The 56535-nt window shown below is 38.9% G+C and overlaps 1 protein-coding gene and 2 long non-coding RNA genes across 3 annotated transcripts; 1 reads left to right on the plus strand and 2 right to left on the minus strand.

Moving 5' to 3' along the window:
• Nucleotides 1-7406: 7406 nt before the first annotated feature.
• On the minus strand, nucleotides 7407-28627 carry LOC309501036 (uncharacterized protein). Its single transcript, XM_082172971.1, has 11 exons — nucleotides 28394-28627; nucleotides 23665-23988; nucleotides 23213-23575; nucleotides 22820-22906; nucleotides 16035-16097; nucleotides 11147-11173; nucleotides 10764-10838; nucleotides 10531-10559; nucleotides 10365-10439; nucleotides 10147-10215; nucleotides 7407-10031 (listed from the first exon to the last, which is right to left on the minus strand). The coding sequence occupies exons 1-11, from the start codon at nucleotides 28452-28454 to the stop codon at nucleotides 9921-9923; spliced, it is 1284 nt and encodes a 427-aa protein (XP_082029097.1). The 5' UTR covers nucleotides 28455-28627; the 3' UTR covers nucleotides 7407-9920.
• Nucleotides 18789-22313, minus strand: LOC309503018. The gene is made up of 5 exons (XR_014207465.1): nucleotides 22151-22313; nucleotides 21996-22068; nucleotides 21356-21446; nucleotides 20822-21263; nucleotides 18789-19179 (listed from the first exon to the last, which is right to left on the minus strand). It is a non-coding gene; the product is annotated as an uncharacterized lncRNA (long non-coding RNA).
• A 9102-nt stretch (nucleotides 28628-37729) lies between the features above and the next one.
• Nucleotides 37730-45892, plus strand: LOC309508705. The gene is made up of 3 exons (XR_014209682.1): nucleotides 37730-37927; nucleotides 41794-42026; nucleotides 45329-45892. It is a non-coding gene; the product is annotated as an uncharacterized lncRNA (long non-coding RNA).
• Nucleotides 45893-56535: the final 10643 nt, after the last annotated feature.

A 56535-nucleotide genomic window follows, 5' to 3' on the forward strand; every position in this document is an offset into this window, starting at 1 on the left:
CACCTCTCTTGTCTTAAATCTCCGACGCCAGGACGTGCCGACCGAATGGAGCCTCCTATCTGCATAAATCATTGACCCCTGGTTTTAAAGGACCCTAATCTATTTTCTGAGTAAACGCACAACCTTCTATTCGACTGGTTCGGCTAAGATATGTGATCAGCAAAACGCCAGTCAGACTGGAAATGCTATAACCCCTGGGGACGTTTCACAAGATCCCGAAAACCCCCCCCCCGGATTTCTTGACACTGATTAACACTTCGAAACAATAAAACAGTGTCCGACCAGATGTAAAAACATGTGCCCACTGTTAACCTCATCAGCCCGAGAGCATACGCACACACATACGAACCCCCCCCCCCCCCCCCCCACCCCCCCCCCCCACCCCCACCCCCACCCCCACCCCCACCCCCTTTCTTCAGAGTGACAAAAGTTCACAGCACAGTTTGAACTCTCCGTGACTTCATGACTCTACACACACATATGCATACATACTCGAGGACTGCATCTATTTCCCGACCACGTGTGTTCAAAGTTATCTTTCTAAATGTTTAAAATGTATTTCTTGAGGTGTTCCACGGTCTCCATACCCAAAATACTATCTATATAAGCTGTATTTGTATGTAACCAATTTGATGTGCGTGTAATCACGAGAAATCATGTATCTTTGTGTTATTGGCTCACAGAATTATCATTTGCGGTATTGTTTTGTTCCAAAGAACCCAACGGTGCTGAATCTTTAACACAAAATATCAGAGGATGCATTCTTTCATTAATACCAGTTTCATAAGTGTTCATGAACGAGTTTATTCCGTCAGTACATAGTCAGAGAAGGCGTGGACCTTTGCAAAACGTAAGGAGGTGGCCACAATCGTCCTTCCAGACGATTGGGTCACGCACGTGAGAAGGCATGACTTCAGCACCTTCAAAACACGGCGCCAGATCTCTCGTACCTTGTAGCAGTTCGCCAGAGAGAGAGAGAGAGAGACCCGCCTCCTTCCTTCTTCCAAGAAACCTTCGTTTGCTTTTTATTTCTGTTTTTATTCTAAGTCTTTCTTTTCTTGATAGTTTATCTCAGTTTGATAATTTCTTACCAACCAACGAAACCAACTTAAGGCTAAATCATCTTTGGCTAAGTTGAACGCTCTGAGTTACCATCGCAACAACCTCCGCCTTGACGACGCATCAGACCACGTGTTCCAGGCTCCTTTTGTACACAACCGGCTCACAAAACGAGGGCCAAATAAGCAAGAACAAGTAAAGTAAACGTTACATTCTTAAATTCGCAATGCTGTTTAAGTTGTCTAATAATTACTAGAAACTGTTGGGGTCTCGGTGTGAAGGAATGTTGTAAACTGTCTTTGCCTTTCTCTAAATTCTCTCACTCATTCTTTACGCACACACTTATCCTCACATACACACTCTCACCCACACACACACACATACACGCACGCGTTCCTAGAAAACACACACACGCACGTGCTCTAAAACCCCTTACACGCTACCATCTTACACACACCCCAAAACTCTCTCTTTTTCTCTCTCTCCTTTTCCCTCTCTCATTTTCTCTTCCCCTCTCATAATATTTTGTTTTATTTTATTTATTATTTGCGATCGTTTATATTGTTTGTTTGTTATGCATATTTACTCCTGCGTGATTGAAATAGTACATGTAATCTTAGTTGTTTGATTAAAATCCTATAATCTTTGTGAATTGAATCGGTCTCATATTGTTCCATTACTGAAATCCCTGAAAGTGTGATTGCCTACCAGCTCTACCCTTTATTTTACTATTAAACAATCTAAGTTGTCTAAGACACGAAAATAATCATTCCTTTGTGGCCACAGGAAAATTATTTGTCGTGTTGGAGACAATAGGTTTCTGTTCAGAAATCGTGCATCCTATCTGCCGGACGGATGGTTTGTATGATAAATGAGAATTAACCTCTACCTAAATTTCCCCTAATTAAAATATAATTCTATCTACTTATATCAATAAATACTACGAGTAATCGTGGTAATTATTGATATACGTTGAGGTCTGACCTATTCCCTCTTTGGAATCATTTAATTTGTGTAAACGGCATATGCATATTCATATCTTATGAATATTACCTCTCATTTGAGCTAATAAATTCCCTAAACTAGAGGCATTGTCGCTACAGTGTGCGGTAAAGTATTTAGAAAAAATTAAAATCGGAATCGGCTAAAAAAATCGGTATCGGCAGGTCAAACTCAATGAAAAATCGGAAATCGGAATCGGTGCATCTCTAGTTAGGAGTTATAAATATTATTAAATTGTCTATCTAAATCTAAAACAAATTTCAAGAGAAATATTAAAATTTCTGTACTATTTCTGTGTAAGCCATTATGAAAATGGAAAATGTTTGTGTATTTATATGAGTGTGTGTGTATATATATATATATATATAGGCTATGTGTGTGTTGTGGCACAGTGATGAACTTGGAAACTTAAAAATGGCACTTTATGACAAAAAGGTTGCCGACCCCTGATGTAGTGTGTATATATATATATTCAATGGCATTGTGCAGGTTTATGTGAATGTATCATAACAGGATGTTTATAATTATGACCATAGACGCTTGTGAAAAATATGTACAGTAAATACTGTAAATGTATTATACCTTATGGGATCAGTCCCCTTCCGTCCAAAATTAAACACACTGTAAGGCCCGCTATATTTGGTCCAATCTCCGGTTCGCCAATACACGGGGAAGGTATCACGTGTTCTGTCCTCACTCATGCAAAGTATTGGTTGGTTAAATTTGTAATACATTGATCATATGTATTTACTCGTTAATTCATCTGACTCCATAAATGAAAGGTTTTAATAATATCTGTGCCTCACTAAAAGTGAGCGAATGTTTGACTATTCCTTTTAACCATTAAATAAACAATGTCAAAATCAGTTGGAATAGTCACATTGTAGCAATTTAATATTTCAGATATCAGAGATCAATTCCACAATCAATTCAAATATCTAGAACATGGTTATACATTGGTTACACCAAAGAATCTTACCCAGCTTGTAGCCTACCTGAGACAGAGAGAGAGAGAGAGAGAGAGAGAGAGAGAGAGAGAGAGAGAGAGAGAGAGAGAGAGAGAGAGAGAGAGAGAGAGAGAGAGACCACCTACTCCATTCGTACCCAGCCAAGAAGAACCGCCAGAGAGTCAGAACATCTTCCTTTATCCTCTGACCAGGTGGCATGGGGGATGGGGAAGACCACCCTCAAATGGCTTCTATCCCACAGAAGGGGGGTTGCCTTATCTGGCCTTATCTCTAAACCAGTTTTCTATGAACTTCTATAAACCTTATTTCCTTTATCTATCTGGATATGAGATATCTGTACCACTCACTTTGATACATTTCAAATGACACCAAAAACATAACAGTCAATGTTGAATATTCACATTAAACCATATTCTTGTGTGAGTTCCTAGTTTCTGAGAGGAAGAAAGGCTGTATTGGGGAGGTCAAATGTTAATTAGCCAGCAGGGCCCTTTTGTCCCATAAATCAGGCCTCAACCAGTATTTTCAGTCTTACAACACAAATAATGTATTCAATTCAATTCATGTTTTGTTGTTTTAGCGGATCACTGAGGGGTGCTGGTTGGAAGGCGGGTGTGGTCTCTTTGGTGGATACCCTCCGTTGGTGCTGCATGTACACTGGATACAGCGGTCAGATGGCTGGAGACAGAAGATGGATGACGGAGGACAGGAAGCGGATGATCGGAGATAAAGCACTGACGAGGAATCTTCCAGGTAGGGAGCAACAGGTAAGCGTTAGGTAGGAGTCTGTGAGGTCACATAGGGAGGAGATCAGACAAGGAAGTGAAGGGGAAGTGTAGTGATGTGACATTTGAACCGAAGCGTCGGAGCTTGTGTCGTGGAAAAATGGGCGTGCCAGATGAAGCTGCGATTCCAGGCTTGTGTTGTTCACGTGGAAATCACGTGACTAATGACAAATGAGGCCTCGGTTTGTGTGGATACGTCATCGGTTCGGTCTGAGTGTCGCTTCCGGATAAAAGGGGTTCGAAACTCGCGCCTCCTTGTGGGTGTTGGAGGAGTAGTAGAAGCAGTTGTAGAGTCAGAGAGTCAGAGTTAGAGAGTTGTGTCATCGTCATTATTGTGTCATATATGTATTAGGGCTGTATATTATTACATTATATCAGGTTAGATTAGTTATAGTATATTGTTATTATTAATTATAGTAGCTATATTATAGTATTATATTCATTAGATAAGATTACTTGGATTGCTTTGGATTTTTGGATCTGGACTGGACTGCTTTTTGACTTGGATTACCCTTTTGGATTTGTTTGCTTTTTGTGACCTTTTTCCTTGTAATGGAGCAGCAAGAAAGAGGAGATCCTGCCCTGTCTGGGAGCATTTTGAAATGGTTGCTCACAATAAGGTATGTGTATTATTATTATTATTTGATATTAAAATAATCCTCAATATATGGCTGTATTATATTTCATGTCTGTTCATTTATGTTTCAAGGTGAAATGCTTGCTGTGCCTAAAGGAGCTGACATACAGCAATAACACCTCCTCCATGCTCAGGCATTATCGAGCACTGCATGAGCAAGCACAAACTACTAACAATCCACACAGGAGTCAAAGTAATAGATAATAATAATAATAATTTAAAAAAACATTATTTAAATAATATTTTGGCTCCTACAATACACCTGCATATTATTTTATTATAGATTCCAAGAAAGAAATGGTGAATGAGGCCCTGGTTAACATGGTCATCACGGACTCCCAACCCTTTTCCATTGTGGATGATGATGGGTTTAGGGAGCTCCTGCATGTGTTGGATCCCACTTATGTTATCCCAACTCGAAAGGTATGTGATTAATAAAGTGGTTCATCATTATTTAACAAGTTAAAAGTAAGAGTAGCTGCATGTATTTTTATCCACAGGCTTTGAAGGTCATGGTTGATCGTAAATACAAGGAGGCTAAGGCGAAGGCCTGAGAGCCGTTGCAGAAAGTTGTGGCTATAAGCCTTTCCTCGGACATGTGGACATCCCTAAACATGGATGCCTACCTAGCAGTAACTTGCCCTTTTATAGATGACAATGACAAGCTCTGCACTATTTTACTAGGTGTAGAGCATTTCCCTAAGAGCCATTCTGCTGAGAACTACTGGACATATCAAGCTCATGGAGGAGTGGGGCATAAAGGATGAAGTGAAGTGTCTGGTAACTGATGCTGCAGCCAACATGATAGCATGTGGAAGATCATTGAATGTTAGCCATGCGATATGCACTAAACCTTATTGTGAGGAAATCTTTTGATGACATCAGTAGCTTTAACGACATACGATCCAAATGTAGGAAACTTGTGACCTATTTCCGAACCAGCACTACAGCAAAAGAGAGACTGGCCCAACTACAGGAGCAGATGGGGAGACCAGTCCTGAAAATGATAACTGAAGTGGACACTCGCTGGAACAGCACTTGTAACATGCTGGAACGTCTCTGTCAGCTGAGAGAACCAGTGGGGGCAGCCCTGACCTCTCTAAAGACTGACGTCACCCCTCCTACAGCCCTGGAGTATGAGGCAGTCCAGGATGCTTTAGATGTTCTTGCCCCTTTCCGCCAGGATACAGTAGAGCTTTCGGGAGAGAAAAGGGTGTCTGCCTCCAAAGTAAAATAAACTGTTAATAGTTTAACATTACAGCATGTTTTAATATTTTCCCCTGTCTAATCAAACCCAAACAGACATATATGACTGATGTTTTAAACCTCATGTTATTAAGTTACAATGTGATCACTTATATTATTTTACCATGGCTTGGAAGATATATATTTTTTTAACCTCAACATAGCATAGCCTAACCCCATCGCTGCTAGCTTACCTCTTCTCTGCTCTGCGTCAATAACAAGTACTGTTCTCAGAATAGGTTAAAGCGCTGATAAAGCTGTGAAGCAGATTTGAGGAAGTGAAACATGGTGTCGAAATGTTCAGCATTTCCTTGTAGCTCAGAGTGTGGTAATGGACTTTCTTGTCTAGTGTTAGTGCTGTTATCATCCTAGGTCCCCCCTATTTTTTTTATTTTTCTTTCTTTTTTTAAAAATAGAAAATTAAGAAAAAAATGTTTTTCTTAGCAGTTACTGCCAAACATTCTCCTGTTTTCTGTAATATTGACCAAGACATAGTCCTGTTCTGAATCGTCTGTTTCCACATTATCTGGTTCAGAGTCATCCTGATAGAAATCACTCTCCGAAAAAAAGATATGTACCTTTAAGGCGGCAACCTTAAAGGTCTCTCTTGTGAAGCCGATACAGAAGTAACTTAAACTGCAGTTCATCGACTGGCCACTAGAGACAGACTGCAAAAGAGAGTCAATTCCACATTGAGGAAGTGTCTAGAGACTGTGAAACATGGTGTCCAAATGTTCAGCGTTTCCTTGTAGCTCAGAGTGGTAATGGACTCTCTTGTCTAGTGTTTAGTGCTGTTATCATTAAGAACGTCCTTGGTCAGTCTTTTTTTTTTCTTTTTTTTATTTATTATTGAAAATAAGTAATATTTTTTTCCTAGTTACTGCTAAACATACAGGTTTTAAAATAGAGGAGGCACACAAAAGTTTACTGGTTCGATGTTTTAACTACTTTAAAATGGCTTTTTTGGTCACTTATATCTGAATATTAATAGAAAGCGACACAGACATCAAGACAAATATAAGTTCACTCAGCTAGTCCTATCACTTGAAGCAGAAAATCCATCCTTCTGTCCTTTTAAATGTCTGTGTTAAAAGAGCACTTTCAGTGGTTTAGTGAAGCTGATTGCTGTAGCTTATATCCGACTTAGGCATGGGGTCAGAGATGAGGAACGATCCCAGCTTTTTCCCTCTCAACTTCCAGCACTGTACCTTTCAGAGTTGAGAAGCAACATCCAACCAAATCATGGAAACCTAAGGCCTTCTTCTCAGTCACCAGAACAGAGATCGAAATTCCTATAACTGGGATGAAATCCCGACTCCAGAAGCTCATACCATCTTAAAGCTGTAGATGACCAGATGGTTTCAACATCATTGGTGTGCATAAGGTACGAGGTCAGTGTAATGGTCATCATAATGAACCCTTCGCTCGACGTTTGGACTTAGTTGGTAACGTCTGACTAGTTTATTGTCTGTGTGAATCGAAACATTCAGACTTTCACATCAGAACTATGAGGGTACATTTCAGCAAACAATACTTATTTTGTTCTCATTCAAATCTACAAGCTCTTGAATTTTGCTACTCTTTTACCTTCATACAAGTATTCATTTAAAACGTGAATTCCAACTTTGAAACTTTCCAGCTAACAAGAGCAAGTTTAGTTACGTCTGTTTTTACAGGAATGGAAGAGACAAAAACTTTTCTTTTCACTCATGATTTTTCGTGCTCTTTATTGTAACGTGAAAAAAAGAAATAAATAACTTACATTTAATAGCGTGACATATACACATATACACACTGCAAAGTAACATTTTTGAATATTTTATGAAAATATAATGTGAGCAGACACTGATGTAATTCTCAGACGGACGTCTCTCTGGAGAAGAAACAGCTGATATACAAGCTGAAGCAAGAGGATCATTTCAGCATGAGCTTCTGCATGAAGATGAAGGTTTTCAGACAGAAATCCAGCGGATAAACAGACTCCAGTCATGGAAGAGGCTTGTGAGACACTGGGCCCTATTTTAACGGTCCAAGCACATGGTCTAAAGCGCAGGGCGTAAGTTCAGTTTGGGCGAGTCCAAATCCACTTCTACTAGTTTAACGACGGGAAAAATGGTCTTAATGAGTAATGAGTGTGTTTTGGGCATAACGTGAAATAAACCAATCAGAGTCTCATCTCCCAAAAGACAGTCGCGGATTTGCTTTTTACAATTTTGGAATTTGTAAGTGGAAAAACTGAACGCGTCCCCAGAGTGGAAACGGATCTGATCATGCGCGAGGTTAAAGCTGTGTGTGTGTGTGTGTGTGTGTGTGTGTGTGTGTGTGTGTTTGTGTGAGGTTAAAGCACAAGCAGACCATCTACGGGACAAGCCAGATTCACCATATCTTTATGTACACAAAAATAATCTTTTACATTGTAATCCTTTTATTTTAAATATTTGGCATGTTTGTGTGCTGTTGTGCGTCCCTGTGTGTTTGATAAGCAGATTGTGCATGCGTTGTGGACCCGCCAATAGGCGCACATTACTAACGCGCTCTTTAAAGCTGCATTCCGTAGCTTTTTTTGAGTTAAAAATCAACGAAAATAATTATTTAAAAAAAAACACATTCAGCCAGTGTTCAAAACGATCTACTTGCCTTAGCTCGATTCAAAACGGTTGGCTTGTAATAATGATTTTAATTTCAGTGGTTCGAATCAGTTTTCCCGGGAAATTCGAGTATGGCTTGGCGTCTTTACGTCACATCCGTACATATAAGGATTGAGTCCCGGCTCCTTTGCCAATGCCCTCCGCCGTCTGTGTGTGAATGAGTGAGTGAATGGGTGAATGTGAGGCTATGTAAAGCGCTTTGGTGGCCATAGGTCTGTGAAAGCGCTATATAAATGCAGTTCATTTACCATTTACCATTTTACCAAGAAAAGAGTTCGTACTTCGGAGTGGTTAATGAAAAAAAGAGAAAGCGACCGGGCTCATGCAAAAACCAGAGTTAACATCGGCAGGGCGTTTGAAAGATGGCGTGAACTCCGTGATTTGAAGGGGTTCAAAACAGACGCGGAGACAGCATTTTTTCTTCTGGACGGGTAAGAAATTTGAATAGTTCAATCTTCAATTGTGTAACAGTGTACCACAAATGTTTGTTTAATTCACACAGTTTTTGAGTTTCCTTTGTTGTGCCTTTCTCGTTTTGCTAGTATGGTAAATATGAATTATTTTGTGCTAGATATGAGAGGGAACAGTTCACCTCTACTCCAAGAAAAACAAACCCACCTTTGGTTTCAAGTATTGAAGCTGACTCAGATCGGTAAAGTATAGTTTTTCTGTAATATGATGTCAGCGGATTAGTTGTATTAACGTGATGTAAAACACGCCATTACAGGGTTTCGGTTCATACACCGTTTATTTCATACTAGCACTATTCAGCACTATTACTTACTTGTTCAGATGACATATTCCGTGAAAATCGTTCTGCTTGTCAAACTATCAAAAAGTGTCATCCGTGATTCTGAGTGACAGTTGCCGCACCGACGCTATGATTGACAGCAACACGCTCTCCACAAAACACAGTGTTCATCCGCGCAGGTTTCACGCCAGAGCACAAACCACGTCAATTTGATTATTACGCGAATAACTGCAATTGCATATTTTGAACGGAGATGGCGACAAAGAGGGAAAACCTCCGGACTGCAGCTTTAAATAAAAAAATATATAAAAAAAATCGCGCCATTGACTTTAGACCAGGATTTTGTTGGTCAATGGCTCAGTCTATTTCAGTTCCTCAAAATAGCAACGCTCTAGCAATGCGCCTGAACACACATCCCGTTTTCAGAACAACACAACCATTGGTGAACAAATAAAACTAGCAAAAAACACTTGCGTCGCGCCTGGCGCTGCGTTGCACCGGGTGTAAGATAGATGAAGGTTTTCAGACAGAAATCCAGCAGATAAACAGACTCCAGTCATGGAAGAGGCTTGTGAGACACTAGATTGAGTCTGGCCTGTATGAAAACACATCAGGGCTTCAATCTCTAACTTTACTGTAGCTGTGATGATATAGATGAGATTCTGTGCTCTGACCAGATGATGATTCACAATAAATCTCATTCATATTCACAGGACATTCAACAAATATCTGCTTGTTCACACACAAATATATAATTCCTCCAAACACCAGAGAGATGAAAACTTCCCGTCTGCTCCTGATATGATGAGCTCATGATCTGTATCATTAATGTTTATGTGTGAAGGTCTTGTTCTTGTTCACAGAGGCGTAAAGTTGATCCTGCGGTTGATCTTCTCTTCCTCTGATGGCAGCATAAGTCACTGTATCATCATGATCCTGAAAGAACAGATTCTGTCCATCAATGTTTGAACCCCAGCGATTATTATTATTATTATTAGAGCATGAGCTTCATTTATCTGAGAGTCAAACTCATGTGCTGGTATCTACTCACATTGAGTGATTTTACTGGCTTTGTATTGGAAGAAGTGACCTCAGAATAAGTCACATCATCTGTCTGCTCCTAAACATCAATGCAAACGTGCAGAGAGTCAAGTTTAACACACAGAACAGACATATCTCTCACTATAATATGTAGAAGAACACAAAAGCTTTTAAATCACATTATTGAACAGACAGTGAACGTAATGTTTGATGATTTAGTGGACTCACATTGGCTCTTGCAGCGGGAGGAATGGACATGTTGATCGTCTCATACGTCCCTTTATGATCATTCTCATCTTTGACCTTCAGAACAAACAGTTAAACTGCATGAATGACACTTTATTGAGCTTTAAAGACATTAATCAAATCTAAATCACTGCATTACAGAACTCACCGCAGAGTCGCCAGTCCCTCTTTTATTATCTGAAAACAAGTGCCTCATGAAATATGACTATTTATGAGCAAACACATGAAAAACACTATTTTAAGCATTAAGATTTTTCAACAATCAGATTTTGTTGAAGCATTAAAATGAATAATAAAAATGATTGTTGACTTGATAACTCTGTGAGATTGACATTACAGGATTTCTCAGCAGGAATAAACTGCGTAAATCTGAAAACTCACCAGCTCTTCTTCTGCAGATCAGCCAGAGAAGAGCAAGAAGGAGAACAGCGACTGCAGCGACAGAAATCACTATGACTGAAGAAGAGATCGAGCCGGACAGGGACGGACAGGGCAGATTGGGGACAAAGACAAAATCACCAAATGAGATTTCAAATGATTCTAATCTTCCTCTGACTTTTGATTAATGCCCTGTGATTTATTTATTGTTTATTGCTCTTCTTTCAAGAAACAAAAGGAAAAAGTCAACTCAGCTCTTACATAGTGATTATTTATATAAGTGGTAGAATGTCTATATGGTCATATTTTCTATAGAATTATGTTAGACAAAGCTGTTCTTTGAACAACATCATCAATGTCTCAAAAGCATCAGCATCATCATGTACCTTGTGTAGAAGGATTCACTGCTGGAGCTGTAATGGATTAATGTTTGTTCAGATTATGCATACTGTACAATATTACCATTATATTTTAACTAGAGATAGACAGAGCAGATTGGGGACAATTATAGACAAAGACAAAAGACTGTGATTATGTACCTTGTGTATCACAAACACGGTGAGTAATCACAAACACGGTGAGTAATGTCTTGTCCTGTTATTATCATGCGTTGCGTCTGAATGCGTTGTTGTTTTTGGAGCTCTATCGATTTGATTTATAATTCTTGATTTTTCTCTTTAAACTCGCTTACAACGAACATTTTCTACTTTTCCTCACTGAGAAGCACTAATGTTACTGCTCAAACCTCATTGTTACAACGCGGACTGTTGAGCAGACGCGTCTCAAGCCTATTAGTGATCCAACGCTGCATACTCTTAAAGGTTACGTCCATGGATCACGGCTGAACGCGTCTTCTCCACACTCACTTACAAACAAACTTATAATATAAATTAGTATTAATATTGATAGCATCACTGGTAGCTTCGTTGCTAACTCACTGTCCATCTGTTAAAATGGCGAATATATCAGATGTAAGTAGTCTACCGCTTGGTGCAGGTGAGGGCACATTTGAGCTTCACGCACTGCAGTCTGAGCTGGAAGCTGTTGATAAACAGATCCACAACCTTTTATTGAGACAGGCCGAGCTGAGAGACCGGTGTTTGGCTCTTGAAACATCACGCACCGATGCACACAAATCAGTGTTTAACGTTACTAACCCGCTGACTCCGACCGCGTCTACTCCGTGCGTTCCTCAGCATCGGTCGAAATCAGCCATGGTCTCGTTCACTCCGGCTCCAACACGCCACCACGAAGCCTGGGTGGTTCCGCAGCGGAAGACGCGAGTCAGGTTTAGACCAAGACTTTCTCCGACCCTCCCGGTTTTCGAGTTATCGACACAAAACCGCTTCTCCCCTCTACGCGAAACAGAACGCGATGCTGTGATCATCGGCGATTCCATCGTTCGGCATGTACACGCTACGTTAGGTAAAAGTAAGGTGCAAAGTCACTGCTTTCCTGGTGCTCGTGTTTCTGAAATCGCTGCTCGCGTTCCCGAGATCCTGAACGGTGACGAGCGCGTCGGAACTGTGGTCCTGCACGCGGGAGTGAACGACATCAGGCTGCGCCAGACGGAGATTCTGAAGAAAGACTTCAGGAATCTAATCGATACGGTACGCAGCACATCGCCTGAAACAACGATCATTGTGTCAGGACCGCTTCCCACGTACCGACTAGGGCATGAAAAGTTCAGCAGATTATTTGCGCTAAATGAATGGTTAATGTCATGGTGCAATGAGCAGAAACTGCTCTTTGTAAATAATTGGAATCTGTTTTGGGAGCGTCCTAGGCTTTTCCGTGCTGATGGCTTACACCCAAGCAGATTCGGAGCGGATCTTCTGTCAGATAACATCTCCAAAATGTTAAATACCCTTTGACTAGTAACCAAAAGTCCAAATCATAGTCTCTGCTGCACCAATTCAACTGATATAAATACTAGTGTAGAACATTGCATAGAAACCGTGTCTATTCCTCGTTTAGTGAGATCAAATAATAAATCTAATGCAGGATCTAGGAAAAATCTAATTGTTATTAAAACAGAAAATGTTGCTATTAGTAAACAAAAACTATTTCTAAAGCTAGGTCTTCTAAACATTAGATCACTCACACCTAAGGCAGTTATTGTAAATGAAATAGTCACAGATAATAGCTTCGATATACTTTGCCTTACTGAAACCTGGCTTAAACCAAATGATTATTTCGGTATTAATGAGTCTACTCCTCCTGGATACTGTTATAAGCATGAGCCCCGTCTGATTGGTCGTGGCGGAGGTGTTGCAACCATTTATAAAGATATTCTAAATGTTACCCAGAAAACGGGTTATAAGTTTATTTCATTTGAAGTACTTGTACTAAATGTTACGCTCTTAGATGTTAGAAAAACATCCCTATTATCTCTAGCCTTGGCTACCGTATATAGACCGCCAGGGCCTTACGCTGATTTCCTAAAAGAGTTTGCAGATTTTCTCTCAGACCTATTAGTCAATGTCGATAAAGCACTAATTGTTGGAGATTTTAACATACACGTAGATAATCCAAATGATGCGTTAGGAGCTGCGTTTACAGATTTATTAAATTCATTTGGGGTCAAGCAAAACGTCACCGGACCAACTCATCATCTTAATCATACACTCGATTTAATTATATCACATGGAACCGATCCAACCGATATAGATATCATTCCACAAAGTGATGAAGTCACTGATCACTACATGGTAACTTGCATATTACGTACTGCTGTAATATGTCATGCGGCGTCGCGTTATCAACCAGGCAGAACAATCCTCCCATCCACCATAGATAATTTCTCAAATTGCTTATCTAATCTGTCTCAGCTGCTGCCTGAACCCAAACAAACAGATGAACTAGAAGAACTAACTAGCACTATGAGCACCATTCTCTCTAGAACATTGGATGTGGTTGCACCTATTAAATTAAAAAAGGTCAGAGAGAAAAATAAAGCACCATGGTATAACAATACTACGCATGTTTTAAAGAGAGAAACGCGTATTTTAGAGCGTAAATGGAAACAAACTAATTTAGAGGTCTTTAGAATCGCGTGGAAAGACAGTATGTCACGTTATAAAAAGGCCCTAAAAGCGGCCAGGGCTGAGCACCTCCGCAAACTAATAGAAACCAACCAAAACAATCCAAGGTTTTTATTTAACACCGTGGCTAGACTAACAAATAAACAGACGTCACCCGAACAAAATATCCCGTTACAGTTCAGTAGTAATGATTTCATGAACTTCTTCACTGAGAAAATAGAAAGCATCAGAACCACAATTGTAAACGTTCAATCTTCAATCGCGCCTTATAATTCAGCTTCAATTATCACCCCGAAAGAACAATTACAGTGCTTTACAATTATAGAACAAAAAGAGTTAAATAAACTTATCACTTCATCTAAAACAACAACATGTTTATTAGATCCTATACCAACTAAACTACTGAAAGAAGTGTTACCTGTAGTGGAAGATCCTCTCCTCAATATTATTAACTCGTCTTTATCTTTAGGTCATGTTCCAAGAACATTTAAACTGGCAGTTATAAAACCTCTCATTAAGAAACCACAATTAGATCATAATAATCTAGCAAATTATAGACCCATTTCAAATCTTCCATTTATGTCTAAAATATTAGAAAAAGTGGTGTCCGCTCAACTGGGCTCTTTCTTGCAACAAAATGATATCTATGAAAAGTTTCAGTCTGGATTCAGACCGCATCATAGCACTGAAACTGCGCTTGTTAAAATCACAAATGATTTACTTTTAGCTTCTGACCAAGGCTGTATCTCAATACTAGTTTTACTTGATCTTAGTGCTGCGTTCGATACTATAGATCATACATTACTCTTAGATCGACTACAAAATTATACTGGTGTTCAAGGACAAGCATTAAGCTGGTTCAAATCATACCTATCTGACCGCTACCATTTTGTCTATTTAAACGGAGAAAAATCGATCATAACTCCAGTAAACTATGGAGTGCCGCAGGGATCTGTATTAGGCCCTCTGTTATTTTCAATATATATGATGCCACTTGGAAATATTATAAGGAAACATGGAATTAGTTTCCATTGTTATGCTGATGACACTCAAATATATATTTCATCACGGCCGGATGAAAACGCAAAATTTTCCAAATTGACAGAGTGTGTTAAAGATATAAAAGATTGGATGACCCGTAATTTTCTTTTATTAAATCCAGACAAGACAGAGGTAATACTTATCGGTTCAAAAAACCGCCCACAAAACCTCGCACAATACAACTTTAACATCATAGGATGTCCTGTTACTTTATCCTCTACAGTAAAAGACCTGGGTGTTATACTCGATTGCAACCTTTCTTTTGAAAATCATATTTCATATGTTACAAAAACAGCATTTTTCCACCTTAGAAACATTGCTAAGCTACGTAATATGCTATCAGTTTCTGATGCAGAAAAGTTAGTTCATGCATTCATGACCTCGAGACTGGATTACTGTAATGCTTTACTAGCTGGTTGTCCTGCATCCTCAATAAACAAGCTACAGTTAGTCCAAAATGCCGCCGCTAGAGTTCTTACGAGATCAAGAAAATATGATCATATAACACCGATTTTATCATCACTGCATTGGTTACCTATAAAGTTCCGTATTAATTATAAGGTATTGCTACTGACTTATAAAGCCCTAAACGGCTTAGCTCCAGTCTATTTAACGGATCTTTTATCACCCTATAATCCATCGCGCTCTTTAAGATCACTAAATTCAAGGCTTTTGGTCATACCTAGGATATCCAGAACCACCAAAGGAGGGAGAGCATTCTCACATTTGGCTCCAAAACTCTGGAATAGTCTTCCTGATACTGTTCGTTGCTCAGACTCGCTCTCCCAGTTTAAAACTAGATTAAAGTCGCATCTCTTCAGCCAGGCATTCATATAATCCTACAGTTCAAACTACAATCCGGCCTCTAGCTCATAAATGCCAGAGGAGAACTGGCCCCTGACTGAGCCTGGGTTCTCCCAAGGTTTTTTTTTTCTCCATTAGGTCACCTGATGGAGTTTTAGGACACCATTAGGTCACTTGATGAAGTTTTTCGGTTCCTTGCCACTGTTGCCTTTGGCTTGCTCAGTTGGGGATATTTTGGGGATATTTAATTTAATTTTATCAATCAATAAATTCCTCTTGAAACAAACTTTGTGGTATTATTTTAATTTAATACTGTGAAGCTGCTTTGATACAATCTGTATTGTGAAAAGCGCTATACAAATAAACTTGACTTGACTTGACTTGACTTGTGTGTTTGTAATTGAATGATCCTGAGAGTCTGTGCCTGGTGTTGGTGTATCAGCTTGAGCTGAAAAGGATGAATGTTAGTTGAGATGCATCATAATAATATCCAGAATGAGGAGAAGAAGAGGTGAGGCGTAGCAAACATAGCAGCTTAAACTTTATTTTACCAAACTAAAGAGAGAAATCCAACATGAGAACACACACAGCAAAATCCCCAGATTTCATTTAACTCTGCTGAGAGTACATATGGACCCACCCTAAAGAGTGTTAAAGTTAAAGGACAATTCCGGTGAAAAATGAACCTAGGGGTAATTAACACATGGTTACCGAGTCGATCGTTCCCTGGGATGCGTTTTCATGAAAATCGAATGTAAAAAGTTTTATCTCTAAAAACAGATTAGCTTATAACGTTAGTATATGGGGCACAGAGTAAGTGAAATTAAATCGCTAGTTAATACCACTAACAAGGCTCAAAATAGCCTCACACTAACACGGTAGCATAATAAGGGTCCCTACATGCAAACCGAAGCATTGAGAACTTTGTAAGTGTACAGACAGTTTAATAAGAAGATACTTCATAAAGACAGTACATTACGCGTTTACAGGCAGGAACCATCTTGGAAAACAGTCTTGACTAATCGAGTCACGAACGCCGTGCTAAGTGAGCTGGTCGATAGGAATTACGTATGTGAAATCTAACGTAGCACGGCGTTCGTGGCTAGTAGTAGTGGACACTCGTGCAACTATGCTTTGGGACCAAGTGGCAACATTCTAATCTGAAAAATGAAGCCTACCCGGAAGTGCGAAAAACTGCAATACATCGAAAATCCGCTAGGGGGAGGTCCTAAAAGGGAGCAAATGTCCATAGACCCGCATGTTTGCACAGCATAAATTCATGTTTTTACAGGTCGGTCCCATGGACTTTTATTGAATTTTTTTCTAACTCGTTAGTTTAGATCGTATTTAGATATAAAATGTATGACAAATAAGGGCGTGGATAACTTTGATTGACAGCTTGATTGACAGCTGATAACGAGCATAGGCTGCGCCGAGTGGAATTCCTGAAATTTGACATCTCAGCCATGATCTGACACAACACATCATACCACCTCTGTATCCTTTCTGAACATTTGTATTGAAATATGGTGCCGCCCATACCATAAACGGCCTCAAAACCGTTCTTCAGAAAGTCTATGGGTGACGTCACAGACGCTTTGTCCATATTTTTTACAGTCTATGTTTGGGACACACTTACTTTAATCTCATACACTGTTTAGGAAGGATAGTATGGACATTGAGACGCAGGGCGAGGCTGTGTTTACATCAACTTTTTATGTATGTTGAAGAGTGTGCCAGAAGTCTCCGGATGGTCTACTATTTCCGGAGGATTTTCGATCCATACTCACTATAAGGCTAATATTACCCACAACCCATTGCGCTTTGGAGGAGGATTTGGTTCAGAACTATGAACACAAGTAAAAAGTGTAAAAAAAAAAAAAAAAAAACCTTGGCGGATATGCGCGACCGATAGTGAGAGGTTTAGATAAAGGTTTGAGTGACTAATCAAAGTTTAACCTGAGAGAAAAATATTTATTCAATGTTATCTTTGTTATATTTCATCTGCAATAACAATGTGGACTTTTATAAAGACCCGTTAGGCCATTAACTTTTAAATGCATCATATTTCATTAATATGAGGAGAGTCTCGGCATGAAAGATCCGCGACTGCAGATCAACGTAATTCTGCATTTCTCTCCGATACGGTAGGAAATGAAATTAAATGTGGAGGATTTTATCTTTGACAAGATGATTGACAGGTCAGTTTGAGTGTCAGGATGTGTGTAACTAATCGACTGAGATCAACCCGTTAAAGATGCAATTGTATGACATGATAGTTTGTCCCAAAGCTTGTCTACTCTTCTGCTACACACTCATTCCCAAAAAGAGTACATACTTTTAGGGCGTAGTAATAAGTAGGTGAACTGAGCATTAGAAGTAAAAAATAAGTGAAGTCGGACATTTTCTCTTCAGTTTCATCTGAGCTGTTTAGGTGAATAGCAGGACAAACTTTCTCCGGTCAGACAGAAACAAAATGTAGGCAGAGATAACAATTTTTCTTTAAAGGGATACTCTACATTTACATTTATGGATGAGCTCAACATATCGTCTTCATGTGACGCTTTCTGGGAGAATCGAGTGAAAGAACCGGAGTGTTATATGAACACACTACTCTCACTGTTTATACTAAACATGTCCTAGAATATGCATAAGTACGCTAATTGGGACACACCATAAAAGTCCATGAAATGAAACTAAAACAACAACTCAATGTGACAATCATACTGTAGAATATGACAGTCATATTTTGATGAGTTAACACTGAAGATAACTCTAGCATTATGCACTGGAAAGCACTGATGTGAGAAAGACACACTGTAAAGAGGTTGCTGTAAATTTTACAGTAAGTTACTGGCAGCTGGATGCCAGTAAGTTACTGTAAAATGTTTTACAGTATTATTACTGTATTTTCACTTACAGTATACTGTACCATTTACTGTAATTGCATTTACAGTATTATTACTGTATTTTCACTTACAGTATACTGTATCATTTACTGTACTTGCATTTACAGTATTATTACCGTATTTTCATTTACAGTATTAGTATTGTTTTTTGTTTGTTTTTTTCATTTAAATTTTCTTTTTTTAATTTATGTTTACCCCACCCCCCAAAAAATCACAATAACTCACAAACATTTGTCCTTATAATATTCTTTTTAATCGTTGAACATTTTGTTTTAGAAGTACAAATTACAAATCTTGACCTTTAGGAGCCACTAGCTGAAGAAAAAAAAAGGCAACATCTCCAAAGTCCATAGAATTAATCTCCTGGTGACCATTTATATCTGTAGCATGGCAAAAACGTACACACACTGAAAAGCAAAACAGGCCTTAAAACAATAAAATACAGTCAAAGTCAGTGTTGTGTTGTTACATTTCAGTAATTTTGCCGGTCAAAGTTGACAACCTCTCTGATGAGAAACACTGAGGGTTTCAGGCTGATGCTTTTCTTTGGACCTTTCCAGATTTCCATCTGATCTGTGCCTTTGGTGTTTGGTGCCATCAGGGTTGACTCTCAGAATGAACCTGCAAACACAAGCAGGGAAAAAATATATAATTTTTTCAGACCGGTGTTGGCAGAATTTTCCCTAACCCTCAAACTTGATGCTGCATGTACTTTGGCGTTAATAAAAGCACTACATCTGATTCTGAATCCACCTACAGTAGTGGTGGGGGAAAAATCGATTCTGTTCAGTGTCGCGATATTTTGCGCACGCAATTATATTGATACAGTAGCGCAAATTATTCCAATATAGGTTATAAGGCTGTGACGGTGGCAGTTTTTTTTATCACTGCGGTGGTAATGGACCAACTACCTGCAGTGGTTGGGGGGTTATTATGAAAACTGAAATAAAAAAATTTAGTTTATTCGAGCAAAAAAGTCTTTATTTGAGCAATTCCGTCAAAGAAGCAACACAAAGCCTGTAAAGCATTCAAATACATATCAGTAAATATTAGAAACTTACATAATAGAAAAGTTAAATCTATATATAAAAAAAAAAACTTTCGTTTAATACTTCCACACAAAGACACGTGATTCCACATGAAGCCATACCGCTCTGTGCTTTGAGAGGGATGACACGAGGAGGAAAGAGACCATCGATCTATTTTCTGATATCTTCATGTTTTCTACTTGTTGTAAAAGGTATGAAAAGTGAATTTAATCTTCCACAAGGGCAAGACATTTAAGCTATGTTTGAAATTGCGCTGCCAAAGAGAGCGAAACTAAAAATCAAATAAACTTGACGCGCCGTACATGTCTAATAACAAGCAAAAACTGTGTTGAAATGAATCTGACGTGCAAGTAAAAATGTAGGCTATCTGTCCTACAACGTTTTTCTACTTTACCACAGTAAAGAATGTGAATGTAATAGGCCTAAATAAAAGCGAACCAAGGAAGAAACGTTTATAATCCCCTTCGAAAATCGAGACGTAAGTGAAGATTTTGGGAAAAAAACAAGGTATTAAATGCAGGGATGAGTCACAATTTTTGGATATTCGATTAGTTTATTTAATTATAGAATTATAGTATATCGAATAGTTTGTGTAATTATTCTCTAAAATAAAATCTCCATGTTTTTGGTGCTAATGCGGTGGTGACGCGTTCATATAATTACGTTCTGTAATAAGGTCCTGTGTCCTGAATGTTCAAGGACAAAGTTTTTGCACTAGCCTCCAGTAAATGTGTAGAAGATGTTCACAGATTTAATGTGACATTTGTAGTGAGTTGAGCAGTCTTATTTTTTGTAATGACTTTGAATAATATGGGGGACATGAATCGCAATATATCGCAGAATCGAATCGCAATACTTGCTGTATCGCAATGTTAGGAAGCGCAATAATATTGAATTGTGGCCCAAATATCGCAATACTATCGAATCATCAAATTTTTGCCAATTTCCACCCCTAACCTACAGGGATGGTATTACCCCATAATACATTACATTAAAATCATTAAAGCTTCATTCTTTTTCAATATTCCTGTAGCTTAGATTTCCAGGGAATGGATAATTTAAATTAAACTTAATACAATGTAAGTTGCTTTGGATAAAAGTGACTTCCAAATGCATGCATGTAAATGTAATGTAATGTAAAAAAAAAAAAAAATATATATATATATATATATATATATATATATATATATATATATATATATATATTGGTTTACCTGATTCTGCATTCGACAAAATAGACAGCTAATGCTGAAGAGTCGTCTGTTAGCAGTTGTAACTGGATGATGATTCTGCCCTTCATTGTCAGCATCCATGTTTTTGCTTTGAGAACAGACTCTCCTGAAACAGATAAAGTCACAGCAGCCTTTTAGTGTTATAGTTTACAGAAAAAAAAACTAAAATACAATAACAGAACTTATTACTAACAACAATAACATGTGGGGTGAAGATGAGGTAAGATATAATGTTGTATGGTGTTTATAGTTTTTAATCAATTAAACAACATTAAAAATATTAGTTAGCAAAACTTTGCTATATTGATAATGGTATATTGCTAACCCTTTCCTCCCCCTTCTCCTCTTCCTCCTCCAACGTCAACCTGTTCTGTGTATTAGTGGAGAGCGTCAGCAGTGATGTACAGTCCGGAGGGAATGGCCGCTGCAAATTCAAAATAAAGAACAGAAAAGAACATGTTTGCCTGCTTAACTAATGCATACTTCAGCTAATTTAGTTGATGTCATCTTACTCACCTGTAGATGTTATCACCATTACGAAGGCAATCACAAAAAAGACTCCAAAATACACCTCCGACATTTCAGACGACATAATTCAGACCACAAACTTGAAAATAAAACAAAAGATGAAATTAACAATGGTGTTGGATAAAGGGTTAGTTTACTCAAAATTGTAAATTCTGTCACCATTTACTCACCCTCAACTTGTTCATAACTTCCATTAAATTATTTAATGTGCTGTATACAAAAGAAGATATTTTAAAGAACATGAGCAACCAAACAGTTACTGGTCCCCATTGACATCCAAAGTATTTTTTCTTTTTTAGAAGTCCATGCGGACCAGCCACTATTTACCAACATTATTCAAAATATCTTATTTTATATCTTAATAATATCTTATTTTACATAAATGTTCAGACGAAAGAACTTCATGCAGGTTTAGAACACGTTGTGGGCGAGTAAATGATGACATACATAATTTTCTGTTTAAGGTGTACTACGTTATCCCTTTAACTAAGTTTTACTCAGTATTTACGCTGTACATCTGCCAAAAAGTTGTGAAAGAGGAGACAGAACATACCAAAGTTATTATGCTTCTCTGTTTAATAAGTTTACTTCGGCTAATTTAGGTGAAGTTGACCATAACGTTACATACCAGTTGATGTTATCACAATGAAAAGGCTCCAACACACTCCATCGTTGCAGATGGCATTATCCAGATCACAAACCTGAAAATAAATCATATAGGCCTACGTGAAAATATTGTTTAAAACCCGCACTTTAACAAGGGTTTCGTCTATCTCACTTTACCTCAGTATTTCACGTTGAGTTCGCTGTTAGCTCGGTTAACGTTACCGTCGACTCCGCCCGCCTGATGAGCTAACTTGCGTTAAAGAGGCAGAGGAACACACAACCATTATTTTTTATAGTTTTAACTAAAGAATATTTCGGCTAATATAGGTGAACTTAACTTACTCACCAGTTAATATTATCACCGTGACAGCGACCCGGCCGACAGTCAGGAAAAAAGACAGTAATAAAGGCACCCAAAAAAACATTCTGACGACAGTCAGGAAAAAAAGACACTAAAACCATTCAGACGAAAACAAAACGATACATCATGTTAGTTTGCTGTTAACATAAGTAAAAACATTTGAAAATGTTTATTTTACATAAAATAGAAATTATATACTAACCTTTTTGGTGAGTTACATGATCTTTTGTCCGTGCATTAACTGCCACTTCACCCCTCAAAAAAACACTTGAAAAGAAATCCCTCTTGCCATTGGTCAGTTTTTCGCGGGCAAGTTCACTACTGTAAATTGATTTACAGTAGTGAAGAATTACAGTAGTGACCCTATATTTTCCCATAATCCTTTGCTGTTTACAGTAACATACTGTATACATATTTTACAGTATCTTACTGTACATATTACAGTAAAATACTGTTCAAATTACAGAAATCCGTTACAGTGGTACCTTTAGAAACGTGTGTGTTTCTAGTTGAGGGATCCTGAGAGTGTGTGATGTGGACTGGATTCACTGCTGTCGTTGAATCAGCTTGAGCTGTGAAGATGAATGTTAGTTCAGATCATTAATACTGTACAATATGACATTCATATTTTAACTTTGATCATCATATTACATAAAAAGTTCATATTTTTGCTGTCAAGTTTCAATTCCTTTATTATTTCCAGCATCACGTTTTGGACTGTTACTTCACTGCAGTTCATTAGTTTGAAGCAATGCTTTGAGTTACTCTTCTGTGAGAGTCAAAGAAGCTTTTGTTCCCTCAGTTTGTTCTGGTTCAGTGATACTGATAGACCTTAGTGTTACTGACATTATGAGGGTCTTCTAACACTGTTTTCTCACCTGAGTACTTGACAGTGTATCTGACTGAGGTCTTGAGTTGATTTCTGTGAGTAAGCTGACATCTCCACTCTCTGTTGTCATCTTCATTCAGGAGTGTTGTATTCAGAGTGATGATGATACAGCGATATTGATCTGATGATGATAATATCTGATATCTGGAGTCTGTCTTCAGATCAACACCAGTCTGATTCACCCACAACAGCTCAACTCCCTCAGAACTGACCAGATCATCACAGGAGAATCCAGTATATGAATACAACTGACAGGAGAGAGTCACAGAGCGGCCTGGACTGATCTCAGTCTGTGAGGATGAAGATGATGATGCTGATGAAGATGGTGAAGATGATGATGGAGACACTGAAACTGAACACAAGACACAAATCACAGACTCTTCAATCATCATCTGAGTTTAAAGGGAGAATTTTAAATTGACCACATAATCATAAACTTACCATGAAGAACATGCAGAAAAACACGTGCACCAGATCCTTGTTTCTGTCCGTTCACATCTTGTTGGCAGGTGTATAATCCATGATCATCTTCTTCTGTGACGTTCTTGATGTTCAGAGAGCAGTCAGACTCCAGACTCAGTCTCTCATGTCTCTCTGTGTCTTTATTCTTTATCCCTAATTTAACCAGTTCAACTACTACTGTATGTCTGAATCTGTTAGAGTAGATCCATGTAGTTGATTTGCAGTCAGAAAGAGCATTATTACAGGACAGACGCACATTTTCACCAGAATTGATGAACACATGATCATCCACTCCACTGGTGCCTGAAACACAGTATATATCAGTGATCAATATGTTATATGTTAATAAATGAAATCATAAAACATACCAGCATTAAAAGCAGTGGCGGTTCTAGACCACAGTAACTGGGGGGGCCAGGCAGGGGCCACTTGTGCTTTTAGGGGGCACACCTTTAACATTCATCTTAACCTATTTTCAGTATTATTTCAAGTCATTTTTCACCATGTCATGCATGACTGCAATCTCTAGAAAAAGCTAATAAATTATATTAGCTAAGCTAATAAAACAATTTCAATTCAAATGAATGTTTCATTATGTTTAATTGTAGTGTGATATAATGATCAATAATAACACATTTTTAGCATCTAAGCACATCTAGGCACTTTTTTACACCTGGGGTGGGCGATATGGCAATAATATCATATCACAATAAAAAAAAAAAAATTCAGGAAAATTACGATTTTATCACGATTCATTTTTCATGTTGGTTTTACTATTTTGCTTGTGACTGAGCATTACAGCCAAACTAATGTCCCTATTTTAAAAGCAAAGCCTTAAAGGTAACAAAATATAGGTAACAAAATATAAAATAAAAAAGAATGGCAGACATTTAGGCCAAAGTGGCGAAGATAAAAATCTTTGTCACTATTTTCTTTGTTATTAAAAATTAAGAACAGAGATACACATTACACATACACAACTTAATATACAAATGAAATAAACTGCTTTATTTTTTCAGCTATAGGTGTATTTAACAGTAGAATTGAAGAAAGTAATTAAATGAACAAATATGAAAATAAAACACAACAGACTTAAAGTTCTCAGTCAAGAGCAGTGAATGATTTCCTCTGTGTGTTTTGTTGTTTTATTAACATTAAAGGGATAGGTCTCCCCCAAAAAAGTCATAATTTACTCTCTTAAGTTGTTTTAAACCTGAATAAGTTTCTTTCTTCTGTTGAAAATAAACGTTATTTGAAAGAATGTGAGTAACCAAACAGTTGATGTACCCCTGTGACTTCCATAGTATATTTTTTTCCTACTATGTATGGAAGTCAATGGGGACCAGCAACTGTTTGCTGGTCCTTAAACTATCTCTTTAAGGACAAGCGGCAGCATGTTTATTATTAGGGCTACTGTCTCTTTAAGAACTGCACGCAACGCGTCTAATATACACGCATATGACAAGCAGATTTTAATAAATTTTCTCTGTTTGCTTTCACTTTAGACATAACCAACTTTGTTTATGTAAACATTGTCTGTATTTGACAGTATTAGCGCAATATAAGACTCAAAAGATAACTTAGTCCAGTAACAGGCTTTTAGTGCATGTGTGCGTCGAGTGTACGCGCTCAATAAAGCACATATTTGAACAGCGCATCAGCAGCGAATGACATGTTTAACCGGCAAGGCTTTAAAGCACATGCAAATAATGAACTTTTGTGAACTGCAGTGTCCCGTTCCTCTGCGTTAACATTTGATGTGAATATACGTCGTGCTGCAGTGTAGCCTATAGATCAGGGGTCACCAAACTAAGGCCCGCGGGCCGACTCAGGCCCGCCACCCCCCTTTGACTGGCCCCCCAGCCCCTCTGCCCCCCACTACTTGAACCGGCCCAATGAGGCAATCCCCAAAGTCGTCATGGCATTTTTTTTATTATTTTTTTTTGCTTTTTGGAAAATAATAACATGTCTGCATCCGGTATTTTGTTGATTTTTTTCAGGTAAAATTTTTCAAATTTTTCCGAATTTTCGTCACCCGACATGCTCGAGATCAAGCAGTGACAGACAACGCGCGCGCAGAGAACTGTCAGATAACGGTCAGTGTTCAGGACAGCAAAATGGTTAGCATTAAACGAAAAGTTGATAGAGAGTGCAGAGTTTTCAAAGAACAGTGGACCAACGATTATTTTTTTGTTCAGTGTAAGGACCGTGCCGTTTGTATTATATGTAAAGAAACTGTGGCGGTTTTCAAAGAATATAATCTGCGTCGTCACCACGAAACCCGCCACAAAGAGTATGCTAGCTTGCGAGGGCAAGCAAGAGAAGACAGGATGCGGAGGATGAAAGGTGGACTGGCTGCACAACAGAATTTATTCCTTCGCCAAACTCAGGTCAACCAGGCTGCTGTCCGAGCTAGCTATAAGGTAGCTCACCTACTAGCTACCCAAGGAAAGCCGTTTACTGATGGGGACTTTGTTAAAGAATGCATACTTGCTGTGGCCGAGGAGGTGTGTCCCGACAAGAAGGATGCGCTCAACGCGGTGAGTCTTTCCGCAACTACTATGACCAGGCGAATCGAAGATTTGGGGGACAACGTGTATGACCAGCTGAATGAGAAAGCGTTCGAATTCGAGTTTTTTGCTTTGGCCATGGATGAGAGTAATGACGTGCAGGACACAGCACAACTGCTCATTTTTATTCGTGCAGTTAGCGCAAGCTTTGAAGTGTCTGAGGAGCTGGCAGCTCTAAAAAGTCTCACAGGTACTACGACAGGAGAGGATATTTTTGTCCAAGTGTGCAAAACAATGGAAGAGTTGAATCTACACTGGTCTAAATTGGCCAGCATCACTACGGATGGCGCACCTAGTATGGTTGGCACAACGAGGGGGCTAGTAGGGCGCTTGAACAGCGAATTCGAGGAACGAGGTCTCACCCCCCCCCCCACTACAAGTCCACTGTCTGATTCACCAGCAAGCACTATGCTGCAAAGTTCTGAAGTGGGCGTCTGTCATGAAGGTGGTTGTGCACTGTGTCAACTACATCCGAAAACATGGGCTGAAACACAGACAGTTCCAGGCCTTTCTCTCCGAGCTTGAGTCTGACTATGGGGATGTGCTGTACTACACAGAAGTTCGATGGTTAAGCCGAGGCAGAGTGTTGCACTGTTTCTATGACCTGCTACCCGAAATCAACACCTTCCTGCAGTCTAAAGGTGAAATGGTACGAGAGCTGACCGAGCCAGAATGGAAGTGGGACCTCGCGTTTTTAACTGATGTGACTGAAATTTTGAACCACCTTAACGTGCAGCTCCAAGGCAAAGGGAAGCTAATCAGTGACATGTATTCCCACATCAAAGCGTTCGAGGTCAAACTAGTGCTGCTTGTGCGACAGGTCCAACAGCTGGACTTCACGCATCTCCCTGCCACCCAAAGCTACAGCGCTGAGAAACCAGCTGTCCCGTTCCCAGTCGAAAAGTGCAAGGATGCACTGGAAATGCTGCAGGGAGAGTTCAGTGCGCGGTTCCGTGAGCTTCATGTCAACGGTAAAGGAATACGCTTGTTCCAGAACCCCTTTGCTGCCGACATAAATGATGCCCCTCCCTCTCTTCAGTTTGAAGTAGCCGAGTTGCAGAATTGTGATATCCTTAAAGACGCGTTCAAACCTGATAGTCTCTCTACTACACAATGAGGCCTGCTGGTGGTCATTTTAGTCTGGGTCATACAATTCTATGTTATATAGCTGACCCGGCTCCGGCCCCCCATCACAGTCAGGAACGATAATGTGGCCCCCAGAGAAAAAAGTTTGGTGACCCCTGCTATAGATGAAGGCGCCGCAACTGATAAAATGCGCAGTTGTTTGGTGTGATTTTACGATTCCAAATTTAGGGGGGCCAGAGGGGGGGCCAAGCTTGGTGACACGGGGGCACTGGCCCCCCCCCGCCCCCCCCCCCCCTAGAACCGCCACTGATTAAAAGCAGAAGACTAAAATACACATTGTAAAAAAACTGCCCTGATAAAATACATTAGACAATAAATGAGATCCGTGGCACTAGATGATGATTGTGACCATTAACAAACAGCCATTGTCATTTGATCCTGTTTTCTTTCAGCTTTTTTGCAATATCAAATGTATTTAAAGACAAAGCTACCGCAGCCAAAGAAAAACTAATGTTCAAAAGTCAAGGGTCCAGAGCCCAACTAAAGCAAACACTGATCACCATCATGGTGACATCAAATGAAAATACAATGACATCTAAACCTCTGTCACCTTTCAATAAGAGCTTCTGTAGACGTCTGACAGAAATAAAGTCAGTCTGGTTAGTAATAAGTGAAGCTGGTAATGCTGTTTGTGGAGTTGTTTAATCCTCCTCTCCTGAGATCTTCACAGATTTAATGTCTTCATCTTCAGTTGATTTCATTTATTTTTATTTTTTTTTTACCCAAATGTGAGACGTTCAAACTGACCAATCAGATAATTATAACTTCCCCCACGGTACTAAATGTGTGACAATTCATCGACCCCTGAAGTACACACATCTTGGCCTACAGTGATCACTATCAGCCCCTCTGTGCCTTTAGGAACTACAAATGGTCATTGTGGTAGAAAGAGGGGGTGGAAAACAGTAAAGCAAACGTCTTTGTTCATTTTCAAATATCTTGGATTATTTTCAATCCTACAATGTCTTTAGAGAAAATACAGATTTCTTTACCTGTGAGAAGTGAAGAGAGAATGATCAGTCCCAGCAGACACAGATCACACTTATCAGCCATTTTGTGTTTCTGTCAGTCTTTCTCTTCATTATATATAGTTACAGCTCCTCCTTTAAACATCATCAGCTCCTCCTCTGGTTATTCACTTCCTCTGTTCTCATCAAATGAGTGTTTAAATTCAGCTAGAGTTGCTGTTTAGTGACACGATGTCACAGTGAAGTGTTGCTTTAAGTGTGTGTGAAATGTGAGAAGTGCATATACTGTGAACCACACTGTCTCACACACATCTGCTCTGAACAGTTTATCGGCTACTTTTGCACATGAGAGAATTACTGTTAGTCTCACTTCTTTCTTTTAGCAGTTTCCCACATGACGTTAAAGTCCAGAAATAAAATAATTACATAATTAGTAATAAAAATTAGTTTGCTACTGAAAAGGTTTCTGTTAAGATAGCAGTAGCGGATGGAGGCCCAAAGTGACAGAGGAAGCCGTTGGTCAGGTTCAAGAGTGCTATTTTTATTTGCCACACGATGACAGTCACCCAATAATTGTGGGAAAAACACAAAAAACAACATAAGGGATGTACACATCACAGCATAAATACACACATAAATAATAAAACAAATAACTCATAAAACATTTCTTTTGTACAGCTATGATGGATGGAACCTCCGGTGACGTCACACACACGGACGCGCTACCAAGATGGCGCGAACACCATGTATAAATAGACCGGATTTTTAACTGAACAGGTTTGGCAAATGACTCGTCAAATGTGGTAATTATATTTGTATCATTCTTAACACTGTACTTAATAAACCATATAAACCAAATAATAGTGGGGGGGTGATTTATTTCTGTACATAAGACAACAATCCTATTATGTTATCATATGCGCTGATGTTAAAGCCACTGATTCCCCATATAACTCAAGTAAACCAGGTAATACCAACATACAGGACATAATACACCCAACACACCAGGCTTTAAACACACTATACCATCAAATGCTACACAAGTCCGTGTATACATGATTGTCAGTGCCGGCAAACAGACAGTGTTAACATGATACCGGTGTATGTGCGAAATGTGCGTGTGTGTGTGCATGTTCAGTCCGTGCATAGTCACAGCTTACCCTGTGACAGTTTCCACTATCCATGACTAACTTGAGAAAACTAACTTTAAACTAACTAAGTTTAAAACAAACTTTTTCCTTGTAAAAATATAATGATAATATCATTATATAATATAATAATATAATATAATAATATAATATCTTTTATTTTTTCCTTTTGTAATGAAATGGGTCTTGACAGATTTCTTGAGTCACAATTATGCCCTTATAAGTCCTCCATCACTCCTCCTGCCCTTATGAGTCCTCCATCACTCCTCCTGCCCTTATGAGATCCTCCATCTCTCCACCTGTCCTTACAATACCCTCCATCACTCCACCTGTCCTTACGAGTCCCTCCATCACTCCTCCTGCCCTTATGAGACCCTCCATCTCTCCACCTATCGCCCTTATAATAATAATAATAATAATTCATTACATTTATATAGCGCTTTTCTTGGCACTCAAAGCCCTTTACATAGAAGGGGGAATCTCCTCAACCACCACCAATGTGCAGCATCCACTTGGATGATGCGACGGCAGCCATATTGCGCCAGAACGCCCACCACACACCAGCTTACTGGTGGAGAGGAGACAGTGATGAAGCCAATCAGTATATGGGGATGATTAGGAGGCCATGATGGACAGAGGCCACTGGGCAAATTTGGCCAGGATGCCGGGGTTACACCCCTACTCTTTCGAAAGACATCCTGGGATTTTTAATGACCACAGAGACTTTAATGACCACTGTCTTTATGAGACCCTATATCTCTCCACCTATCGCCCTTATGAGTCCCTCCATCACTCCAACTGTCCTTATGAGACCCTCTATCTCTCCACCTATCGCCCTTATGAGTCCCTCCATCACTCCACCTGTCCTTATGAGACCCTACATCTCTCCACCTATCACCCTTATGAGTCCCTCCATCACTCCACCTGTCCTTATGAGACCCTCCATCTCTCCACCTATCGCCCTTATGAGTCCCTCCATCACTCCACCTGCTCTTATGAGACTCTCCATCTCTCCACCTATCGCCCTTATGAGTCCCTCCATCACTCCACCTGCCCTTATGAGACCCTCCATCACTCCACCTGCTCTTATGAGACCCTCCATCTCTCCACCTATCGCCCTTATGAGTCCCTCCATCTCTCCACCTGTCCTTATGAGACCCTACATCACTCCACCTGCCCTTATGAGACCCTCCATCACTCCACCTGCCCTTATGAGACCCTCCATCACTCCACCTGCCCTTATGAGACCCTCCATCACTCCACCTGTCCTTATGAGACCCTACATCACTCCACCTGCCCTTATGAGACCCTACATCACTCCTCCTGCCCTTATGAGTCCTCCATCACTCCTCCTGCCCTTATGAGACCCTCCATCACTCCACCTGCTCTTATGAGACCCTCCATCATTCCACCTGTCCTTATGAGACCCTCGATCACTCCACCTGTCCTTATGAGACCCTCCATCACTCCACCTGTCATTACGAGACCCTCCATCACTCCTCCTGTCCTTATGAGACCCTCCATCTCTCCACCTGTCCTTACGAGACCCTCCATCACTCCACCTGTCCTTACGAGACCCTCCATCACTCCACCTATCCTTACGAGACCCTCCATCACTCCACCTGCCCTTATGAGACCCTCCATCACTCCACCTGCCCTTATGCACAGGAAAAAAGAACAATGACTAGGTCAAATAACTTTAAACAATTCATCATAATACATACAAAAAATATATATATTTGTTGTTATTTGTTATTTATAAATTCAACAAGAAAAGGAGGGAAACATAAAGGAGATTTAAGCCACTTTTGGCTGTGGGTGAAAAATTGTGGATAAAATAAAGAAATTAACAACATATTCAAAAGATGACGATTTTGGGTTTTCGTAATAAAAATAATATCGTTAAGGATAAAACTGGGTCACTTTAGTAGGATTTTAAATATAAGAAATCAACCATAAATGTATTCACAAAACAAATGGCTAGCTGTTTCTTCAACAAGACACAAAATGAGCCAGTTTCGTCAATATCAAGATATTTACAGATAGATGAACTAAACCAGTCGCTCATATCTTTTAAGTAAAAAAAGCTTGTAATAGTGTTGTAGGTGACATGATAACGTCAACATGGCTGATGATGTACGGCTCGCATTCATACTTAACGAGATCTGGCTATAAAGTACCTACTCTTTTAGCGCTCGTGAAGTAAGTACTTATTGAAATTTAGTACCTACTCAGTCTTTCATGCTCTGCTCTTCTCGATTCTGAGTGATGCCATTAACCGTTCCAGCTGACCAACTCTGCTTTTCAAAATGTCCCTGTTTGTGGCATTTAGGGCATTCCCCTTCACATGCAGAACACTCTCTCCAATTGTGTCTCTTTATATTTCCGCATTTCCACATTTCCCACACCCAGCCGGTCTACTGTCTTTATCCACTTTACTAGGCCTCTTTTGTTTTGGCCAGGTCACTTTCTTTTTTGACTGTTTTGGTTTTGAACTTAAAGCAAACTTTCAGACAGTCTTGCCAACGACAATTCTGTCTCGCATCAGTTTGTCTCTTAAAGCTCCAGACTCACAATGTTCTGCCAGAGCATGTACAGCAGTGATGAAAGCTTCGATATGCTCTCCTGCCTCTTGATTACGTCTGTTAAAACGTGCATGTTCAAAAATCACATTACGTTTGCTTACACAATGCTGTGTGAACGCCGTTTCCACTGTCTCATATGACTTTTTCTCCTTCTCAGACAGGGGAAGAACATTCAGGATATCTTCAGCTTCATCACCGATGGTATACATAAACGTATTAACCTGATATTCTCGTGACTGCTTGTCTAGGCCTGACGCAATTCTATAACGCTCAAAGCGTCGCATCCATTTGGGCCATTCACTAATATGGCTGAAATCAAACTTGCCTGGGGGCATCAGCGACGGCATCAGATGCCGCATACTTGCTGCTTCATCATCCATTGTCACCCCCTTTAATTTTTCCTGCATGAGACGGACACAGGGAGTAACATATCATAACAAGCTTTACTTCATTTCTGTTCACCATTTAAATGTGTCCGGGTAACACCAGAGCTTAAACAATTATTTCCTTTTCTGAACACTCCTGAGGTATTGCAGTCTCGACCATAACACAGAGATGATCATCTTCCCGCAGTGAGAACATTACTGAACCACGAACTCTACCTCAGTATGCTTAATGCCCAAACACGCCAGGCAATGATCGTGACCATCAGCCGGCGCCAGGAAACGACCGCATCCAGAAACACACGGGTGGAACGACATCTTGAAAAAGACGCAGTGTCACACGTGTATAACGCTCTTTCAGGGAACTGTATCTCTCTTTATAGTGCTGAAGCGCACAGGGGAAATGGCAGCAGCACTCACTCTTTCAAGCTGAATAAACAGCAGAATCTCTCAGGCCAGATCCCAATTCATCGGTGCGTTCTGATGTGACGTCGAACTTTACTGTCTGAAAGGGGGCTATACAAAAGTATCTTTGTTTGTGTACATGTGAATACGGCAAATCTCAGGTATATAGCCAATTACCTCTGTTTATTGACCAAAACTGACGAGCCTTCTGATCGTGAGACCCACGCAGAAGACGTGAGGATCTAAAACGGGTAAAATATGAAGTAAAGAGTAAAATAGAATAATCAAACGTTAAAATGTTAGTTTTGCCTTCATGTAGTCTTTAAAGAGACTAAATGAAACGAAAAGGTATTTTAAATCTAACAAAGAAAAAAGAGAAACAGCAAATGTGTATCTCATCAGCCCTGAACCAAAAACCTTTTCATATTCAAATGTATTGACATGATAACGAGCAGAGATTTGACTATGCGTTTAGCATATGTGCTGGCGGTTCATTGGGTGTTAACAACAACAGAGTCCCTCATTGGCTTTCAGCCTGACCTTTGTTGTACATACAATGCACTGGCCAGTACGGCTGCGACTACAGGGCCAAATTTATAATAAATCGTCTTTTGAAAAACGAACACTTTGACAAATAAGTTGTTCCAGAGACACTTCAGAGACCAGAAACAATATAATTTAATTTATATTCTTAAATATAATATAATTGTATTATAACTCGAATTATAAAATACATTATATTATAATCGCCAAGCAGGGCATTAATTGGAGAAGTGTGACATTAATCCTTAAAATTAAATTTCATTGGTTTTAACTAACTCTGAGAAACGCACAAGAATTCCAATGTACCTGTACTGAAACGTACCTGTGCAAATGGCAATAAACTTTGAACTTTAAAGTCCTTAATCTCCTAGACATGAACACTGAACACACACCTCCATCACTACACCCTCACAGCATCATCACCTGGAATAGATCAAGTCTATCCAGGCTGAACACTACACATCATAAGAAGATAAAGATCCAAAAGTGTCACTTCACTAAAGATCTATTGTCCATCTTCACACTAACAGATCCAGATATCTTCACACACATAGGATGGTAAAGCTTATCCCATGATCACGGTCTAACAGAGACACACATAGCATACGCTATTCACAACACACTGCAACTCATGGGAAAACACTGTAATATTGTCACGGGATGCACACAAAAAGGGTAAGATCCATGTGCAGTTTAATGGGTTAATCCTTAATCATGAACCAGCCAGGCAAAGGGTCAAAATCCATACAAAGACAGTCCACAAACAAGAAATAAAACAGGAATAGAACTCAGAAGTGCAATCTGACATCAAACAAGGACTCCATGACAAACACTGAAACAGACAGGGTATAAATAGACAGATACAAACAATGTGAGTGGGAACAGCTGAGTGCAATGATCAGTGATGAGTTCAGACAAAGGATTATGGGAAATGCAGTTCATGATGAGGTGGTGGCGGTATGGGGAAGAGACCTCTAGTGGACACCCAGGGTACACCAACCAGATTTGTTATAATTTTGATGATTATGGCTTACAGCTTATGAAACCCACGAAATCAAAATCCCAGAAAATTTGAATATTACATGAAATCACACAGTAATTACACAGTAATACCATGGTCACTGAACCAGGTTTGGGTTCTTTTAGCAGTGTGGGCAGGTGCAAATCCTGCTGGAAAATGAAGTCAGCATCTCCATAAAGCTTGTCTGCTGAAGGAAGTGTGAAGTGCTCTGAACATGTCCTGGTAGAGATGGCTGTGTTAGTGGACAGCACAGTGGACCAACACCAGCCGATGACATGGCTCCCCAAACCAACACACACTGTGGAAACTTCACACTGGACTTCAAGCATCTCACTTTGCATGTAATGAGTCTATATAATATATTAGTTTCACCTGTTAAGTTGAATTCTTGAAATAAATCAACTTTTTGATGATATTCTAATTTTATAAACAGCACCTGTAAATAGAGAAAACGTGGAGGTGTTTGGTCGCTTCATCTCTGTCTGGATCCTAATGAATGAACTGGGCTAAGCTAAGTGATATCAAAGTGTCGCCGCGCACCAGAGCGATTGAGTGCACGCACTGAGACGAGAGAGGTATGTATCAACTCGTCTTAGTTAAGGGAATAACATAGTTTAATATGAAAAAAACGGTGGAGTGTTCCTTTAAGTGGGTAAAAAAATATATAAAAATCCTTAATCTCGCCTTCATGGACAAAAATGGGCATCCATAGGAATGAATGGGGAAAATTGTAATTCAGAGCTTTTATTTTTTGGTCAAATAAAAATCAATAGATCCAACACAATGCATATCACTCACACACACAAATGAAGAGGTGATCCTGTACAACATTCTTAATGTGGCAAACACTCACACACACAAACACACACACAAATAAAGCATTCAACGAGCGTTTTTTTTTTTTTTTTTTTTTATAAAAAGTCACTCACACATACAAAAACAAAGAATTGAATGAGCCAATGACTGACCTTTTTTTATTAATTTTTTTTATGCTCCAGTCAGCCACCAGTGCACGCACACACACAAACACACAAATGCGCACAAGTGCATGTAAACATTATAACTATGATTATATGTTTATTCTTACCTGTTTGGGACCAATTCGTTTTTTGAGTTATTGAAATTTGATGTTTTTTTGTTTGAAATAAATGATAAATGATCTACTACTTTGTCTTTTCCTAATAGCATGGTCATATTTGTCTAAGCATATTTTGGCATCTTTGTATAGTCTCACTTAATTTTTTTTATTACAATTTTAAGGTTAAACTAGTTATAACAGTGGTTTATAGAGTTCAGCCTATATGCAGCCATTGAGTGCTACAGCCATGTAGTGGATATTGATATGATTGCTTTTTTCATGTCACCAAAGTCACCACATTTTTAGGTTTTAGCTCTCTGAATTTACTGGAATGATTTTTATTATTTTTTTACTGAAGTTAAAGAAATATTAAATGTAACATAAAAATAAGAATACTTTACAAAGAAAATATGGTACTTTCAGAGGTTAATAAATAAAAAAAATACCCCAAAAATAAATTAAAAACACCAAAAATGTATCGTTTTTATTTTATCGAAGATAGTGATATAACATTTATTTTTTTTTAAAACCCAGAGACTTCTGTGCCCACATTTGTCCATGAACACAGAATTAAGGGCTTTAATGTGAAGAGCATTCCTGTCTAGTTCACTCAAGATAATAAACATACTCATCCCTAATAATCTTTGTTCAAGATAGTTTTACGTTATATACGTTAAACTTATAATTTATGTAATTTGTGTAATTACGTTACATAAATTGCATCACACTGTTTTTACTTTACTTTACTTTACTTTGGACAAACAGACTAAATAATTGTAATATTAATTCTGCTACAGTTGATGCTGAAAGCTGATTTAAATATATTTAATTAATTATACTTCCCTATTTTGATACATAAATCTATACATAAATGTTAACACAGATACATATAAATACAGTTTGCCACTGGAAACATAATTGCCACTGATCAGTGTTAGTTTCTGCACATAAAAACTGTTACATGTTAAAGATCTGATTACTTTATTACACTGAGTTATCATAAAGCCAAACCATGTTTCAATTCAGTTATTTATCTGCAGTGGTTTATGAAGATGAGTGTCAGTAGATTTATTTAAAAAGTTTTTATTTTGTATTATTGCGGTTTTATCCAGTTATATTGTGAGAAATTACACTATTGTCTTCCAATAGAGCAGTTTAACAGGCTTTTATCATGTATCCTGACTCAAATCATGTGTTTCTAACAGCAAACACTCAGAATAAAGTGAGATGATCTGCTGATGATCCTGAATGGCTTGTTGAATGAGTGTTGATAGTCTGAGGCTCATCAATATTAACAAATCTGCTGAAAACACTCTTTATTTCATGACAATAGTTCCTGTTTTCACCTAATTTATTATGCTGATGTCTTCAGATCTCCTGTAAATTGACACTTAAAGCTCATTTCATTGGTGTCAACAGACTGAGGGGATTTGATGATTGTGAATATGTACATTTATTTCTGTCTTTATGTTTTCATAGGTTTTCCTTGCAGTTTTTACCACTTTTCTGGATTTCTGCTGTTATTTTAATTGTGAATTAGCATCAGTTGCTTTACATTAGACAGACAGATTTATATAAATGCTTAAATGTGTAAAACAGTACATGGGTCAAAGACAAATATTGCTAAAAACCTTTTCAGGCATATTTAGAAGAATAATTATTTGATGACATATTCAGACTGTATTTAAGGATCATAGTGCAGCCCCAAAATACTCATTCATAGTAAATTTAAATCTTTATACTTTCATTCAAACCATTAGGTTTTACCACACTAAGTTTTCAATAATTTAAAATATAATAAAATTTACAAAAAACAAAAAAGCTTTTTGAAACATTACAGTTTCAGTTACAGTCAAATGTGTTTTAGCGAGTGAGAATGTGTTTAGAGGTTTGCAGAAAGTGTGCAGGAGATTTGCAATATGTCTGAACTGCCTGAACTTGTTTAAGGTTTTGCAGAAAGAGTGATTTATTCAACAAATTGGTTTAGGCTATTGATAATTTGGTTCTCTTAGAACTTAGCAATTGTGGAAAAACTGTAAAATAGACACTTTACTTGCATTTAATGTTTTTTTTATGTTTATAATATTAGAAATTAGATACAGACACTAAAACTTGACATCAGGTCTTTGACCCTATTAAAACAAGCCCCTCCCATGCCAATCACATCATCAGGGAAGCTCCACCCACATCGGTCACATCATCAGTGAAGCTCCTCCCACATCAATTCCCCAATAAATGCTGTAAATTCCCATCAGCTACAAGTGAAGACGAGCATCAGAGCATCAGGAAGAGCTGAAATCTGCAAAGACTGAGTTTATTAAAGAGGACAGTGAGAACATGAGTGATCCAGAACCCTGCAGAATGAAACACACTGAAGATCCTGAAGAACAAAGAGGTTGGTGTTTATTCTTCATTCATTCATGATGCTGAAGAACATTCATGTTAGATCACATTTAGATCATCTCAGGAGCTGTGAGAGTTTTATTTACTATAATAAATAAACTTTTTGGTTTTCAACAAATGTTCAGTAAAGCGAGGTTTGAGAAATGTTCATATTGAGTGTCAACATCAGGTCAAACTGAATAATATTATAGCCTTTTTATTTCACATTTATATCACTATTTTCTGCAACCATGTTACCAAAATGTCAGAGATTTCTCAATATAGTTTATAACATTGTGTTGTTTGATATGTATGTATGTATGTATGTATGTATCTAGCAGTATGATGTACATGCCATGTTCCTCCGGGCCTCTGAAAGGTTGTGTAAGGGTCAGTCTGCTGTATATCATGTTGAGATGTGCTGGTCTCTCCAGTCTCTAGTTCTCTGAGTCTATGTTATCAGACACATGTTGCTTTGTACAGTCTCACAACATCTACTCTCTTAGATGAAGGTCTTACCGGACGTAAGTCAATGTCATAGGATTTATTCACGCCCCTTTTACATTTCTTTAATAATTTACATATTCCAGAAAAAAAATATTCTGAAAATCCTTCCTAAACCAGACAACTCAAGAATAATCAAAACACTATTGTGACTATATTTAATTGTATTCGAATATTATTTACTCTCCACTTCAGTGTCCCATATGTGTGTTTTTCTTCAATTAGCAAAAAGCTTTTTCTTGCTTGATTGATATCATTCCTTCTAATATTACTGTCCAATGTCTGATTCAAACATGCCCATCCTGCATATATGCTTGGACTCATTCCTTCAAAATACTTTACAGTCCAGAACTTTATTCAAATTGAACAATTCTTCATCCTCTGCCAAATTATCAATAAAATCTCATGTTATTTTACATGCTTGTTATGGCAGATCTTTTGTCTTATATAATACTCTGGAATTTCTTTAGGAATCTCCCAGGTAATTATTACTTCATAGTTTTTACTTCATCTTATCAAGACTAAAGGTATAGGATCATATTTTACTCATTCTGTATTATTTACTGTACTCTTACTATAATGCCCTAATTATGAGCCTTTTATCAGACCCTTGATTTTGATTGTAATGATTTCCCCATACGTGTGCATCGCCACATCTTCCAGCACATCACACAGTCTAAACTGTACTATCATCTGATCAGTTACTGTATTATTCTCTGTTATCTCTCTATCTTTGAGTCTTAATTTCATTTTCATCTGAAAATGTTAACATTCATCTTTGCACTTGTTTTTCCATTATAGTTATTTTCACATTTTCAGTTCATCTCTCCAGCTTTTCAAGTTTGATTTTTAACTTGATTGCTTAATTCTCTTAATATCTTACTACTACACATTATATGTAATTTCCAGTTGTATTTCATTTAGCACTCTCATTACGATTGTCATCTAGACATTCTTCCCAAAACGTATCTGTTTTAATACTAACTTATTAAAAAAAATATTTACTGAATACTTTTCACCTCCTAAAGTTACTTCAGCTTTGTATTGGATTCACTATACCATTTTAAACCAACTTCTTAATTTCTGCAACGTTCCATATAACGTATACTTTTCTCTTGTACCTCGCAATCTTCATTAAATGTCTTACATTTACATTTTGTTTTCCACCAATCATAATGATTCATTAGGTTCTAAATCAATTGTTAAATCAATCAATCTCTTTGTCTGTCACAAAGGTTGCATACATTTTGTAACCAGGCTCTATATGTCTCACCTTTTTTCCACAGTGTCTTGATTTATTGCAGTAAAATTCTTATAAAAAATTTGACTACAACCCAGAACAACACCATGACTACTTCTATCTTTATCAATGTTACCACAACACTTGACTTAAACAAGCCTTTCTCCTGTCATTGTGTTATTCTGGAACACTCTGTTAGCCCAACATCTCGATCCAGACTCTATCTCCTGAAAGATATAACATAAAGTTGAGCTCTCTGTAAGACATCTCTTAGTCATTAATCATTCGGCTCCTTCTTAAACACTCTTCAGTATTTGCTTCTGAAGTTCCAAGGTCTTGTTTTATGTGATAGAAGATTTTTTCTCTTTACATTGGGCTTCATTCCCCTTCTAAAAATCCTCTAACACATATTCCCCTTCTGTTAAGGGTTTTCTTAATTCGTATACTTACGGTGTTAGATATCCAAGCCATTGCCAACAAATTTGCTTACAGCCTCATTTGCTTGCATCATATACTGTATGACACATGTTATTGAACACTTTTACTCACGTTCAACTTTGCTTATTTGATTCTCTTTAACTTTGCTCCATCCAGAGACACGCTATCAGTAGTTTTATTACCCCATAAATCTGCATTCTTGCTCTCTCTCTCTCTCACACACACACACACACACACACACACACACACACACACACACACACACACACACACACACACACACACACACACACACACACACACACACACACACACACACACACACACACACTAGAATGAGTTTGTTCTGCTCCATTCTAGGATCTTTAACACAGTTATCACAAATATAGGTAAGAAACCTATTTCTTTATATCGTTTCACTCTTTTTAATTAAAAGAGCATGTTAGAAGTATTTTATACTCTTTCTTTTTTTTCTTTTCTTTGGTCTTTAATTAGGTAAAACTAACCCAAAGGTAAAACTAACCCACTTTCTTCCTTTCCTTCCTTCCTTTCTTATTCCACTAATATCAAATTCTTCTTACTCCAAAGCTCATTTTCTAATAACCATACTGTATGTTTATCAACTCTTTTTTTATATACTTTATCTTTCTTAGTAATTCAATCCTTAAACGGTTTAGTTGATAATAATAATGTCTAATTAACATTGCGCCTTTCCCAAGCTCAACGACGCTTCACAATAACAGTGAAGAACAAACAATCAGTTGATACTTAGATAGACAATATACATTTGCCCAGTCTAAGAAATGAGCGATTGCAGTTGCATATCATATTACAATTAAAATACAAACAGAAATAATTACAAAATAATAACAGAAACAAAAACAAACACTATTTACAGTTATATTAGTAATACTATTAGTAACACTATTTAGTAGTTAACTTCTTATTATCTTTATCTTTTTGATTTACATTAGTTATCTCCTCAATCTTTTCATCCCATCTTATGTCCTTATGATTTGCTCTAAAGAAACTTTTTAAAGTTCCTACTGCACATTTTACAATTACATTACTTTCTGGTGCATATACCGCAAATCTTTGTGCAAAACAGTTTGTTTTCCAGATAACCTCTATCTTTCCTCTAACAAAGTATGTTATATTATCAAGTCTAATATTCACGGGTCTAACCCATGCTGTCAGTTACTCCTGTAAGGGGGGTACAGTTGCCAGATATGATGAAAGAAGACCAGATATGATGAAAGAAGACCAGGAGTCGTGAAGTTCAATCAAATAAGTAAAGATTTACTGAAGAATAGTTTGCAGTTAAATTCGTAAAGCCAGCGTCAAAGTCTCACGAGGAGGTCGCAAGCCAAACTCTACCTTACACAAAAATTATACACCAATTATACCTTTTCCAAGGACATGCATTCCATAAACATTCACTTCTGATTGGCTAAGAGAACATTAAGTGTAAACCGTAATCTGTAGCAGATAGAGAAGTGGGCATATCGTCATTAATCAGCACAGTTGTCGAGAGATACCTTTTCTCCCTCAGCGCTGGGTTTTGAATTGTTAATTCAATCTAACAGTAGCCTATGTTTATTTCTGTTTATGCTTTCAACTGTTTTTCTTACCATTATTAATATTTGAAGAATTGAATTAAACCAACTCAGTAACTTATATATGTTTGATTTTGGCAGATCAACTCCTAACACTGTAATTCATCATCAGTGAAGCTCCTCCCACATCAGTCACATGGTCAGTGAAGCTCCTCCCACTGCAATTCCCCAATAAATGCTGTAAATTCCCATCAGCTACCAGTGAAGACGAGCATCAGAGCATCAGGAAGAGCTGAAATCTGCAAACAGTGAGAACATGAGTGATCCAGAACCCTGCAGAATGAAACACACTGAAGATCCTGAAGAACAAAGAGGTTGGTGTTTATTCTTCATTCATTCAAAGGATCTCCGGCTAGCTTGCAAAATTAGTCTAGATATGATGTCAATACCCCTCCTAAGTAAAGCACGTGGTTAAAAATACCTGAAACGCTTTCATGATTAAGAAAAATAAAAAAGTCCGATCACTCCCTTTTTCAGCTTTTTTGTACTATGGGCCGTCGATTGTTGATGACGCACGACGGTCCTGAGCGCTAAACTAAAAAGAACACATCAGAGGTGAGCGTTCGCGGGCAGTTCGACACACTCTTCTACAGTTCATCGTCGAACCCACCTAGAAAGCTAAAATGCCACCTTGTTTTTAAATGGGTCGGATAAATATTTTTTGCTTTTAAACGGTGTGTGTGTGTGTGTGTGTGTGAGAGGGAGAGATTTTGGTTGGGTGACAGTTGTAGGTTACAGTTTGACAAAAGCACAATGTTGTGTTTTATTGCGAGTGTACACAAATATAAGCAAACACTTTGCAGTTTGAATGATGTCCTGTATGAACAAAATGACGGAGTATGTTTTTATGTTTCCACTGTTCGATCGCGCCCGCGCCTCTCTCTCTCACACACACACACGACATATCCCAGCACTGCAATCTTGACATCGCAGTCTGTTTATTATAGCCACAGAGCTTCAGAGCTAAGGCGGAGCTACATATTAGGTGTCCCTAAAGAACCCGCGTATTTAACAGTAGTTCCGCATTACATTACATTAATTTGCACGCAAGTTTTATTTCTTTTTATACGTGTATATTCATGCACCGAACCGTGACGCCCGTACTGTTTCGGTTCAATACGAATACATGTTCCGTTCCACCCCTAATAGCTACCCTAGCTACCTTACCAATCGTTACAGAGATACAGACCAAGGCTGTATCTCAATACTAGTTTTACTTGATCTTAGTGCTGCGTTCGATACTATAGAATACATTACTCTTAGATTGACTACAAAATTATACTGGTGTTCAAGGACCAGCATTAAGCTGGTTCAAATCATACCTATCTGACCGCTACCATTTTGTCTATTTAAATGGAGAAAAATCGATCATAACTCCAGTAAACTATGGAGTGCCGCAGGGATCTGTGTTAGGCCCTCTGTTATTCTCAATATATATGATGCCACTTGGAAATATTATAAGGAAACATGGAATTAGTTTCCATTGTTATGCTGATGACACTCAAATATATATTTCATCACGGCCGGATGAAAACGCTAAATTTTCCAAATTGACAGAGTGTGTTAAAGATATAAAAGATTGGATGACGTGTAATTTTCTTTTATTAAATCCAGACAAGACAGAGGTAATACTTATCGGTTCAAAAAACCGCCCACAAAACCTCGCACAATACAACTTTAACATCATAGGATGTCCTGTTACTTTATCCTCTACAGTAAAAGACCTGGGTGTTATACTCGATTGCAACCTGTCTTTTGAAACATATTTCATATGTTACAAAAACAGCCTTTTTCCACCTTAGAAACATTGCTAAGCTACGTAATATGCTATCAGTTTCTAATGCAGAAAAGTTAGTTCATGCATTCATGACCTCGAGACTGGATTACTGTAATGCTTTATTAGCTGGTTGTCCTGCATCCTCAATAAACAAGCTACAGTTAGTCCAAAATGCCGCCGCTAGAGTTCTTACGAGATCAAGAAAATATGATCATATAACACCGATTTTATCATCACTGCATTGGTTACCTATAAAGTTCCGTATTAATTACAAGGTATTGCTACTGACTTATAAAGCCCTAAACGGCTTAGCTCCAGTCTATTTAACGGATCTTATATTGCCCTATAATCCATCGCGCTCTTTAAGATCACTAAATTCAAGGCTTTTGGTCATACCTAGGATATCCAGAACCACCAAAGGAGGGAGAGCATTTTCACATTTAGCTCCAAAACTCTGGAATAGCCTTCCTGATACTGTTCGTTGCTCAGACTCGCTCTCCCAGTTTAAAACTAGATTAAAGACGCATCTCTTCAGCCAGGCATTCGTATAATATTTTTTATCTTACAGTTAATTCCGGCCTCTAGTTCATAAACGCCAGAGGAGAACTGGCCCCCGACTGAGCCTGGGTTCTCCCAAGGTTTTTTTTCTCCATTGGGTCACCTGATGGAGTTTTAGGTCACCATTAGGTCACTTGATGGAGTTTTTCGGTTCCTTGCCACTGTTGCCTTTGGCTTGCTCAGTTGGGGATATTTTGGGGATATTTAATTAAATTTTATCAATCAATAAATTCCACTAGAAACAAACCTTGTTGTATTATTTTAATTTAATACTGTGAAGCTGCTTTGATACAATCTGTATTGTGAAAAGCGCTATACAAATATACTTGACTTGACTTGACTATTACACGCCCCTTGACAGCCTGAACTGGAATGCTATTGGCTAACACTACACAAATGAGACCTAACCAATGCTGCCATATATATATATATATATATTTTTTTTTTTTTTTACAGTTTTTAGAGAAGTGCATGACATGAATTAAACGTAATTAATTCATTTTTGATAAATAATACAAAATGAACACAAAACACCAGTGCTTACAGTCAGAGTCGATCCTGACCTCCCTGGGGCCCTAAGCAAAATTCTGTTAAGGGGCCGTCTTACCTGACCTGTGAGCCAAAACCATTTGCCATTGCCACACAGTCACACCTGACACCCCAGTGCTCCCACTACATCCCTCCTTTAACTAGGACTAATGAAAATGTAATTCCTGATATCAGAAATAGACATTGTTACTAGGAAAAGTACATTCTTAATATCAAGGATTCACATTTTAAATAGTGCAAATGTAATTATTGATATCAAAAATGTGAATGAATAAAAGCTAAAATGTCTTGCCATAGCATGTCACTGTGTTTAAATGATAAAAAACAATACTTGATACTTGATGGTTAATTTTTACTGAGGGTTGTGCATTCATATTGACCAGTATGTCCAGCCAATCAACATTTTAAATGCAATATAGCCTATAAATCAGTAGTCAGTGTCAATACATTGCTTCCATCTTGCTTTATTGCAGAGTTGTAACTAAACTGACTTGGAGACTGGATAATTATTGTCTTGTTTTAAAAGTATGTGCACCCATAATGAGGAGTGCCATCACGCCCATATACTTTACTGGTTGCTGGAAAGGGCACGTTTCATTTCGTGCACGCGCATATGAACGCGTGGCGCGGATATTTTTTTCCGAGCTGCAGTTTTATAAACACACCGTTGCCCTTTGTCGAATATCAAACGTATTAAATAGTTGTATTTCACTCTCACTTTTTTTTCGTCAGGTACAAAGTCAAAGAACACACCCCTGGAAGTGGCCGGCGTTAGCAAGCAGGACACAGAAAGACCAGAAGATACACTGCCCAGCTGGATTAGACAGACAGAGACTAGAGAGAGATGCATATCAACTTAACTTTAATGTTCAATGATGACATCAAACTTGGAGAGGAGAGAACACAAGTCTGCCTGATCGCTGTTCCCGCAATTCACTCTCATGGTGTTTTTTTTTTTTTTTTTTTTTTTTTTTGTGAACAGAAGGATACTGCTTCATTTTCTCAACGATTTTGAATTGAATATTCTGTTTTTCCACAAAAAAAAAAAAAAAAAAAAACTTATGGTGACTACAGCCACATAAATGTAAATAGTTATTTTGTTCCTTTATATTTTTTCACCCACTTTTATTACAGGTGTTCTAAAGCCTTTGAGGAATCAATATTTGATGTAAAATCCCTTATTCATTATGGTTCACTCTTTTTATATAATAAAAAACAAAACATTCAAACTTCCGTTTTTGTATTTTTTTGGTGATATATCACATCAGAACACATACAAGTGTCTCAAGAAGTGTATTGTCACTGCATCCACCTTGTAGCTGAGAGTCTATAGAATCCAGAAATATGACTCTCTTCACTCTGCTATGAAAATTGACCCTTCCAGAAGCCAAAATATCAACATAGTGCCAGGCGGACTTAAAACCCCTTAGACCTTGAAGGGTTAAACCATGAGTTCTGACAAGTTTTGTGGATAGAAATGGACATTTAGAGACATACAAATACGTTAATGCTGCACGCAATGCTGACACTACAAGGCCAGATGCTGTCCTTGTAGCCTATTTCTCAGGTCTGTCTTCAGAAATAAGTGTTGACAGTAAAATGTCCATCATTTAACGAATTTTAAAAACAGATGTATAATAATAATTTTCTTTCTGACATTTTGACAAAAAAAACACAAAAAAAACACAAGCAAGATCAAAATTTAAACGTGTCAATTTTCATTTTACAATTATCTTCTCTCTCTGTGCGCACGTCCGTGAGAGAGAGAGAGAGAGAGAGAGAGAGAGAGAGAGCTCGTGCAGCACTGATACAACGGTACTTTTAAATCCATAAGTAACTAACTCGCTAGTTTTAGTACAAAATAAACATGTAACATAATTAGGTACTTTAGTTATTATTAACACAACAACATAACACACGCAGGCTACGTTTCTCAAAACTGAGAATTAATAAATTAATTAAATGCCTCTTCCTCCAGACTCACGCTTATCAGTCATCCACAAATCACAGCACTTTCATAATCTCTTAGCCTTAGCGATTTCAATTTTATTTTAGACTTATTGTAGGGTGCTGCCCCTTTAAGGACGTTGATTCTGTGGGCTCATGTGATCACCTAGGAAGCAGCGCGAGTAGAAAAAAAAAACTGAACTGAACCGATCTGAGTGTGAAAGCCCTGTTGATGCTCATATGCAGACTTTCTAATGTTCTATAACAACTACAGATAAAACTCTTAATCTAAACTATATATTCCCAGCGTGGTGAGTAACATTTTTTTGTTGTTTAAGTGTATTGATAAAATCATTATGTAGATCGCTATTTGCGATTAGCGCCTAAACGCCTAATGTTAGTTTGTTTAGGCTATTATGTTTGGTTTGATATTTATAGTTAATTTTGCCTATTGAAATATTCAAGCAATATATGTTGCATTTATTTGTTAAACAGATCTAATACGTGTTGTAATGCTGTTTTAGTAATGTGTGTTGACAGGTGTATCGCACAAATGTGATAATGTTTAATGCTAATAGCTACATACCATACGTGATATTTGCGTTGTAGGGAATATCTTTAATTTATAAGTATATATACTTTAATGTGTATCATCTAAGCTGATGTTATGTTGTAGAAACTTATTTGGAGAAGTGAAAACATTACTGGATACTAAATGTGAATTGTTTGTATTTACAGTTTGACCGCGCATAAATGTGTACATTGTGAGTTCTACACAAGTGGAATAAAGAAAAGAAAAAATACAAAATCCAAGTTAATGTTATCATTTTATGGGTAACATTAAAGTCAAACACGAGGAGTTAAGAAGATTAATGACAACATGGACCAAGATTCAGAAACAAGTGTTACTCCTGATCAACAACAAAAATGTCTCAAGCGTCAACGTGAATGTGCAAAGGCTACAGTGACACGCTTGATGACACAGATTACAACTTCTATGAACTGTAACCAGCCCAAAGAAGTGGAGATGAAACTTGCTGCTTTGGATGAGGCTGTTATGCGGTTTAATGAGATTCATGACATGTACCATAAAACATTAGAAGATGACGATGACCTTGATGCTTCTAAGGGCTATTTAACATCGGTCCTGCGTGATGTTCAAGACTTGCAGCACTCAGTCTTGCGCTGGTTTGAGGACTTTAAACCATCAATGGAGGATCCAAACATAGAATACTCAGATGGACTTAACTTCCAAGAGGAAGAGCCAAGGTTTGATGAAGCTGTTAAATCTCCAATGTCTTCTGTAGACCAGCTGTCTACCCAGCTTCAAGGGCTACAAAATCTAAGACAGAAAGAAAAGGAAGAGTTTTCCATGCTCATTGCTCGACAGGAAGAACGCCTACGTGCAGAGTTTAAATTACAACTTCAACATGCAGAATTGGAAATGGATGGACTGAAAAGCTTACTGAAACTCAAAGATGCTGAGATGGAGGAAAATCGTCGAAAGGCTGAGTTAACAACAATAAATAAAGACTTTTCCACTCCTGTTTCAGGTAACCCATCCATTAACTTTCGTTCCTCACTTTCAGCAGTGAATGAGAATTCTCTATGCCAACTACTAGACCTGTCAAGGCAACAATATCAGTCACACATCGATTCCATGCATCTACCACCAGTTGACATCATCAAGTTCGATGGAGAACCCTTAAAGTACTGGCAGTTCATGAGATTGTTCTCCTCTGTGATTGATAAAGAGACAGTGCCAGATCAAGAGAAACTCACTCGACTGCATCAGTACACTGTCGGCCAAGCTAGAGATGCTATCTCACATTGCTTGTACAACCCCAACTCTAGCCTGGGCTATGCTGAAGCCATGGCTATTTTGAAGAGACGTTTTGGCAATCCATATGCAATATCACAAGCATGGGTTGACAAGGTGCTTAATCACAAAGATATTAAAGACAACAAGCAGTTGCAAAGCTTCGCGGACATTCTGTGCAGCTGCCGAGACACTTTAAAGGCAATGAAGTGTGAGGAAGAGCTGAATGGTGGACGCACTTTGCTACAAATTGTGGAAAAGCTACCTGAAGACATAAAGAAAAGGTGGCTCACAATAAACTATGAGATCATCAAGTCTGGTCATTTGCCAAAGTTAGATGACATAGTCAGTCTTGTTCAATCAGAAGCTGCAAAGAGAGCAGATCCTATCTTTGGGAATCTCCTTAGCTCTGCCAGTCGAAATTCTCCAGCAAGTTCTAAACCAAGTACTAAGTCAACTTTCAATAAGAAAAAGCAGACATTTGCAACAGTGTCAGTTACTAATGAATGCACCACATCATCCACACCAAAACCAACATCAAGATTTAAGTGTCCAAAGTGCACTGACGGACACTTTCTGAACCAGTGTCAAGCCTTCAGAGCTCTGTCTGTTCAAGAGCGTTTGGCCTTTGCTCAACAAAAGCAACTCTGTCTGAACTGTTTCATGAAAGGTCATCGCAGCACAGTCTGTACTCGCACTTGGGTATGCAAGGTGCCTGGATGTGGGAAAAAACACAACAGTTGGCTGCACTCCGCCATTGTAGCTTCTAACAACGACGACAATGGCCAATCTACTAATCAAGCTACTGGAGGTGAGCCAACTGCTGACCCGCCTCAAGCCATTCAAGCACATGCCACTAGAAAGTGCATTGAAGCCAGTCGAAAGAAGATTGCACTTCCCATCGTGCCAGTAGTGGTTTCAGACAGACACAACAGATTCTCTATGAATGTCTTTGCTTTGCTTGACAGTGGCTCTAATGGGACCTTTGCTTCTAAGAAGTTAGTTCACGCTCTTAAACTGGAGTCACGCAAAATGAACATTAAACTGAACACCATGGAGACCAAAAATCTCAACGTAGTCACCTTAGCGGTGGACCTACGATTGTGCAGCTCGGTACCAAGGTACTTCGTTGAATGATCATATTTACCAAGGCCCAGACCTTACCAATAAGCTACTAGGAGTTCTTCTCAAGTTTAGGCAAGAACCTGTTGCTCTGAATGCGGACATCGAGAGCATGTTTTATCAAGTCCGAGTGCCATCTGATGAAAGAGATGTGCTTCGCTTCCTGTGGTGGGAGGACAACGACCCGGACAAACCGCCTAAGCATTTCCGTATGATGGTTCACCTTTTTGGAGGTGTCTGGAGTCCTAGTGCTGCCAATTTTGCCTTGCAACGAGTGGCTGAAGACAACCGTGGAAACCTTGAAAAGAAATTTCTACGTCGACGACTGTCTTAAGTCGGTACCAACAGTGGAGGTCGCCATTAAACTTGCTTCCGAACTCCGTGAGCTACTCACCTGTGGAGGCTTTAGATTAACCAAATGGTTAAGCAATTCTAAGGAAGTGATGAAATCAATACCAGCTGATGATTGGGCAAAGTCATTACATGAGGTCAACCTTGACCAGGAGGATTTGCCATTTGAACGAACACTGGCTGCCTTTGGGATGTTGAAAGAGATTGCTTCACATTCGATGTCAAAGCTGTGGACAAACCTGCAACAAAGAGAGGAGTATTGAGCACTACCAGTTCCATCTATGATCCTTTAGGATTTGCAAGTCCATTCGTGCTCAAAGCAAAGGCAATCTTTCAAGAGTTGTGCCGCATGAAAGTCGACTGGGATGAGGAGGTACCGGTAGACTTAGCAGCACAGTGGCACAGATGGCTAAATGACTTGCCTCTGTTGTCTGCGCTGAAAATTCCAAGATGTCTTAGACCAACATCCGCTAGTTGCTTGTTAGCGACCCAGCTCCATCACTTTTCCGATGCTTCGGAACTGGCTTACGGCGCGGTTTCATAGATCAGGATTGGTGACACCTGCAGGCTGGTGATGTCAAAGTCCAGACTTGCATCAATCAAGCCAATTAGCATACCGCGTTTGGAGCTACTTGCAGCTGTAGTTGCTACGGAGCTGGACCAGCATATCAAGCGCCACTTGGAGATTCCAATTGAAAAGACCTACTTTTAGTCAGATAGTACCATCGTACTTCAGTACATCAACAACAAGCATTGTCGTTTCCAGACATTCGTGGCAAACCGTATTTCAAAAATACATGAGCGGTCAGAACCATGCCAGTGGAGACACATTGACTCTGCTTCTAACCCTGCGGATGATGTCTCTCGAGGAATGACTATGGGAGAGATTTTGTCGAGTGAACGATGGGTGTCTGGTCCGCACTTTCTTCAACTTGAGGAGGAACATTGGCCTGCTCAACCTATCATAAATGATTTGTCAGAGGAAGCAGAAATTAAAAGAGCCAAAGAGGTCTATGCAGCTAGCATAAAACCAAACCAAGTGATGAAAAATGCAGTGGACAGACTACTGGAACGATACTCCAGTTGGCATCGATTGAAAAGGGCTACTGCTATCCTGTTGCGTGTCAAGGCTTTGTTACGCAAGAAAACAAGTGTGCATCTATCCGACCCTCTTACTGTAAGTGAGCTCCAACAAGCAGAATCAGCCATTCTCAATTACATACAAACTACATCCTTCGGATCTTCTCAAGCAAAACCCAGTTCTCTTCTCAAGCTTAAACCCTTTGAGGATGAAAACAGCCAACTCCTTCGTGTGGGAGGCAGACTAACAAATGCCCCAATTCCCTTTGAGGCAAAACATCAAGTGATCCTACCTAACAATCATCACGTCACCCATCTGATTATCAGTCACTATCATCTTCGCCTGGGTCATGCAGGTCCAGAGCGAGTACTTGCAGAAATTCGTCAACGTTTCTGGATTCTAAAGGGATGGACTGTCATTAACCGAACTCTCAAGTCATGTCTACAGTGTGGAAGTGAAAACACAGGCAGGTGTCTTCATCCGTCCTGCAGACAAGATCTGCCTCCTGGAAGCCAGTCTTCTTAGTTGAATTAGTTTGTCACATCACCCTTACTTTGTTTGAATGACCTGTTTGGGTCATTGGGGCCGGGATGTAGGGTGCTGCCCCTTTAAGGACGTTGATTCTGTGGGCTCATGTGATCACCTAGGAAGCAGCGCGAGTAGAAAAAAAAAAACTGAACTGAACCGATCTGAGTGTGAAAGCCCTGTTGATGCTCATATGCAGACTTTCTAATGTTCTATAACAACTACAGATACAACTCTTAATCTAAACTATATATTCCCAGCGTGGTGAGTAACATTTTTTTGTTGTTATAAGTGTATTGATAAAATCATTATGTAGATCGCTATTTGCGATTAGCGCCTAAACGCCTAATGTTAGTTTGTTTAGGCTATTATGTTTGGTTTGATATTTATAGTTAATTTTGCCTATTGAAATATTCAAGCAATATATGTTGCATTTATTTGTTAAACAGATCTAATACGTGTTGTAATGCTGTTTTAGTAATGTGTGTTGACAGGTGTATCGCACAAATGTGATAATGTTTAATGCTAATAGCTACATACCATACGTGATATTTGCGTTGTAGGGAATATCTTTGATTTATAAGTATATATACTTTAATGTTTATCATCTAAGCTGATGTTATGTTGTAGAAACTTATTTGGAGAAGTGAAAACATTACTGGATACTAAATGTGAATTGTTTGTATTTACAGTTTGACCGCGCATACACATAAATGTGTACATTGTGAGTTCTACACAAGTGGAATAAAGAAAAGAAAAAATACAAAATCCAAGTTAATGTTATCATTTTATGGGTAACATTTATTGTTCAGCAATACTTGAGCATTTTATAATTTGCATGGCTGAATGATGTCTTCCTCTTATCAAGTGACCATGAATGACGGAGTATTTTAAGTTAATCCATGCGATCAGTCCCGTGTGATCATCGAATCCAGAGGATTTAACTCAATATAATATTTCAACTTTCCACATCCACCCCAGGCCGTTTAACTTCAGGAGTCAGAAGAACCGTGACTACTGTACTGTCCTCACTTAAAGGTCCCATTGCATGGATTATTTTTATTATTTTAGAATGTTTCCTGGTGTGCCCTTATAATGTTAGTATGATTTTTAGATAAAAATGTATTATAATTTAGAAATAAAAGGCATATTTCCTAGCCTGATTTTAGCCTCTGATTTGAACGCTCTGTTTGAAGGGGCGTGTCTGCTGAGAGACTTCAGTGTAAACGCCCACTGCTGTGATTGGCTGCTGTGAGACTTCGGTGTAAACGCCCACTGCTGTGATTGGCTGCTGTGAGACTTCAGTGTAAACGCCCACTGCTGTGATTGGCTGCTGAGAGACTTCAGTGTAAACGCCCACTGCTGTGATTGGCTGCTGTGAGACTTCAGTGTAAACACCCACTGCTGTGATTGGCTGCTGTGAGACTTCAGTGTAAACGCCCACTGCTGTGATTGGCTGCTGTGAGACTTCAGTGTAAATGCCCACTGCTGTGATTGGCTGCTGAGAGACTTCAGTGTAAACGCCCACTGCTGTGATTGGCTGCTGTGAGACTTCAGTGTAAACGCCCACTGCTGTGATTGGCTGCTGAGAGACTTCAGTGTAAACGCCCACTGAGACTTCAATGTAAATGCCCACTGCTGTGATTGGCTGCTGAGAGACTTCAGTGTAAACGCCCACTGCTGTGATTGGCTGCTGTGAGACTTCAGTGTAAATGCCCACTCCTGTGATTGGCTGCTGTGAGACCTCAGTGTAAACGCCCACTGCTGTGATTGGCTGCTGTGAGACTTCAGTGTAAATGCCCACTGCTGTGATTGGCTGCTGAGAGACTTCAGTGTAAATGCCCACTGCTGTGATTGGCTGCTGTGAGACCTCAGTGTAAACGCCCACTGCTGTGATTGGCTGCTGTGAGACTTCAGTGTAAATGCCCACTGCTGTGATTGGCTGGCATGCTTGCATGTGAAATATCTTGCATTGCATGTGGAACTCTCTCGAAAACTTTTACTATTACAGTTATTATACGTTTTTACTATTAAAGCTATCGGGATTAACAAATCGTGAGAAGTTTAAGTATTTAGATCTATTCCCATCACACAAAAGGTTGCAGTGATGAGCATTGAGCAGATGACAGCCTGTTGATCACGTGAATGAAGATCTTATCATTGCAACGCAGTTTCTGCACTCTCACTAATGATTTCACCAATGCAGACATGAGGTAAGTAATGTAAGAGCTTTGTTATGCAGTGTAACAGCGTCATTGATTTCATAACGAGTTGTCCAGATAAACTCACGCTGTGTGATTGACAGCTTGGGCGATTGGAAAGGGATTGTTCTTTGATCGCTTTCTCTATATATATTAATCACAGTTTAAGTAAGGTTATTTAGATAAATTAAAGTTAAGATTAGTTATAAGATAAGAGAAACGACGTGAAGTTGACCGTTTAGTCACTGGCTTGATTTACTGATGCATAAACAGTATTGAACGACTTTGAAAGAAAGATTATCTGTCTGAACTTGAACAATTACACATTAGAAATTCACATAACCCACTGGTTCTTCAGAGGATTGGATGAAGGAACTAAAAAAATACCTTTGTGTTCATTTGTACATCCAAACACTGAGCAACTGCCATGCTTCACTCGTTTGCAAGCCATGAAGTCTCTCGAGGAAAAACCAATATCGCGCTCGCGCAGTTCAAAATTCTTTTTGTGGGCAAAGAAGAGAAAGGGGAGGTGACCTTTCCCCTTATGACGACATAAGGGAATATTTCTAGATTCGCCCGTCTGAGCTTTCATTTTCTCAAAAATGCCCAGGGCTTGGTTTCCACCAATCAAAACGTCTAGCCACTGGGGGACCATAGGCAGGCTAGGGAAACTCATATTAAAGGATTAGTTCACCTCAAAGTTGAAAATTGTGTCATCATTTACTCACCCTCAAGTTGTTTCAAACCTGTATGAATTTCTTTCTTCTGCTGAACACAAAGAAAGATATTTTGAAGAATGTCTGTAACTTGGGTCCCATTGACTTCCATAGTATTTTTTTTTTCCTACTATGGAAGTCAATGGGACCCAAGTCTTTTGCTGTACAGGCGGTACTGACTCTCTTACTTTCACCCGATTTACAAAGCCTTTAGCGCATCCGATGGCCTCTGTTGCAGCCGTCACTTGTCTCACCACGGCAGGAGAGGGGGGTGACACCACTTTATTTCCAGCCTTATGAATGTTAAGGCCAGAAACTAAGTCCATGCCCAGTAAAGGGGTGCCGTTCTCAACAACATAGATGCTAGTACTGGCCACCGCATCTCCGTAATATACATGTGCACACAAGCATCCAAGAACAGGCAGTGCTGCTTTAGAGTAAGTCACCAGTTTCACACGGGGGGGGTCGTAAAGAAGATGTACTGAAATGACGCTTATAAAGGTGATGAGGGAGGATGGAAACAGCAGAACCCGTGTCGACTGTGAGCTCAAACGGGACAGGGCTCACTCCCTCAGTTCCAATGGCCACAGTGCATTTTATTTTCTCACACAGAGGTTTCCCTTCCACTTCAAGCACATGCACAATTTCGGGGACCTCCCTTTCAGGGGCATCAAGTACTTGCACTTTTTTTTTCTGAACGGCAAACCCTTGCAAAATGTCCCACTTTTCCGCAACTCTTACAATTTAACTTTGGCAGCAGGGCAATTTGGAGCATTAGCCAAGTGAGAGCCAGACCTGCAACGAAAGCAACTGCGATTTGTCTGTGCAGTATACTGTGATCGTGCTTTACTCACATGATTTCCGTGGTATTTCTGGTTTCGTTGTGGCTTGCCACGCTGAGCAGATTTAATCTCGTGCACTGGTGCCGCATCAAACATTTGCGCATGTCCCATAGCAGTCTCCGTTTGGCCAGCTAACAGCAGCGCATCCTTCAGTGTCAACTGTGGCTGTAGCAAGAGACGCTCCCGAATACGTGCAGAGGACACTTTTTCCACTAATTGATCCCGGATCATCTCCTCGGTACGATCGCCGAAGTCACAGTGTACACTGAGTTCACGTAAAGCAGCTACAAAATCCTTTACTCATTCATCCGGCCATTGGGCATGTTGTCTGAATTTGTGTCGTTCGACTACAACATTCGTAGCCGGCTGGAAATGTTCTTCTAAAGCTTTGAAAGCATCGGCAACAGTCCGACCTGTATCAGGCAGCGTGTAGAAAACTTTTAACCCCTCTGCTCCCAGGCATTGTAGTAAAACGGCGCGCTTCCTCTCCTCCGGCCACCGATCTCCTGTAGCATCGATGGCGACAAGATAGTTTTCAAACATCTTCCGCCAAGTATGAATCGGTACCGAGGGATGACCTGGGCATGGCAAGAACAAAGCAGGCGTAGGTAAACTGAGAGCTGCCATCCTCGTCGCCAAAAATGTTGTATTTTATACTAGTACTAATAAAAGGAAAAAGCAGCTGAACAAGCGTGCAGAAGCTCAACACTCCATCCTTTTATTCTGCTTCTTTTTTTTACATCAACACTCCAAGTTAATACCGACCCCTAGAGGCAGAGCATATTAACATTTTAAGCCAACACAACAGCTCTTAACTACAGACCCTTTCCAAAAAATTAGAATATGATGGAAAAGTTTATTTATTTCCATAATTTCATTCAGAATGTTAAACTTCCATAGATTATAGATTCAGGGCCCACAACTTAAACGATTTCAAGTATTTAGTTGTTTATTTGTACATAATTTGGGCTTCCAGCTCATAAAACCCACGAAAACAGGATTTCAAAAAAATTGAATACTGTGAAGAAATCAGCCCAAATTTTACAGGGCATGAATGTTTTAAACTGAGTGTCACACACTATTCCTCTACTAAACTCAAAGCACCTGCACAGGTTTTCCCAGGTGTCATTAAATTGCTTCACTTTGGTTCAATTGTCTCAGTCGAACTAAAAGATTTGGTGATGCTGCTTTTAGTCGCTACGCTCCTCGCCTCTGGAATAATCTTCCAGAAGAAATAAGACGTGCTAGAAATATAAATTGTCTAAATTAAAAGTCTAAATTAAAATCATATCTCTTTAGCCTGGCCTTTCTATAATATTTCTTCTTCCTCTTCTT

The sequence above is a fragment of the Leuciscus leuciscus genome (assembly GCF_965113295.1).
Source record: "Leuciscus leuciscus genome assembly, chromosome: 1".
NCBI lineage: Eukaryota > Metazoa > Chordata > Actinopteri > Cypriniformes > Leuciscidae > Leuciscus > Leuciscus leuciscus.

What these genes read in the sequence shown, in the direction of transcription:
- LOC309501036 (XM_082172971.1), bottom strand. Translation starts at nt 28,454, where the DNA reads ATGGCTGATAAGTGTGATCTGTGTCTGCTGGGACTGATCATTCTCTCT. An exon ending in ATACACTGTCAAGTACTCAG is followed by an intron (nt 22,907 to 23,212) that starts GTGAGAAAACAG and finishes TCATCTTCACAG; the next exon opens with CTCAAGCTGATTCAACGACA. An exon ending in GAGGGACTGGCGACTCTGCG is followed by an intron (nt 10,440 to 10,530) that starts GTGAGTTCTGTA and finishes TTTGTTCTGAAG; the next exon opens with GTCAAAGATGAGAATGATCA.